Here is a 72,089-nt window from a genome sequence, read left to right as displayed (position 1 = left end):
TGGTTCATGCTTAGGATTTTAGAAGGTCCTGCATTCTAAGTTTTCTTCTCCATTCCTGTTTCCTGTGGTAGGTTTTGTTTTGCTAGGATCTCTATCTTCAGCATTTCTGTAAATTAGAAATAAGCTTATAAGCTTGATTGGATTTATGCAAAACATTTTTTTGCCATAATACATAATAGCTAGTGTTGTGTACTTCATATTGCATCACATGAAGAAACACATGTCATGTTGTTCCACTGTTAATTATGCTATTTTATCATTTGGTTAAGATGATGATTATCAAATCTCACCACTGTTAAAGAGTTTTCCCCCTTTTGCATTTGACCTGTTATCTGTGGGGTGATATATTAATATCATCCATGTATCTTGTTTCCCAACAATCTTCCTCCTAGTGTGTGTGTGTTTGTACTAATATTTCCACTAAAACAGAATATGTAAACACCACCACCAATAATAATAATCAACCTAGTATGTTGTAAACTTGCATATAATTTATTGATAATAGGTTTAAGAACAAACAATTCATTCCAGACTTTGGGGCTGCATTTAGTAAAAAAGAAACAAAGCAAGCAAACAAAAAAGCAAACACCCACACTTTATCATTCTTAAATAATCTTTGTCATGCTCCCTTCTATGAAAAAGACCAAAAGAATGCAGGCACAACCAGCAGGGGAGTTAAAAAAGCGACCTTACCGAAGCAGTCCTGAGAGAATAGCTCTCAGTTTTTTCCCCTCCTCAGCCTCAAGCAGGAGAATGGATGCCAATGCCCAGGAATGTGGCAGGCCCAGGAGTTCTATTACTGTCCCTCGCGCGGGCACTTCCTTGACTCGGGGCTCTATGGTTTTGCAGTTTAAAACCGCCAATAAGAAAGGACGGTTTAAAGTCAACTGTCGTTTCACTCATTTCAGTTGCACATGGAATAGAAAGCAGAAGACAGGAAACGTGTACTGCTTCTGCACTGATTCCAGTGAGAGGGCGCGGTCTGTGGAGACAGGGCCTGAACCGTCACTGGCCAGTGGGAGCCTCTTCAAGCTGACTTCTGTGTTCTTTTGACATAAATCCACTGGGGAGGTGAGGGGTGTTGGTACTTCCTTGCTTTCTGGAAAAACTACATTTAACATGTTTGTATTTTTCCTGCCCAGATTTGTTGTCAGCTGTTTTCTCAAAGATCTCTGATTCCTTTTAGTAGGAAATGGTGTCTACAAAGCAGGACATAGTCGCTAGGTGAGATTATTGCTTGTGGGTTGTCATTACTTCTAGGTTTGTTTTAGTGGATCATTTATTCAATTTGATAAGATCTTACTTGCTTCATATGTCACATTTTGCTTGGCCAGATTGCAATCCAGATAAAATTTTTGAAGAAGGGCACATAAGTAGCATACTTTTCAGGCTGTGGTAATGGTATGAATCAAAAAGAATATAGCAGAAAGACTTTGAAAATGTACTTATGTTGCTTTGGCACATGGATAAATGTAGTCAGATATAGAACTCAGGCACCATATCTTTTTCTTGAATTCAGCAGATGTTGGTTGTTCTACTATCTTCTATTTCCATATTTGATGAGTCTGAGAGTTAGTTTTTTCTTGTGGTTGGTTGTAAGTGATTTAAAAAAAAACAAATTCCTGCACAGATAATAGGATTCTTTGAAATTAAATTATTTGATAAACAGTTTCTGAAATTAAATGACTTCATTTTCGTAATAGTATGATTATACCTTCTTTGGTTGTCAAGAAACATTTATAGTTTCATGTTAGCACTTGAGCTAGAGAGCTACATTTATTTAAAGTTAAGGTGGGGGGGAATATGTTATCCTGGGCAGCAGTCCAGGCAGAAAATTTTTCTCTGTAATTTCTTAAGTATTAATACCTGTGATTAGCTTTGAGCGGTACATCTTCTGCTTCCTCCCACTGCTTTCATGGAAACCAGCTACATTTTTGATAAAATGGGTGAGACCAACTCCCTGAAGCATACTGACATTTTGTACTTCACCATGTATTTTCATTTCACTATTACTACTGTTCCATAAATGCAAAGGTGACTTCCTTTCACATCTCATCTTTCTTCGTTTAGAGGGTTGTGATTCAGGGACAGGGGAGAAGGGAATGGGGAACAACTTAACTAAGTAGTTTCTTTAATTATTTCTCACATTGTCTTATTTCCTCTTATGATGAAAGAAAGGACCCAAAGTGGTAGAGAGTTTTCAGCCTGCTCCCTGCCAAGCTCCTTTATAAGCCTCCTTTAGACTTCACTCCACATTTACCCACCACACTACATTGTGCTCATTTGCAGCAAGATTGTTCATAACACTGGCTAATTCTTCCAGTATTTTTTTCCAAATTGTATTTTCATCTGACTAATATTGTTTTAACTTTATGTTATTAGTTTGAGGCTTTTCCTACTTTGGGTGTTGGATGTTTTATTTTGTGGGGATTTATTCCATAGGGTATCCTGAGGGAGGGGAGGATTTTAAATGTGTACTTGGGATGCCACTATCTTCAAGCCCAGAGAAACTTAAAGGGTGATTTTGCACCTCTAGAAACCAGCATTCACTTCAGGAATAATTCCATGTGCATTCTGATCTGCCCATTCAATACTTTAAAATTCAAACTCCAAGAGCAGTTTGGATACAAAAGAAAATTGTGCTGAGTTGCATTCTTTTTTCTTCATATGCCCTATTTAAAAATTACAGTACACGTTACCACATTAGAGATTCTATTTATATCTAGATAAATCTAGTCAGGTACTAGAGATTCCAAGTTTACTTGCCAAAACCAATTGCTATTTATGAACATCAAATGTAAGCAAATCTTATTCTATTTCAGAGTACTCACATGTCAGACCCAAGCAAGTGCAATGTATTTTCACGTTTTGAAACAATATTCTCAATCTAGAAGACAGAGGCTGAGGCATTTCTCCTATTGAAAAATTTCAGGTCAGGTTGAAGGATACATTATGGTCGAGTTCCAATCTAAAACTTTTATTATATAACGGGAATTAATACAGTTCGTACTCTTGTGTCTGGTTTCTTTCATTCAGCATAATGTTTCTAGATTTATCCTTGTTGTATAAGTAGATTATTCCTTTTTTATTGCTGAATAGAATTCCACTGTATGAATTGCCATAATTTATGCAGTCTCCTATTGATGGACATCTGGAATGTTCCAGCTTTTTGCTATTATGAATAAAGCATCTATGAACAATCTTATCTTTTTATATGTCATTTCCCTTGAATAAATTCTTAAAAATGACATTGCTAGGTTACTAGGTAGATGCATATTTATTTTTATAAGAAACTGCCTATTTCTAAATTGGTTGTGCTATTTTATATTCCTGCAAAGAATATATGAGAACGAACACATTTTTCTAATATCCAATATTGTCAGGTTGTTTTATTTGTTTGTTTTTAGCCATTCTGGTGAGTGTGTAGATATATTGTAGTTTTAATTATACTTCTCAAGCTTATAGTTGAATATCAAATCAGAAAGCAGGACTAATGTAGTTTGTAATTATTATACTTTACCTGTATATGTAATAAAATTTCATTTATACTTGTCAAAATATAACTTACAAAGAATAGGTAAAACATCATGACCTATATATAAATGTAAAATGAGCATATGCCAGATATTTTATTGATTGAGAGAACCAGTAAAATGCTACAATCAATTCAGAGGAAAGTTTAAAATCAGTGTCATTTATAGGCTAGAAATTTACAAATAGATGCAAAACTGGATTTTTCCATGGGGTGGGTTGGGGGAATCAAGTATTTCTTTATTGGACAGACTTTTATTTCTGTGACTATAAGCAAGAATTATTTGCATTGCTTTCAGTTACCTACAGCTTACAGGATTGTAAGTAGCTTGAAGAAAATGATACAAAGGCAAAAACCCTTGAATCAGATAACCTTGAAGGATGTGCTCTAACAATTTTCCTTTGAATACACTCAGTAATTTTTTGTTCCATTTTAAAACCTTTCACAGTTTCCCCCTACATACATACGCTTGGTGTTAAAATAATCTGTTTGCAATTCCAAGAAATAAAAATGCTTAATGGCCAATTTTGTGTGTGTATATGTGATATCAGGAGGCATACTGAGTATCCTTTCTCACATGAGGTCATACTAATTCTTTAAGTTAGGCACCAAATCAGGTAGTACATGGACCTTATTTTTTCTGACATTTTTCTAGAACTAAGAAAGATGCTTATAAAGAAAATTATATATTATACACACAGATACATACATATTCCCTTAACAGAATTAGGACTACTGTTTTGAAATTTTAGTAATATATAAAGACTACAATTTTACCTATTTAGAAAAGTGATTATATTCTTGGGATGTCATCATTTATCCTTATCCATGGAAAGTTATGGGATGTGTCTAACTTCAGGTAACTTAGCAGCTTTGCACTGACTTGATCAATTTTACATTGGAAGTTTTATTCACACACACACACACACACATATGGCATGGCCACTGTAGAGTCTATAGTCCTCTTGCATCCTGAGTTGTCCATGTGGACTTGTCCTCTAAATTAATGTGAGATGAGGAGAATCTTCTAAATGTGTACCAACTGTGTAGAGAAGAAGAGTTAATCAACTATTGAATATATTAAGCAAGCAAGGGCCATAATGGAGGGAAAGGGGACATGCTATTCAGTTAAATGATTGTCTTTTGTTGTACTCCTAACAAAGTCATCAATTTAATAAGTTACTTCTGGTTGCAATATTAGGTTGACAACCTATAATTTATTCAGTCATTTGGTATAATTTCATTGTGATTCTACTAAATGTTAGCCACTATTCTAGGTATTTAGGTTACAGAAAATAGTGTTCCTGAAAACAGCCTGTCAGAGGAGATGGACGAGTTAAAAATTTTTTGATAAAATGCAGTGTGTTGAGATAGAAATTATTTTTTTCAGATAACAGTGTCAATTTTAGATGAACTATAAAAGATGTGCTAATTTCTCTTTGAAAAGCAGGTGGTTTAACTTTGAAAGGAAACACTAATTTAAATTAATCTAGTTAAGTGCCTTATTTCGATATTCTAAAATAGACTGATTTCTTTTTCAAGACTTTATAAATCAGAATTTTAATTAAAATATTTGGGCATAAACGTGGATACAGATTCAGTTGTAAGAAATCATACAGAGATATCCCATGTATTTCTTACCCGGTTTCTCCCAGTGATGACGTCTTGTAAAAAACTATATTACCATAATGTCACAACCAGGATGTTTACATTGATTTGGTCTACTTACTAAACAATCTGTCATCACAAGGATACTTCTTCTTGCCCTTTTAAAGTCATACCCATTCCCTCCTCAATTCCCCTGACCCTGACCTCTGGCGACCACTAATCTGTTCTCTATTTCTATAACTGTATAATTCATAATGTTACATAAATGGAATCATACAGTGTGTGAGCATTTAGTATTGGCTTTTATCACTCTACATTATTCCCTGAAAATTCGTCCAATTTATTTTGTTTATCAATAACACATTTTTATTGCAGAGAAGTATTCCATGATATGGATGTACCATATCATACCAGTTTGTTTAATCATTCACCTTTTGAAGGGCATCTGTGTTGTTTCTGGTTTTTGGCCATTACAAATAAAGCTCCTAATCATTCATACCTGCATTCATTTGCAGGTTTTTGCATGAAAACACATTTTTACTTCTCTGGATTAATGTGTGAGATTGCGTTTTGCTGGATTGGATGGTAGTAGTATACTTATTTTCCAAGAAACTTTTAAATTGTTTCCAGAGTGGCCTTGCCATTTTATATTTCTACCAGCAGTGTGTGAGTGATTTAGTGTCCCCTTATCCTCGCAGCATTTGGAGTTGTTACTATTTTTTATTTTAGCCATTTTGAAAGGAGTGAAATGATATTGTGATTTTAGTTAGCATTTCCCTAATAGCTAATGATGCCGACCATTTTTTCATGTACTTATTTGCCATCTGTATGTCTTCTTCTGTGAAATATTTATTCATGTCTTTTGTCCATTATCTAATTGGATTTCTTTTTACTGTTAAGGTTTAAGAGTTCTTTATGTATTCTTGATATGAGTCCTTTGTCAGGTAGCAGTTTGCAAATATTCTTTTTCCTGTCTGTAGGTTGTCATTGCATCCTTTGGCAGGATGTTTCTCAGAGAAAATTTTTAAAAGTTTGTATTATTTATATATAGTTTACTTATAAGTACTGCGGATGTGGAATAAATTGTAGTATAAAGAGATACACAAAATATTAGGGCAGTTCTATAAACCTTCTGGTGGCAGCTATAAGAAAACGTAAAGAACTAGAGAACCAGCACTTTAAATGTTTTCTCCAATAACCGCTGTGTACAAAGTCATGAAGCAGACTAGGATTTGGTGTTTCCATTCCATTTCCTATTCCATCTCCTTTTTCCCCTAGCTTTATAGAAACTCTTCAAGAAAAATCTTGATAAAAACATTCATGCTTAAGGCTGAGAAGTGCTAGTAACAATGTTAATAATCTCATTTTAAGAGGAGACTGTGGTTTAAAGCAAAAGAATATTGGATAGAGGTAGGATTTTTTTCTTTCTATGGCAGGAGCTGGTGAAGAAATGAAGAAATATACATATCAATATTTGGTATCTACTGTATGTAGTTACAATATTCTGTATTTTTCATGTGTTATTTATATGGATCAAGTTGTTTCCACAAAGATTCATGTCACCCCAAACCTGTGAATGTGACCTTATTTAGAAACAGGGTCTTTGTAGATGTACTACAGTTAAGATGAGGTCATACTGGATTATAATGTGCCCTAAATCCAAGATGACTGATGTCAATATATGAAGAAGGAAATTTGAACACAGAGATACAGGTACACAAGAGAATGCCATGTGAACACAAAGGCAGAAATTGGAGTTATGCTGCCACACGCCAAGAAATGGCAAAAATTGCCAGCAATCACCACAAGCTAGAAGAGAGGTTTTTGTTATGCCAGTCCTGGGAAACTAATACATTGACTATCAGAATCTTAGCCAAAGAAGTTTCAGATATGTGAAACTGAGTTTTGAGAGATTAAGTGATTTGTTCTGTTATATAGGTTTGTAAGGAGTGAGACTGTAACTTTAATTGAAGCACTGTTTTCTGAACAAAGCTCATGTTATTACCATTACCCTAGCTGACTGATGTTTTGGGAATATGTAAATTTATGATGTAGAGGGAGGTAAATTATTTCCAACATTTCCCTGAATGTGCAATTCACTCATAGGTGTGCTGTTGTGCATGCACACGTGCACACACATGCACACACTTTCAAACATGTCACTTCATACCTAGTAAATATGAATAGTTTAATTAGCCTTATTAAAGGACCAGGTTTTATAATCACAAGACAAATCATTAGGAGAAAGAACACAGCATCAGACCATAAGAGTAATATAGTTGATTAAGTGACATACATGATAGATTACTGGGTAAAGTGAGTGTTTAGAAATAAATTAAGATCAATGCCAAAACTAAGTCATAAAACATGGGAGCAGGGCTTCCCTGGTGGCGCAGTGGTTGAGAGTCTGCCTGCCGATGCAGGGGACACACGGGTTCGTGCCCCGGTCCGGGAAGATCCCACGTGCTGTGGAGCAGCTGGGCCCGTGAGCCGTGGCCGCTGAGCCTGCGTGTCCGGAGCCTGTGCTCCCCAACGGGAGAGGCCACAACAGTGAGAGGCCTGCGTACTGCAACAAAACAAAACAAAACAAAACAAAAAAACCCCCAAACTCCTTAAGAACTGCATATTGAGGATCCTAGAATTAAAGAAATAGATGTCAAAGTTCATATTTTTCCTCCCCTTCTATTGATATTTTTTTTTCTTCAGTTGCTTTATTGGTATCTACGAGTGAATGAAAGAAATATATTTAAAGAACCTGGTATTATAGTGCTTGTGAGTACTCCATTCAATCCACGAGTGTAACTTATTTTAACAAATAAAATATTATGCTAACTTTGACTTTTGAAATTGTGAAATATGGAGGCTGTTTGGAAAGTTTGGAAGGATAAACATACTTTTAGGTTAAAGGACTTAATATTCTTCCAGGTATTCTTAATATATCACATGTATAAAGAAGATATTTATTCTTGAATTCTGGGTATTATTTTAAACTGAAGGTCTGTTTCTTGCCATCAAGTCTGGATATGCACCACACTTTTGAAAGCTATTTATTTTTCATGAGTATTTTTGGTAATATTAGACCATCTTTCTTCAGCCGCCCCCAGCACTTATATTTTAAACTACGAATAAGGTTGATAGGGTTTGTTTCTGTGAGTAGGCTGAGAATTAATCTTCAGCCCAAAAATGATAGTCCTAGAATCTTAATTATTATTTTTTTTCTTTTTATTTGAGACTTCAGGCATAAGAATCTGTTTTGGAATTAATTCTTCTCTATGTATTTGGTTTATAATTATTATATGCATGCAAATTACTCGCCATTAACATCCATTATTTTATTTCCTTTAATTTGTGAAACTAAATTAAATGTTCTTATTTATTGAATGCATAGATCATAGACTCAGATAGTACAAATGACTGTAAAGTTTATTGTAAGTGAATTGCATGGCTTCAAGCCACTGTTATATCTTTATATTCCTTTTCCTCTTTAATCTTTGAAAATAATTGTTTTAGTATATACATAATAAAGCCATCATTCATCCTTTATTTCATATAATGGATTAAAAACATGTGACTGGTCTTTAATCCAAGTTATGTTATATATTGCACAACTTCTAGGTATGACAGTTCAGGTTTCAAGTCATCATCTCGAAATCTAATTGTCTTCTAAACAATCCATAGAAGTGTTGAAAAGAGGGACAGTTCTTTTGACCTACATAGAGAACTGTATACATACTGTTACCTTGACTTAAGTGAGGTATGCTGTTGAATTCTGGTTTAAGATGAGAATTTGAGAATACTTCTTGTTTGTACCCTCATCCCACCCAACTTCTCAGTTCCTGTTGAAATAATTTAAAGTATATTTAAATTAGATCAAAGATTTCTGGAAAACAACAAAGGATGCCAAATGTTTGGGAAATTTTCTTTGCATTTTGATTTTAGGGTTGATTAATTCCTGTTTCTCAGTTTCTTCCTTTGGAAAAGAGTAACAGTGGCACCTACTTCCTTAAATTTGTTGTGAGGATTGAATTAGTCAATGTATATGAAGCATTTAGAAGAGCGTTTGTCACATGGCAAATGCTATAAAAATGCAAACTATTATTCTTATCATTATATTCTAATGGGAAGAACATACAATTCTACAAATCTATACAGTAAAGTGAGATGAGCCTATTACTTTGACATATTGTATAACGTGGGAACATATATGTGTCTAATGAAAACATATGCCTTTATTTTTAACATATTGTTTCTAAGGGAGAAATAATAGATGTCTTTTTAAAAATGAAACACTATTTGTTGAAGAATGGTTTAGAACTACACTTACCTGGAAAGCTCAGAAACCTAGATTTCAGGCACCATGCACATTCTATGCAATCATTTACATGAACCATCTGGAATCTGGCATCTGTATTCTAGATTTATGTTTTAGTGCCTGAGAAGCCTTTTAAAAAGCTCTAAACCTTTGTGTTTTGTTTTTTTTTTCAGTAAGGTCAATTTATTTTAGGGTGTTATGTTCTGCAATATAATTATATATCCTCGTTTTCAGATATTTTTCCCTGAGTGAATAAATGTTTTGTCTTATATGACATAATTAGTTATTAATATTGACTTTTGTTCTGCACCTCCTCACAAACATTAAGAATTGTAGTGAGCGTTTCACAATTCATATTTGAATACTCAGTAGATAATCCCTTTTTTATAATGATTTTTGTATTAACTTGGCTCCAGGAAATTGATGTCTTTTTTTTCCGAATCCCTCAATTTGGATGTTTCCATATGTCCAGGGTAGGCTTGAAACATGAGTTCTTCTTGAAGGGGTGGCAGTGGGACAGTGGGATTCCTGTTCTAGTCAAAGTGGGTAGAAGAAAAGCAGTATTAGGGAGGGGAACTAGAAATGTCAAGAGGAGCCAAGTTCATAGTTTTAAGTAGGGAATCAAATCTACATTATGAGATGAAGATAAAACTGAGATAATGAACAATAATGGCAGTTAATGAGAATGAGAAGGTAGATAAAAGTAGATACAAGAAATGTGCCAAAGAGAATAGCTCAGTTTTAAAACTGAATTTCAAATATGTAGCAAAACGAGTATTGGAATGATGGACTCTGAGATACCATATAGAACTAGAGATGCTTTTTTATAATCCAGACATTCCCTTACCTTGCTCTTAAATACTTTGATATTAATTCTTCCTTATCTGTTCTTCACATTGCTGATGGATCAATATCGATTAAACATTAGTTTCATTACATCATTTTCATGCTGAAGGACAAATAGAGTTACCTCAATATGCAGGCTAATCTACTCTGCTTCTTAATTTGTATATACCTAATAAATGCAGCTTCATCCCACTATTTAGTTGCAACACTCTATTTAGTACAGAACTCCAGTTACCTTTCTGCCCCCAGAATTGTGCTCATTTTTATTTCTGAATCTTTGTTTTTGCTCATATTCTTAGCTAGAATGGCTTCCTTTATGCCTGTAATATAACCAACTGCTATATATCTCTTCAGTTCTTATCTCTTCAATATCCTATGAAAACTTCTCTAAGTCCTCTGAACTCCGTTTAAAAATTCTCTACTTGATTTATGTATAACAAAATTTTGTTTCTCAAATAGATTTTACATTCATTGAAATTAAATGCCTTTCTCTCATGTGTTTCTTAATAATTGTTCAGCACCAAGTAAGATTCTCTACCTTTGGCTGTACTTATAGATAAATTGATTTCATTTGCCTTTTTGGTTCCTTATTTTTCTCTTTCTGTGACGAAGCAACATGTTTTTTTGATGGACAACATTTTCTTTTCATGTTTTATTGTAATGGCTAATACCTCACCATAATATTGACCATAAAAATGATAGAAGGCATCTTGGTCATCTCACTTTAATGAGAATGCCTTTTACAGTCACTATTAATATGATTTGCTTAAAAAAATAAATACCTGTTATGTTTATTTATATATTTAGACTTTCTCCAAACTGAAAGTGTAACAATCTCTTGTAGGTAACATTGCTTATTAACCTTTTAAGTGTAGACTTTATGGCTTACCATAGGTGGCTTGCCACTCATTTGCATTTGTGGAAAGTGGAGAACCACTGTAGAAAAAAATAAAAGATAGGATCTCTAATCTAGAACAAACCAAGAACCATTGAATACAAGGATACTATAGTAAAATCAGGGGAATTAAATGAGAGTTTACTTTCTAAGTGTTGATGTTCCTGTCTTCTTTCCCTTTGGGCTTACAGAATATTGGCAGCCTGACTTACACCCTTCAGCAGGAGAGTGGAAGAGGCTTCTCTGGGAAATCTGAAAAGCCCAAGAAGAAATAACTTAAAAATATACTTAAATTGGTGTGTCTCCAACGACAAAGCTCAGCCAGGTCACCCCATGCTGAACTCCATAGTTGACAGTCCTTATTCTTGGGCACAGAACTTTCAACCCACTTTTCAGCGTCCCTTCCTTAAAATACGAACAGAGAGTAGAGGGTCATCATATGTCTGTCGGAGTTTTCTAATATAAAATACAAAGATCAAAATTAATGAACAACAAGAAAAGCAACTTGGAAGAAAGGTTATATAGATAGATGAAATCTTTACTATCTTTGAGAGATAAGAGAATTTACTGGATTCCTGAATAAGAATAGGTTGCTATTGAAAAAGAATATCTGAAACATACAAGTGTGCTCTTCAAAATTAGAATTGAAATGTATAAATTAAAAACAAAAACATTTAGAGAATAAAATGAGGAACTCTTCCAGGGAGAAGAATATGGAAAACAGGAAATAAAAGATATAATAGCTTTATATTAATTTCAAAATAATATGAGTTATAGAAAGAACAAATAAAATGGAAAGGAAGAAATCATTAATGACAAAGCAAGATAATTTCCTAAACTTGAAGAATATGTCTCCAGATTAGAAGGGGCCCACTGAGTACCCAATAAAATGAATGAAATTGGGAGCAGGACAAGGCATATGGCCATGAAATTGCAGAACATTGAGGGAAAGATCTGGAAAGATTCTGCAGAATAAAATAAAACCATGTCACATACAGAGAGTAAACAATGAATTACAGGCACTTCTATGGTGGCGCAGTGGTTAAGAATCCGCCTGCCAATGCAGGGGACATGGGTTCAAGCCCTGGTCTGGGAAGACCCCACATGCTGCGGAGCAACTAAGCCCGTGTGCCACAACTACTGAGCCTGTGCTCTAGAGCCTGTGCGCCACAACTACTGAAGCCCATGTGCCTAGAGCACATGCTCCACAACAAGAGAAGCCAATGCAATGAGAAGCCCACACACTGCAAGGAAGAGTAGCCTCCGCTCGCTGCAACTAGAGAAAGCCTCCGCACAGCAACGAAGACCCAGTGCATCCAAAAATACATAAATAGATAAATAAATTTATTAAACAACAACAGCAACAAACAAAACCAATGAATTACGCCAGAGACTATCATAACTTGGAACAGTGCTTCAGAATAATGAAAGAATAATTTCCACTAGATTTATATACCTAAAGTAATATGGTGATATATTCAGATATGCAAGGTCTGGGACTCATCTCTCTCTCCTGCACCCTTTCTCACTAGCAATTGGTAGAGGTGCCACCCAAACCAGGGAATAAAGCAAGAGAGAACCACTACGGGGTATAGGAAACAAAGGGCCCAACACAAGAAAAAGGCAAAAGGAAATCCCAGGATGGTGGTAAAGAGAGACTTGGCCTAAGTAGTAAGTAAGTCTGATGAAGATAAACAGGATGGAGTTATATCTTTAAAATGATTAAATTGTTAGACTATGTGAAGTCGTGAATGTAATGAGAAGAAATCTAGCAATCGGGCACCATCATTTTGGGTGGATGGGAAGGCAGGATATCTGTGCATGTCTGTTTGCTGGGGGCACAGAGTAGAGATTTAAACCTCAATTCCCACGTTAAAAAGTGAACAGGAAATTCCTAAACATTAAAGGTTAGAAGCAGTACTGAAGCATATTATTATTATTATTATTATTAATTTTTGCGGTATGCGGGCCTCTCACTGTTGCGACCTCTCCCATTGCGGAGCACAGGCTCCGGACGCGCAGGCTTAGTGACCATGGCTCACGGGCCCAGCCGCTCTGTGGCATGTGGGATCTTCCTGGACCGGGGCACGAACCCGCGTCCCCTGCATCGGCAGGCGGACTCTCAACCACTGCGCCACCAGGGAAGCCCGAAACATATTATTTTGGTATACAAAAAATTCTAAGGTAAATAGCTGAAAGATTTTGAAAAGAGTAGATATGAAAAGGGGAAGAAGAGCAGCTTTTTTTTTCCCCAGTAAGCATTATCAATCTGTTTGACACTGAACTGTATGAATGTATAACATTGATAATAAAATCATACAAATTAAAAAGAAGTTTTTAAATAAATGTCACTGAAATATTAAATTTGAGTAACTGGGGATATGTAGGTTCAAAGACAGAAATATAGGTGTTCGAAAGAGAGGCCCTTTGGGGGGAAATTAAGTTTAATTTGTAATAAATCAAGTTTGGGGTGATTCTGGGGCATCCAAACAAATACATATTCTAATTTTTTGAGGTAGTAGTAATAGTGGTAGTAATAATAGTATAATAATGTTATACTGTAATAATGTTATATTGTCCTGAACATTTTGTGTATATATTTTTTTAATATTTATAACAATTTTACAACTTATGTCTAATTTGATTGGTAGAACCCAAGGATGTGGAACCAGTGGATATGGAGGGCCCACTGTACAATGCCATTTTATATAAGGGACTTGAGCACCTGTGGATTTTGGTGTCTGTGGAAGTCCTAGAACCAGTCCTCTGAGGATACTGAGAGAAGACTGTACTATCCTCTTTATACAAACATGAATATGTAGACACAGAAAAAACAGGCAAACTGCCCAGGGTTACAACTTCCTCAGTAGTAGGTCCAGGAATTGAGAGCTTCTGTTTCTAACTCTCAAAACCCTGTTCTTAATCTTTAAGCGATTTAATAGAGTGAATCATAGTGAGTATTCATGCAGTTACACTTACAAAAAATAAATAAAAACTTGTGTTTTCTGTAGTTATATATCTGTTTTCTCTGTTTATCAGTAAATATTTATATGTCCACCAAAAATGTTGGATGAAAAAGCACTTAGAAAAGAACACTCAACAAAGAATACATTCTTTAAATTCCAGTAATTTGAAGAGGGTCCCATATTGGGTTTGTTTCAATATGTAGGGTAAAAAAGACAAGTCATCAAAGGCAGAACTGTTTTGGAATAACAGGTAGCTTTCCCCTTATCGTTTAGATTACTGTAGTACTTAATCTACTTCATAGCTTTGATAAGGGACATCAAGGCAGTGTCTAGACTTGCCCTAGTACTTAACCTCTGTATTGGATCTGGGTTTTATTATATATAAAATATGGTTGCATGTCATATATTTTTTAACATGGGAATGCTATACGAATTTTAAAACGCCAACAATTTTTAAGAAGATTTTAATAAAATGCCAGAAAAATTACTGTGTTTCTAAATGTGTGAAGATATAACATTCTCATTTATTCTTTTCCATTCTGAAAAGAAAATTTCATATCATAAAATACATTTGCAGGACATATGGTTCAGTCTGAAATGTCCATAAGACATTTGGTCCACATCAAAAGGTCCTTTATTGATATTTGGTCCTCTCCAAAACCGTGTGGCATGGATCAAATATACTCATGGGTGTTTTGCATGGGACCAAATTTCAAGAACTTTTTGGTGTAGACCAAATGTCTTAGAGACATTCTGGACAGGACCAAATGTCTGCTAACTGTGAAAAATATTAAAAATGCAGTTTCTGTCTCAAATAGAAAATAATGTGTTGATCAAGAAAAAGAGTTTTCCAAAAGAAAAAGTAATTGCAACAATTTTTTTCAAAAAACAAAGAAATGACATTATTTTAAATAGTGACTTACTGAGTTTTGATAATATCTAAGACTATAGATCCCGTTCTCCTTCCCCCAAATTATAATTTTTGGTGAGGTAAGTGTACCATTTTAGAGAAATAAAATATACACATAACCTTAATTTTGACTGACCACTCCAAATTAGTGGGATTTAATTTCCATAATCTTATTTTTCATTTATGGAGTCTTGACCTATGCTTGTTAGGCTGAGTAAGAATTTTATATAAAATGAATGAAAGTTAGGAGTCCAGTTTGTATTTTTGAATATATGCATAGTGAGTATTCATGCAGTTACACTTATTAAAAAAAAAAACAACTTGTGTTTTCTGTAGTTATATATCTGTTTTCTCTGTTTATCAGTAAATATTTATATGTCCACCAAGAATCTTAGAATTCTCTGAATAGCATTTATTTTACTAAACAATATTTTTGTTTCGCTCCTGGATATTGGAAGAATTCAATTAAATATTACTTATATATTTTTTGTTAATTTTTCAGAGTTCTGGTTAATGTGAGAATATATCTTCCCAAGGATTTAGTTCTAGATATCCTCCATTTGTTCCCTATAAATTCAATCTCCCTACACATCCGCTTCTCAAGAATAAAGGATTTATTCTTTTCTTAAGCTGTATGCAAAAGCCAAGTCCAAAGTATGAATATTTTTCAACAAAGTATTTCATATATTCCTTTTAAATGCCTGATGAAATGAAAATTGACTAGGACTAGATTATTCTCTCTCCAAAGAGCATTAGGAAATGATACATGTTCTTCATTCAAATTTTAACTTTCCTCAATTCTGAGGTCTCTGAGAGAGATTACTCCTGTATTTCACATGCATGAAACTATTCTTGTGTCCTGTGTAAATTCCACTCTACTTGACTCCTTCACTTTTCCCCAAGTGAAAAGAATGTCCAGTTTGAATTGTTAAATTGATAACGATAAATATATAAATATCTTTAATTTTCTACTGTGTAAGAATAATTCATATCTCATCCTGAGTAATATATATGTGTTAATAAAGAGAATGTGTTATGCAGTTTCTTCCTCTCCTATATGGATTTATTTTTCATTGTAAAGAATTCACTCATGGATGCATTGAAAAATACAAGACAAGTTTGTTGTTGCAGATTATGAGGAAATGTTTGAAATGTGTATAATTTTTAGTAGAAAAAGTACAAAATTGAGAAAAATTATTGTTAAAAATGTTGCCTGCGTTTCTGTATCATATGACATTATGTAATATTTTAGTATATCTCCCCATTGTCTTCAACACTGAAAATATTTTCGTTTTCACTTTATAAGTAAGGATTCTAAAGCCCATAGATCTTCAATGAATTGTAAAAAAGTCACACAATTAGTAACAGATCCAATATAGTACCAGAAAAATCAATTTGTCATCCCCAAATTCAGTCCTTTGTCGGAAAAGTATATTCTCTTCTCCCTCTTACTGTGTCAGTCATTAATTTGTCAATGATAGAACTTGCATCTATAAGTAGAGGGAGAAAAATGGAAAAGTAAACATAAATACGCAGATGTTATAACTAAGATTTTATATGAACTTAACGAATGCCTTAATTTTCGAGAAAAGCCTACAAAGAGAATAGTTATTTAATGATAGTGAATTTTAACATGAATAGAAAATTATTTCACTTTTCATCATATTTTGCAGTTCAGTCTGTTTCCTGCATTCCTTATCTGAAATAAATTCATCATACTATTTGATGTTTAGAAAAACTTGTCCCTGCCGGCCAAAAGCTCATAATTCTTGATGGAAGGAAAGATAAATAGCCCAAATATTTCCTCAAATACAGTTGACTTTTGAACAACCCACTTATATGGGGATATTTTTCAGTAGTAAATACTACAGTACTACACGGTCTGTGGTTCGTTGAATCCACAAATGCAGAGGAACCGTGCATATAGCCGACCAACTATAAATTATACTCAAATTAACCACCTTGTTGTTTAAAGGTTAACTACATATCCTTTCTGCTATCTCATTACCTTGAACATTAATGCATTTTCCCTTGCTCATCTCTCATTATTAGTGTTTTCCTTTAAAACGAATAAGGAGGGGCTTCCCTGGCGGTCCAGTGGTTAAGACTCCACGCTTCCATTGCAGGGGGTATAGGTTTGATACCTGTTCTGGGACTAAGATCCCACATGCTGTGCGGCCAAAAAATAAATAAGGAATCTAACATTGTTCACTCTCTCTTTTCCTTTAATTAATTAATTAATTTTATTTTTGGCTGTGTTGGGTCCTCGTTGCTGCACGTGGGCTTTCTGTAGTTGCAGTGAGCAGGGGCCACGCTTTGTTGCGGTGCTTGGGCTTCTCATTAAGGTGGCTTCTTGTTGCGGAGCATGGGCTCTAGGTATGCAGGCTTCAGTAGTTGTGGCACGTGGGCTCAGTAGTTGTGGCTCACAGGTTTAGTTGCTCTGCATCATGTGGGATATTGCCGGACCAGGGATCGAACCCGTGTCCCCTGCATTGGCAGGCAGATTCTTAACCACTGTGCCACCAGGAAAGACCCTGTTCATTCTTTTTTTTCTTTTTTTTTTTTTTTTGCGGTATGCGGGACTCTCACTGTTGTGGCCTCTCCCGTTGTGGAGCACAGGCTCTGGACGCGCAGGCTCAGCAGCCATGGCTCACAGGCCTAGCCGCTCCGCGACATGTAGGATCTTCCCAGACCAGGGCACGAACCTGTGTCCCCTGCATCGGCAGGCGGACTCTCAACCACTGTGCCACCAAGGAAGCCCCCCTGTTCATTCTTTTTATTACTTGTTAATAAAGGAGAATTATTTGTTATCCTGGATTATGCAAAAATGAAATCCATTTTAAAAAGTCAAGCAACATTGCTAGTCCCTGACTTATAAAACTTAGTGGTAAAAAACAGATGGGTGGTGAGAGGCTTAGTTCTTAAAAATCCACAGGTAAAACAAAGTTTTTTTTTTTTTTTTAACATCTTTATTGGAGTATAATTGCTTTACATTGTTGTGTTAGTTGCTGCTGTATAACAAAGTGAATCAGCTTTACGTATACATATATCCCCATATCCCCTCCCTCCTGCATCTCCCTCCCACCCTCCCTATCCCACCCCTCTAGGTGGTCACAAAGCACCGAGCTGATCTCCCTGTGCTATGTGGCTGCTTCCCGCTAGCTCTGTATTTTACATTTGGTAGCATATATATGTCCATGCCACTCTCTCACTTTGTCCCAGTTTACCCTTCCCCCTCCCCATGTCCTCAAGTCCATTCTCTACATCTGCCTCTTTATTCCTGTCCTGCCCCTAGGTTTTTCAGAACCTTTTTTTATTTTTAAGAGTCCATATATATGTGTTAGCATACGTATTTGTTTTTCTCTTTCTGACTTACTTCACTCTATATGACAGACGCTTGATCCATCCACCTCACTACAAATAACTCAATTTCGTTTCCTTTTATGGCTGAGTAATATTCCATTGTTTATATGTGCCACATCTTCTTTATCCATTCTTCTATTGATGGGCACTTAGGTTGCTTCAATGTCCTGGCTATTGTAAATAGTTCTGCAGTGAACATTGTGGTACATGACTCTTTTGAATTATGGCTTTTTCAGGGTGTATGCCCAGTAGTGGGATTGCCGGGTGATATGGTAGTTCTATTTTTAGTTTTTTAAGAAACCTCCATACTGTTCTCCATAGTGACTGTCAGCACCTTTGTAAAAGTCAACATCTTTCATTGATGTGCAAGAGCATTTTGCATGCCAGCCATTAATCTAAGCAAATCAATGTCATTTTTATTAGTGCAATGTGAAGGTAGAATAAATTTACCGTAAATTCATTACATTATCAAAGGCCAACAAATATGTATGCCTAAATAAGCTTAATTGAAGTCACACAACACATAAAACAAAAACACAATCAAGATACATTGAGTATAGAAAAATGATGATGAAAAATTGTGCTGAATATTATAAAACTAGTTATAGAGGTGTTCAGGGCCTAATGCTAAATACTGTTAATTAAATTCATCAAAATTGCTAACAAAATAATTTTGCTGGTGGTATATTTTCTAACAGATTATCTATCTATCTACCTATTTATGTATCCATCTATCTGTTATCTACCATCTATCCTTCCATCTACCTATAATCTGTATGTCTATCTAACCCAAAATAAACTGAGTATGATGGAGGAACCGTATAAGTTTTATCAAAAGGAACTCCATATCATAAATTTCTCGTTCATTCTCATTAGTAGAAACAGAGTAGAACAGTATTGAATTCTTGATGCCTTACAACAAAGGAAGATGCCCACTATGGTCAAACATGAGGTCTTTCAGTAAGAGGATGTTACAGGGCTTGGAATTGTGTTAACTGATTTTGAGCAGGAGGCAAGGAAGCAGGTTTTGCTTTACATCAGGTAGTACTAAGAAGCAAGGGTACTTCTGTTATTTGGTATCTTAATTGTTGTCTATAAAGTGGTGGGAACTGAGCAAGACTGAAGTGGCAATTTGTAAAGAAGCAACAGTTACTCATTTTAGCTAAGATAAGGGGTTGTTTGAATATTCCCATGGTTTGTACAGTGTTGTTTATGTCTTTGTTTAGACTTGATTATAGAGTGGTCTTATTTTTGTCTTGCTCCATTGTGGTCGAAGAATAACTTTGTCAGATTGTGTTTCATGAAATTGTTTATTTTTAACAGGTGAACATCTTGATTTAGTTGGGAGTGCCAGGATAGCTCACAGCAAAAATGGAGTTATAGCTGTTTGTCAGCTTCTGACTGTCAGAGGCTATTCTTCTCTTTCTCACAGATTTTCTCAAATTTCATTTAAACCTCTTATATCACTCCTCCACTGTCCTGTTAAACATTCCACACAATGAATGACTCAAATCACTGATATAAAATGTATATACTTATGGATTACTAATATCTCTCAGACAGTACTCTTCTGAGAAGATTGTAACAGTTCAACATTAGAAAAGTAAAATAAGATTAAAATACAATGATAAATCTGGTTTTTTTAAACTGCTAAGTTTGTGGAAAGTTATGACAGCAGTAGATAGCTAATACAGTGGGCTTTGTCCAGTAATGTGAAGTTGATGAACAGTTTCATGTGATATGAAGGTGTATTTGTTTTCTGTTAAGGAGGAATATTGCTATGCAAATTTTAATGGTCATCTCTTTTAAAATAGTTTATGCATTTTTTGAGGAAAAAAAAAGCCATATACTACATAGAAGTTAATACAATATATTCAACTTGGAAGAAACTCCATTTATATTAATTGAGTAAACGAAACCAGACAGAAGCATATTTGTTATGGCCTATGTCTACTATTTTTAAGGCAACATGAAGTGAAAAGAGATTTTGAAACCTCATTTAGGAAACAGTAAAATCTGTTTGAAGCTTATCTACTCTGATCTCCTGACTGGATCACTGTCACGAACCAAAGTTCATGTCACAATGTTGGTGACAATTATGAGTTGTTAGAGAGAATATGGTGTTGAAAAGATGTTTCTCTACTCATTTCAGCATAAGTAATTCACTCTAAGTGCAAATATTGAATAAGTTTGTATATTTAGATATGTATAGTGAAAGAAGTTGAATGACATTTCTGATTCATAGTGAATAACTTAGTTATGTTTAAGAAGAAATATCCAGTTTCATTGATGTAAAATCTTTATTTTAAGATGAGAAGAAAATTAAAGTGTACTAAGGATAACAAAGAGGGACTGTGTGGTCAATGCTTTTTGACTCAATTTTAAGAAAATTAGACCAAACATAAGAGAATGAGCAATAACAGCATTTGTTGTTGCAAAAATCCAGATCATCTGACAATTTTTTACAAATATATAAACTTATTTCAAGACCCCTTTGTCTTTCTTTTGCATTCATCTCAATGTGGAGAGGGCTACTTTTTGCTCAGGGATTAAGGGTAGCAACTATTATTTTATTCTAACAATAAGTACTTGACTAATAAAATACACAGTAAGTTTAAAGAGTTAAATTTTGAACTTCTATCTTTGCTCTTTGTTTGCATTACTAAAATAAGGTTTAAAACATGATTAGTCCGTAAAATATATGTTCATTTTATTGTTCATTCTAACTGAAGGAACCTGACTAATCACTCTCTAGATTAATTTACATTGTGAGCCTTCAAGTTGGTATAATTATCTCATTCTTCAAATCTGTTTAAGGACAAAGCTGACTTCTCAAAAAGTCATGAAGATTTGGCAATATAGGTGTTGCCTCAATACTTTTTTTTTCAATGACACTTCCTCTAGCACACAGAAATGTACAAGATGAAGGAATAACCTTGCTATGCCCACTTCTCAAAGATAAAGGGAAGACAGTGCTCAAAAATGTTGGCATTTGAAATATATATCAATTATTGGGTAAAAATTATTGTATAATTTATTTTATCCTTTTCTATAATGATCAAATCAAAACTAGGAATAGTGATTATGAAAAAATTAAATTAATTGAATTTTAGCTAAACAATTTTTTTTCTTACAAATAAAAAAGTGTGCCTTTATTTCAGTAGCATTTGGGTTGATGGCAGCAAAGTGAATTCTAAGTAAACTGTTTTCTCTAGATTATATGGAAAATACAAATATTCCATGAGAGTGACTTTACACAATACCACTCTAGACCATGGACTTAGGCTTAACTTTAGGTAAGCTATGAAGAATACTGTGTGAGAAGTTCAAGTGATTTAGCAAAAAGAAAATATGGTAACATTTAACATGTTTGCTTGCATGGAATTTTATACTTTTGAATATCTAATTGTAGTTATGTGGATAAGAGGATGGACAGGACTGCTGTATTAGGTAATACAGCATTAAGGTGCTACATATAAACCAAATTTAGGCTATATGTATCCACTATCAGAATTCTAATTTTAAATTTAAACTTCTAGAAACATGGTACCTAATTTCTTAGGCACACTCTCCTGTACTTGATTGCTTGATAAGAGGTAATATTTTAAAATAAAAATGGTGAGGATTTAGAACTCAAGAAAGTCTAGGTTTGAATTTCAGGCCCACTGCTTATGTTATGTGTAATTTTTGGTTTTCTTTTTGCCTCAGCAAAATAGTATCAATAATATCTATTTTAAAGTCAGAAATATTGTATGTACAGTTCCTGACTCAAAATACTTAATAAATAAGAACTATAATTATTATTAGGCTTGCTCTAAATTTGTTAGTGTGTTTTTTTTCAATAACTGCGTTTTTGCTTTGATTTATAATGTTCAACTTCAGCCTTGTGCTCAAATTCCCCAATAATTGGGCCTTATTCTTAGTTTATTGGTAGGGTTTATGTCATATATCCTTCCACGTACTTCTCCCAGTGCTTTCAACAATTACCAGATAACACTGAGTCTTTCCACAAGAGAGACCAGATTTTTGTCCATGGATTTTAATCTCCCAATGGTCTTGTCCCCTGCACCTTATGCAAGCATTTCAATTCCATTTTCAGTCTTTCTAGATCTTTGGCAACTGTATAGTAAACATCAATCCTGACAATGCTGTCTCTTGAACTTATACTTCATACAGCTTAGGTTCTATTTGGAACTTTCCATGATAGTTCTTATTCTCTTCCACGTTCTTCTTCCTAGGAATTTGTATCTATACTATGAATCTCTTCTTCCACCCTCAGAATAGCCATGGCTGCTTCTTACTCCTGTAGTTAAATACTTCAGCCTATGTATTAACGGCCGGGGCTATTTACAGTATTACTCCAGTCTTTTTTTTTAGGGAAAGTTAGATTTTTATTTTATTTATTTATTTATTTATTTCTGAGATATACATTTTAAAGTAATAACTAGAATTATGACTTATAACATTATATAAGAACATATAAGATTTTTAGAAATTTCATGTAATGTCTGAAACATATTAACATGTTTCCATACAAATAACCCAAAGAAAGTTTAGTATTAGTTGTTTTTTGTTTGTTTGTTTTTTTATACTGCAGGTTCTTATTAGTCATCAGTTTTATACATATCAGTGTATACATGTCAATCCCAATCGCCCAATTCAGCACACCACCATCCCCACCCCACTGTGGCTTTCCCCGTGGTGTCCATACGTTTGTTCTCTACATCTGTGTCTCAACTTCTGCCCTGCAAACTGGTTCATCAGTACCATTTTTCTAAGTTCCACATACATGTGTTAATATACGATATTTGTTTTCCTCTTTCTGACTTACTTCACTCTGTATGACAGTCTCTAGATGCATCCATGTCTCAACAAATGACCCAATTTCGTTCCTTTTTATGGCTGAGTAATGTTCCACCGTATATATGTACCACATCCTCTTTATCCATTCGTCTGTTGATGGGCATTTAGGTTGCTTCCATGACTTGGCTATTGTAAATAATGCTGCAGTGAACATTGGGGTGCATGTTTCTTTTTGAATTATGGTTTTCTCTGGGAATATGCCCAGTAGTGGGATTGCTGGATCATATGGTCATTCTATTCTTAGTTTTTTTAGGAAATTCCATACTGTTCTCCATAGTGGCTCTATCAATTTACATTCCCACCAGCAGTGCAAGAGGGTTCCCTTTTCTCTGCACCCTCTCCAGCATTTGTTGTTTGTAGATTTTCTGATGATGCCCATTCTACCTGGTGTGAGGTGATACCTCACTGTAGTTTTAATTTGCATTTCTCTAATAATTAGTGATGTTGAGCAGCTTTTCATGTGCTTCTTGGCCATCTGTATATCTTCTTTGGAGATATGTTTGTTTATGTCTTCTGCCCATTTTTGGATTGGGTTATTTGTTTCTTTAATGTTGAGCTGCATGAGCTGTTTATGTTTTGGAGATTAATCCTTTGTGCCTTGATTTGTTTGCAAATATTTTCTCCCATTCTGAGGGTTGTCTTTTCATCTTGTTTATGGTTTCCTTTGCTGTGCAAAAGCTTTTAAGTTTCATTAGGTCCCATTTGTTTATTTTTGTTTTTATTTCCATTACTCTAGGAGGTGAATCAAAAAAGATGTTGCTGTGATTTATGTCAAAGAGTGTTCTTCCTAGGTTTTCCTCTAAGGGTTTTATAGTGTCCGGTCTTACATTTAGGTCTCAAATCCATTTTGAGTTTATTTTTGTGTATGGTGTTAGGGAGTGTTCTAATTTCATTCTTTTACATGTAGCTGTCCAGTTTTCCCAACACCACTTATTGAAGAGACTGTCTTTTCTCCATTGTATATCTTTGCCTCCTTTGTCATAGATTAGCTGACCATAGGTGCGTGGGTTTATCTCTGGGTTTCTGTCTTGTTCCATTGATCTATATTTCTGTTTTTGTGCCAGTACCATATTGTCTTGACTACTGTAGCTTTGTAGTATAGTCTGAAGTCAGGGAGTCTGATTCCTCTAGCTCCGTTTTTTTCGCTCAAGACTGCTTTGGCTATTCGGGGTCTTCTGTGTCCCCATACAAATTTTAAGATTTTTTATTCTAGTTCCATAAAAAATGCCATTGGTAATTTGATATGGATTGCATTGAATCTGTAGATTGCTTTGGGTAGTATACTCATTTTCACAATATTGATTCTTCCAATCCAAGAACATGGTATATCTCTCCCTCTGTTGGTATCATCTTTAATTTCTTTCATAAGTGTCTTATAGTTTTCTGCATTCAGGTCTTTTGTCTCCCTAGGTAGGTTTATTCCTAGGTATTTTATTCTTCTTGTTTCAGTGGTAAATGGGAGTGTTTCCTTAATTTCTCTTTCAGATTTTTCATCATCAGTGTATACGAATGCCAGAGATTTGTGTGCATTAATTTTGTATCCTGCAACTTTACCAAATTCATTGATTAGCTCTGTAGTTTTCTGGTGGCATTTTTAGGATTCTCTATGTATAGCATCATGTTATCTGCAAACAGTGAGAGTTTTACTTCTTTTCCAATTTGTATTCCTTTTATTTCTGTTTCTTCTCTGATTGTCGTGGTTAGGACTTCCAAAACTATGTTGAATAATAGTGGTGAGAGGGGACATCCTTGTCTCATTCCTGATCTTAGAGGAAATGCTTTTAGTTTTTCACCATTGAGAATGATGTTTTCTGTGGGTTTGTCATATATGGCCTTGATTATGTTGAGGTAGATTCCCTCTACGCCCACTTTCTGGAGAGTTTTTATCGTAAATGGGTGTTGAATCTTGTCAAATGCCTTTTCTGCATCTATTGAGATGATCATATGGTTTTTATTCTTCAATTTGTTAATATGGTGTATCACGTTGATTGATTTGCGTATATTGAAGAATCCTTGCATCCCTGGGATAAATTCCACTTGATCGTGGTGTATGATCCTTTTAATATGTTGTTGGATTCTGTTTGCTAGTATTTTGTTGAGGATTTTTGCATCTATATTCATCAGTGATATTGGCCTCTAATTTTCTTTTTTTGTAGTATCTTTGTCTGGTTTTGGTATCAGGGTGATGGTGGCCTCGGAGAATGAGTTTGGGAGTGTTCCTTCCTCTACAATTTTTTTGGAAGAGTTTGAAAAGGATGGGTGTTAGCTCTTCTCTAAATGTTTGAGAGAATTCACCTGTGAAGCCATCTGGTCCTGGACTCTTGTTTGTTGGAAGATTTTTAATCACAGTTTCAATTTCATTACTTGTGATTGGTCTGTCCATATTTTCTATTTCTTCCTGGTTCAGTCTTGGAAGGTTATGCATTTCCAAGAATTTGTCCATTTCTTCCAGGTTGTCCATTTTATTGGCATAAAGTTGCTTGTAGTAGTCTCCTAGGTTGCTTTGTATTTCTGCAGTATCTGTTGTAACTTCTTTTTCGTTTCTAATTTTATTGATTTGAGTCCTCTCTTTTTCTTGATGAGTCTTGCTAATGGTTTATCAATTTTGTTTATCTTCTCAAAGAACCAGCTTTTAGTTTTATTGATCCTTGCTATTTTCTTTGTTTCTATTTCATTTATTTCTGCTCTGATCTTTATGATTTCTTTCCTTATTCTACCTTTGGGGTTTGTTTGTTCTTCTTTCTCTAGTTCCTTTAGGTGTCAGTTTAGATTGTTGAGATTTTTCTTGTTTCTTGAGGTAGCTTGTAAAGCTATAAACTTCCCTCTTAGAACTGCTTTTGCTGCATCCCATAGGTTTTGGATCGTTGTGTTTTCATTGTCATTTGTCTCTAGGTATTTTTTGATTTCCTCTTTGATTTCTTCAGTGATCTCTTGGTTATTTAGTAACGTATTGTTTAGCCTCCATGTGTTTATGTTTTTTACGTTTTTTTCCCTGTAATTCATTTCTAATCTCATAGCGTTGTGGTCAGAAAAGATGCTTGATATGATTTCAATTTTCTTAAATTTACCGAGGCTTGATTTGTGACCCAAGATGTGATCTATCCTGGAGAATGTTCTGTGCGCACTTGAGAAGAGAAGAAAGTGAGAAGAAAGTGTAATCTGCTGTTTTTGGATGGAATGTCCTATAAATATCAATTAAATCTGTCTGGTCTATTGTGTCATTTAAAGCTTGTGTTTCCTTATTTATTTTCATTTTGGATGATCTGTCCATTGGTGTAAGTGAGGTGTTAAAGTCCCCCAATATTATTGTGTTACTCTTGATTTTCTCTTTTATGGCTGTTAGCAGTTGCTTTATGTATTGAGGTGCTCCTATGTTGGGTGCATATATATTTATAATTGTTATATCTTCTTGGATTGATCCCTTGATCATTATGTAGTGTCCTTTCTTGTCTCTTGTAACATTCTTTTTTTTTTTTTCTTCACGGTACGTGGGCCTCTCACTGTTGTAGCCTCTCCTGTTGCGGAGCACAGGCTCTGGATGCGCAGGCTCAGTGGCCACGACTCATGGGCCCAGCCGCTCCGCGGTATGTGGTATCTTCCCGGACCAGGGCACGAACCTGTGTCCCCTGCATTGGCAGGCGGACTCTCAACCACTGTGCCACCAGGGAAATCCAACATTCTTTATTTTAAAGTTTATTTTATCTGATATGAGTATTGCTACTCCAGCTTTCTTTTGATTTCCGTTTGCATGGAATATCTTTTTCCATCCCCTCGCTTTCAGTCTGTATGTGTCCATAGGTCTGAAGTGGGTCTCTTGTAGACAGCATATATGGGTCTTGTTTTTTTATCCATTCAGCAAGCCTGTGTCTTTTGGTTGGAGCATTTAATCCATTCACGTTTAAGGTAATTATCGATATGTATGTTCCTACGACCATTTTCTTAATTGTTTTAGGTTTGTTTTTGTAGGTCCTTTTCTTCCCTTGTGTTTTCCACTTAGAGAAGTTCCTTTCACATTTGTTGTGGAGCTGGTTTGGTGGTGCTGAATTCTCTTAGCTTTTGCTTGTCTGTAAAGCTGTTGATTTCTCCATCGAATCTGAATGAGATCCTTGCCGGCTAGAGTAATCTTGGTTGTAGGTTTTTCCCTTTTATCACTTTAAGTATATCATGCCACTCCCTTCTGGCTTGTAGAGTTTCTGCTGAGAAGTCAGTTGTTAACCTTATGGGAGTTCCTTTGTATGTTATTTGTCATTTTTCCCTTGCTGCTTTCAATAATTTTCCTTTGTCTTTAATTTTTGCCAATTTGATTACTATGTGTCTCGGCATGTTTCTCCTTGGGTTTGTTCTGTATGGGACTCACTGCACTTCCTTGAATTGGGTGGCTATTTCCTTTCCCATGTTAGGGAAGTTTTCGACTATAATCTCTTCAAATATTTTCTCGGGTCCTTTCTCTCTCTCTTCTCCCTCTGGGACCCCTATAATGCAAATGTTGTTGCATTTAACGTTGTCCCAGAAGTCTCTTAGGCTGTCTTCATTTCTTTTCATTCTTTTTTCTTTATTCTGTTCTGCAGCAGTGAATTCCACCATTCTGTCTTCCAAGGCACTTATCCATTCTTCTGCCTCAGTTATTCTGCTATTGATTCCTTCTAGTGTAGTTTTCATTTCAGTTATTGTATTGTTCATCTCTGTTTGTTTGTTCTTTAATTCTTCTAGGTCTTTTTTAAACATTTCTTGCATCTTCTCGATCTTTGCCTCCATTCTTTTTCCGAAGTCCTGCATCATCTTCACTATCATTATTCTGAATTCTTTTTCTGGAGGGTTGCCTATCTCCACTTCATTTAGTTGTTTTTCTTGGGTTTTATCTTGTTCCTTCATCTGGTACATAGCCCTCTGCCTTTTTATCTTGTCTGTCTTTCTGTGAATGTGGGTTTTGTTCCACAGGCTGCAGGATTGTAGTTCTTCTTGCCTCTGCTGTCTGCCCTGTGGTAGATGAGGCTATCTAAGAGGCTTGATGAGTCCAGTCTTTCTTATTTGGCCTTCCCCATCTATTGACTGAAGCTCACTCAGTTCTGATGAAAATGAAGGCCAGTGAATGGGAAGTAGCAAATAATCAGAAGCAAGAAATAAAACTCTGGCAAAAAGGAAAAAGAAAAAAAGGAAGAAAGAAAGGAGGAAAGAAAGAAATCCTGAAGTTAAAAAAAAAAACCACAATTTTTTTTTAAAGTATCTTCCTTAGCTATTTCTATAGAAATAAGAAACTACTGTGAAATGTACTGTGTATGTAGAAAGGAGTTAGACTTGCATGTGATCTCAATAATGATCAGTGTTACACCAAAAGGAAGCATATGAGCATCATTTTGAACCTATGCAACTTGAACTTACAGTAAGGCCTTCTAATGAAATGAACCTCTCTCACTAGACTGAAGATAGAGTCCTGGAGCTTGCAATTGAGATCTAGCAGCAGAAAACTGCTAGAAATACGTCAATACAAAGTCATAAAAAGAAATGAGTTTAGAGTCTGGGACCTGGTGTATTTTTAAGGGCTGACAGAAGGATGGATATTATGCAGTAGCAAAGTCTTAGGAAAATGTTTGTATTGACCAGAAGCCATTGTAGGATATAGTCCCCTTGCATTTAGACTTCATACTACACATACACAGTTTTTAGTAATGAAAGCTAGTGATTAAACATTATAATAAAAGGAGTTACGCATGAAAGAATACAAAGAAGCAAAATTTACTATTTTTGTGTTACTCTTTATAGAAGATTTATTTCTACTCTTACAAAGAATAGTCAATCTTGTTATTTGGTTGTATAAATGAAATATAGCTTTAATCTCTTTCCTTAATGTTGATTTGTAGAGAATATATTTCTCCTTGCCTTTTATACTTTTTAAAAATAGGATTTGGGATATAAAAACCAATCATGTTGTTACTTGTTACAACAATTATATGAGAAAACTAATTCAAGATTAATAGTGGTATTCAAAGGATGAGATTGTATAAAAATTGTTTATCGATTTATTTTGATTTAACTACATAAAATAGCCACCTTAAATCTTTAGTTCAAATGAATATTTTTTTTTCCTGGAGTATGTGCAATTTGTATTATATTTTGAGTTTAAAAAGAAACTAAAAGAGATAGAGAAAGAACAATATTTTCTTCCATTTAAAAATAGTTTGTAGTTTGATTGATTTTTAATGCTGTTTGTTATGTTATTTTATATTCTAATGATATAAAAGGACAACTTTTGGTTAATTCCCAGATTCCTGCTATACGTAAAGTACTGCATATGTAAGGTAGTCTTAACCTCTAGTTTGAGAGCTGACACTAATATATGTTTACTTTAATTGTCTTAACCTTTTGTTTTTTGCCATAGCCAAAACCAAATCTTCTACCAGTTGCAATTCTTCTTTAGTGAAATATCACATTTTCTACCTTTCCATTCTCAACCCAGCCTCAAAATGGGGACATAAAATCTTGTTTCATTTTTCTTGCAAAAGTTGCATAACTAGTATCAATAACTTGGGAGTGTGTCGATATAAGCATTATTACTTAGAAAGGCTTACCCTGAAAAACTCAGTGTTTCATGTACATGTCAGAATTCTCAGTTTTAAAAGGCTCTTAATTGATCCAATATTTTTTCTCACTAGGCTTGCCTCTTGTTAAGAAAATCATTGGTTTTACTAGTAAGCTTTTCTTTAATTTTATATTATATCTGGCACTCTCAATGTGATTGCAGCAAACCCATAAATGACTCATATTTCAAAAATGACTAACATGTATGAGAGCTTATTATGTGCCAGGTACATGTATTTTACATGTATAACTAACCTAATCTCACAATCTGCCTATAAAATATTATTATGATTTTTCTCATTTTTAAAAATAAAAAAGCTGGAGTGCTGACAAGTTAAATAATTTTCCCCAAGTCAGAGACTTAGGAAGTAGTAAAGTAAGAATTCAAATTAGGAAGTCTGACTGCCAATCCAGTGCTCCTTACCCATTTTCTTAATCCCTGATTATAATTATTATTCCGCTGGACCGTGGGGAGAGTATATAGAATAAGAAGCTCTCTAACCTGTCACACCATTGCTTTATATGGCTTCAGACAGTGCACACTGATCACAGTGGTGGTCAGGAGCCTCCTTGTTGACCATTTTTTGTCTCCAAATGAAGATCACAGTACATTTTCTCTTTTATCTTAAGGCCACTTTTTCCATCCACAGTCTGTTGATTAAATTATTCCCCTATTTGGTAACTAAGGATTGGGAAATGATCCAACTCATTACTAATGTATTACTAAATGAAAATAAACAGGATCAACGGGAAAGAATTTTGATGCTTAAATTTAAATATCCTGATATGTAGTATTTTTTTGCTTTACTCTGCTCATTTGGAGAATAAAACACAATTGCTTGAGCCCAGATGTGTGGATGATAGTTAGGCACATGGCTGTTTCATTTGTTGCTGATATTTAAAAGATGGGTTTACCATCCTTATCACCACCTCTTTTCAACAGTATCAATTAAAAGTATTCACAATGTAAAATTTATCATGATTCCTGCCTTTATTAGAAAAGAAATAAAGGCCTAGTATACTAAAGTGTAATAAACATAGTGTAAAATCCTGTAGTAACCTCAGAATCTGGAGATGCAATTTTAAACCTTCGTGTTTTTGTTGACAGTGAGGAACTGGATGAATTACAGAAAATGACAGAGAAACAGATTTCATAGGAATAAAGATAATTGTGGGTTGAATACATAAAATTATTATTTAAGGACTTTCTTAATATATCTATTATATAATACAGTGTTTGCAAGTTCATGTGATAGCATATGCTTCTATATTTCAACATGGTTTGTTTTCACATTTTTTAACATCCACATTAATGCTTCGGGAACCATAGAAAATTTTCTTTTATTTTTACAACCATGGCATATTGCTTGCCCAAAACAAGATAATAGAACAAATGACAGTTAATTATAAAATATGATTCTAGCTTCATCTGATAGCAAAAATCTACAGTGTGAAATATCGACATATTTTCTATTCTGATATTCTACTCAATAAAATATATTTATAAGTCCAAAATGACTGAATTCTTTTAAGCTTTATCAATGTCAGATAAAATCAACATGTTCATCTTTCAGGAATTCATACTTAGGTAGGTATAAGACAGGTAGATAAAGGAGCACACATACCTGACTGTTCATTAAAGATTAAGTCCAGGGCTTCCCTGGTGGTGCAGTGGTTAAGAATCTGCCTGCGAATGCAGGGGACACGGGTTTGAGCCCTGGTCCTGGAAGATCCCACATGCCACGGAGCATCTACTCCTGTGAGCCACAACTACTGAGCCTGCATGCTGCAACTACTGAAGCCCACGTGCCTAGAGCCCGTGCTCCGCAACAAGAGAATCCACCGCAATGAAGAGTAGCCCTGCTCACAGCAACCAGAGAAAAGCCCGCGCAGCAACAAAGACCCAACACAGCCTAAAATAAATAAACTAATTTTAAAAAAAAAAGAGTAAGTCCATTTGAAGCATTCTAAGGTTGAGTGACCTTCACTGACTTGTATGTATAGATTATCGAATATCATAGTAGAAGTAACAGACCATGAACAGTGCCTGACTCTTTTCAAGCTAGATAGTGCATATAGTCATAATTATTTCTGAGTCCAGGGTCAAAAGAACTGTTCATCACTTTTCTGGTTTATTGAGGAATCTTTTAAAATAATAAGTAATACATCATTCTTGTCCCTAGGTTATAAAGAAATTAAATGAAGCAAATTCTGGGGGTAATTTTTGATAGTATATTATCTAGAGCATCTTGCCTTTCATTCTTGTCATTTCGTCTTTTAATGTAGATCTCATATTTCAGAACTCCAGGTCACTCATGCAACTTCTTTTATAATGTACTATAATAATATATTCCACTGGATTTTTCTCCATTTAATTTACTAAGTCATTATTGTTTTGTACAAAGTATTAATGAGGGCATTAGAACTACTATAGAAGATAAAACAATTTTTTTCTTTCTGTCAAAGAAATAAATTCCTTTTACCATGATACACTGTCATAAAAAGCAAAAATTAGCAGATGAAGGAAACAGTTTCCTTCAAGAAGTTAAAAATAGAATCTAGTATTTAAAATACAGAGGAAAGATAATACAGACTTTCAAGTAGCCCAAGCTCAACTTTTGAAAGCACAATTATTTACTTTTATGAAATATATTTATTTTTATAAAATCACTGATATGGAATAAACATTGAGAAGTTTAAATACAAAAGCCTTTCATCTACTGAGACTTAAAGCAGGTAAATATAAGTGATTGACACTGATGGGTCAGTCACTACCAGTGGTAGTGTAAATTGGTATACCTTCACTAGAAAGCAATTTGGCAATTTATAGCAAGAGCTTTAGACATGTTTATAACTCCATTACATGTAATTCCACCTTGAAGAATTTTGATTGATAAAATAATTTAAGGTATGGAAATAATAAAACAATGAAAACTTCTAAATGTCCAATATCTCATTAGGGGAATGTTTAAGTTAAACTATGGTCAACGAATGCAACTGAACATTATAAGAGGCATGGCTTAAAAGAGAATTAAAGAGTGGAAAATACCTTGACTATAATATTAATTGAAAACATAGGCATAAAAAAAAGTGTATATACAACAGTATCAACTATGTAAAACAATTGGAAAAACTAAAGAAAATATTAACAGTTGTTGCCTTTGAATTGGTGAAGTTAAGAATAGTGTTTTTTTAAAATTTTACATTTTCTGTGATTTCCAAATATTTCACATTGATCACATATTACTTTTACACTAAATATAAACAGTTATACCAAAACACAAGTGAGTGATATGAGAAAAAATAGATAAGCTAAACATCATCAAAAATAACAACTGTTGTATTGAAAAGGCACCATCAGAATGTGAATAGACAACCCACAGAATTGGAGAACATTTTTGAAAATCATATACCTGATAAGGGACTTGCATCTATAATATATGAAACAGAATTACAACTCCAAATAGTCAGAAAGCCAATAATATGAATAGACATTTCTCCAAAGAAGACATATGATTAAGTACCAGAAAAGATATTCAGCATCATTGGTTATCAGGGAAATGTGATAAATACAAAATGAAATACCACTTCACACTCCAGGACAATAATCAAAAAGAGAGTTATTAAGTATTGGTAAGGATGTAGAGAAATTGGAACCCTCATACAATGTTGGTAAGGTAAAATGGTACAGTTGCTTTGGAAAACCGTCTCGCAGTTCTTTAAACGGTTAAACATAGTTACCATTGATTCTACTCTGAATGAAAATGTACATTCACAGAAAACTTGTAAACAAATGTTTATAGAAGCATTATTCTTAATAGCATTCTTAAAAAGTGGAAACAACCTTCAATCCAGCAACTGATAAATGAATAAATAAAATGTGATATAGCCATACAGTACACTATTATTCAGCAATAAAAAGAAATGAAGTAATGATACATACTGTAACATGGTAAACCTTGAAATCATCATGCCAAGTGAAAGAATCTAGTCACAGAGGAACACATACTGAATGGTTCTATTTACATATGAAATGTTCAGAGTAGATAAATCTATAAGGGATTGAAAGTATATTAGTGGTTTCCTAGAGCTAGGGGGAATGGGAGAATTGGGAGATGATGGCTAAGTAGTAAATGATTTCTTTGGGGGATAATGAAAATGTTCTAAAATTGATTCTGGTGATGGAAGCACAATTCTTTGAATATACTAAAATACATCTAATTGGACACTTGAAATGAGTTCATTTTACATGTATCTCAATAAAACTCTTAACAAAAATAGTAAAAAACCCAAAAACTGTAAGGAGGAAATACCCTCAGACATAACAGGATAAACTGAAATGCACTAATTTTATGAGAAAATTTAAAAACTAGGAATTAGTTGACGGTAGGTTCTGATAGCTTTATGTTTGGGACCCAGAAATAAGGACCGACAGGCATAAGGTAGTCAGAGGTTTGTAGGCACCAGATAGACAATAAGGGAAGTCACAGGAAGAAGGGAAGATAGTATCAGGGAGACTGTCATTAGTTACTGATTGCAAAGCTTTAAGTTTACATATTTATCTTCTCACATGTTCTATTACCAATTTTATTTAAGTTGTATCTCATTTATTATTTATTGAAGAAGCTAGTTTTTACAAACTAAGGATGGTTAGTTTTTATGGCAAATATTCTGAATCATCAATTTTTGATGTGTAGACTTTTATTGCCATGGGATCACTGGGGATAAATTCTGTAGTACTTGATAGTCTCTAGTTCTAAATTACTCTGTTATCTTCTCCCTGTAAAGAGGACTGGATCAATTCATCTTTTCATCTCAAAATAAATTACATGGCCTTTTTGTATAAGTGAAAAGCAAGGTCAAATAGCTATTTTGGCTTCTTTATTATAGGTTTATATGCTTATTTTAGTTCTCAGAATCTTACTACTCTACTAGTATGAGGGATAAAAAGGTCAAAATATGTTCCTACCCCACCAAGGCATGGGGCAACATTTCACTAAGGAGGAGTGAGCAGAGTATTTCTTATTTTATTTAGATCACTTTCTAATCCTATTAGAGTGTACAAGGCTGTGAGGGGAGGGTTGGGCCTGAGGGAGAGCCTCCAGGCCCATCATATAGGTAGATCTGCATGAAAGGACAAAAAAATCAGTATATACCATGAGGGAGAAAGTTCCAAGTGAGCCAAGATAATTGAGCTGTTCTGTTTATAATCCCCTTAAACTTACACTAAAAGCTACCTCTTCTAGCATGGAGATCCATTTATAAACTTGGCATTGACCCATATCAGTTTTCCTAAAGCTTGTGAGTCCTGGAGGGGACTCACAAATTCATAAAAATATGAATTTGAACGAAAGAAATTATTTTTGAGCTCCCCACAGAGGTTAGACCATGTAACTAACACATATTTCTGATGTCATAATGGTTGAAGAAATAATTCTGGGTGACTGAATGTTATTTACCTCTCTCCCATATATCTATTCTTTTAATTATATGGAAACCCATTTTATATGGTTTAATAATATTGCTGTTTTTCATACTGTTTTCATGAAGGCTTACTATTTGTAGCCATCCAGAAATAAAATTTGACCTATTTTAGATCCCTTCTATTTAAATAAATTTTTTGATAAACGTCTTTCCCTCAGGAATTTGAATTTCTTTTATGCTTTAATTTTCCTTTAAATTGTTTTGCTTTGAACATCAATAGACATTACCCAATATTATTTGTATCAAAATAACAATCAGTAGTTACCAGTGTGACCTCACTAAATCCATACTCCCCAATTTTCTAACCCTAACCCATATTATTGATTTCAAAATATTTGGGTATTTCTCTGAATTCTCAATAATCACCCTTACATTTCATATACTCTTTTGAGATTAGAGACTCTATAATTTACCTTCCTAGAAAGAGACATGGCAAACGAGAAATGAGAAAAGACAGTAATTAAGGCAGGCTTTCATTTTACTGTCATTGGCAGTTAAATGTGACAGTTACAGTGAATACTTCATAACAAGCCGTTCCCTAGACAGCAAGATTGACATTTGTAAATAGTTTAAAGATAGTGAGTAGAGATTTCATGATTGGATGACTGATAAAATAGCAGTAAAACTTATCCTAATGATACCCTTATGCCTTCGACATTATCCACTGTGTCATCACTCTTAATTCTGATTGAAAAAGGCCAGTGAAGTTCACCTCATACTGTAAATGATTCAATAATACACTACCTGAGTATACTATAGTCTACAGAACCTCTTTATTTGTTCTTACCATCTCATAATTATCTAAGAATGAAGACAGACTCAACCACTGTATGTAGTTTCTAATATTCAGAGAATAAAAGGATACTGTGGACAGTTCCTTACCCTCTTTCCATACCTCTAATTTTTATTTCCTTGTGTATACATTGGTTTTTCTCTCCTTATACGCCTGTACACCAGCATGATTTAGTCATAACCCTGGAATCTGAAAGAAAAATATACACGTAGAAAAAGTAAAAAGCCCTAAGCCTAGTCCTTCTGAGCTTGGGGATTGTGGGAAGGAGAGGAGGACAGAGGTAGAAGAGAGGGCCAGAATTCATAATAAAGAGTACCGAGGAGAGGGAATAAAAACTCTGGAGAATTTACCATAGGAGACAGGGTTACTTGAAGGGACTATTTAAATTATGAAATTGAGATTTGTTAGCATATTGATTCATTCAGCAAATATATATTGAGAACTAACTGTGTGTCTGGTACTGTTTAGGTGGTAAAGACACAGCACTTGTTAAACAGATTATCATCTGTCAAGTGATCATAGAGAATTCTCTTTGAGTCCATAGCTATGCGTTTAAGTAACATCAGCAATTTGATGAGAGCAGGGACATTGCTAGTGTGAGCAAATTGTTCATGCAACACATCTGTGCCTTCAAGACTTGATCAGGCTGAGAGCAGAATTCAGAGCTAACACTGGAGGTTGGGCCGTTGAGAAAATACAATGATATGATTTAAATGAATGACACGAACTGGTTATGGAGGTGAAACAGTTTGCAGGGTCACTTGGTAGCTCACCCTCTCATTTTATCTTCACTAAAGCCTGGTAGCCCACTGATAACAGTTTCTCAAAGGGAGAATAGTTGCTTGCTGGGATGAAATGTCTGTTAACTCTATATCAAAAATCCAGAGGCTTCTTATCCTACTGAAATTTGCTTCCATATAGTACTCATATCTGGGGCAGAAATTTCAAATTTCATTGGCTTCTCCTGCTCATAATGGCCACTGCCAGAGGGACTTGTGCCATGAACCAAACCAGATGGGGGCTATTCTCTTATTCTCTGTTTCACTAAAGTATTGCAGCTTTGCAGTTACCTGGTAAACAGAAGACATATTCAAGTATAGAAAGTGTGCCTTCCCAATTCAAAGTGGCCCATCTGATAGTTTTCTTTTTTAACAGTAGGTTATTCAGTGTGCAGCAAAAGTTTATTATTATTAGGTTATATTTGGGATCCTAGAATATTACATACTTAAGTGAGTTTTATTTTCTTCAATCCTCTGTCACACATCTCTTATTAAGACATGTAAAGGTAATTACTACTGTCTCCCTTCCATGTGTTCTGAGCTAAAAGGTCATCAAATTTGTAGACTACTATGATGTCCTTTGTATCAGTGAGGCAATCAGGGCCCATGTGGTATGGAGACAGAGAGTGAGCTATCCCCAAAACAGGATGGCAAGGTTATTGGTGTTTTCATCAGGCAAAAGTAACTGCTTCTGGTAGTCCTTATGTATCAGATGGTAGAAAAATGCCTTTGGAAGATAAAGTGCATTGCAGATATTAGCACTCCAGCAAGAAGACTATAACTGGAACAGAAAATCCCTATCAGATTCCTCACTTGATTAAATTTAAGTAAGCATTTTTCATATCTGGATGTCTTTGTTATTTGTTAAGATGGAAAATTGAACATAATGAAAGATAACATACTTGCATGTGTTAAGTGTTTGATGCTAGCATTAATCTCTGTAGTTTCTCTAAGAAAGTATTTTATATTCTAATTTGGTAGTAATTGAGATTTAGAGCATTTTTTACTTATTGTAATAGCCCTAATTCCTTAAATGTGGAATGAAATAGGATTAAGGAAAGAGTATTCAGGGAAACTCAGGGGAGCTAATGAACATTCTGCCTGTGTTTCTCTTGTGAAATAATTCACCTCCAACAAGCCATTCTCTCTCTGTGCACCTCCATTTCAATTTTCAAATTCCCAAAGTAGATAATCCCATTGATCCAGGTTTGGTCAGTTTTATCTACGTGGATAGATTAGGCATGGCCAAGGGGCAAGAAGAATAAGAATGAGAAAAGCCCAGATAAGAGTCATTGTTAGTCTGGCAGCCAAATGAATTTAAATCCAAATTTGTAGCTAACTCCCTACACTAAAGAAAAGAAAAATTATGGTTTGAGACTCTAGGTGCATTTTAACTAAGAAAGTTAAAGTTCTTTCTGAAACAGAGCATCACTTCACTTTGTATATGAATAGGAAAGTGGTAAACACAGATAGTACACTTACCTTCTTTATTAAAATTCATAAAATTTTAGGCAGCATAGCAAACTGTTTAGGAATTTGGACTCCAGGCCTAGATCACCATTTTGAATTCTGCCCTTGTGCCATATCACTTTAACCCTCTGTACCTCAAGTTCCTGAACTGAAAATGAAAATAATAATAGAGTCTACATAATAGGGTTTTTGTGGTTTTTTTTACAGTACGCGGGCCTCTCACTGTTGTGGCCTGTCCCGTTGCGGAGCACAGGCTCTGTCCTAATGCACAGGCTCAGCGGCCATGGCTCACGGGCCCAGCCGCTCCGTGGCATGTGGGATCTTCCCGGACCGGGGCAGGAACCCGTGTCCCCTGCATCGGCAGGCGGACTCTCAACCACTGCGCCACCAGGGAAGCCCAAAAGGGTTGTTTTGAGGGAGAAATGAGTTAACATTGGAGTGTATTTACATATTATGTCTGACACATAATAAGCACTGTATAAAGTTCGTTAAATAAATACATGAAGCACGCTTATAAGAAAAGTGAAAAATTCAGCTAAACAATTTGAAGAAATCAGGTTTAGTCCTGAATTCAGCAGGCCCATCTGTGTATGTGGAGACATTCTTTCATAGTAATATAATGCTAAATATAATTCAAGTGGAAAAGTTCAAAAGAAGTTATGAAAAAGTGGCTAAATAGGTAGATTCTACGAAGGAAGGAATATTGGATGTTTAATTAAATGACATGAAAAAATTTAACTGAGAAAAGATTTAGGAGGTCTAAAACAACTGATAGGTATTTTACTAAGCATAATGCATAATTTAGCCCCTGCCTCAATCTCCCTTTAAGAGTTTTTACTTGCAAAGAGCACACATTTTTTTCCACTCTCTGTCATGTGGTAACAGATGGATCTGATCTTTCATAGGTGGGCAAATATGTCTGTTTCTAGAGTGAAGCATTTAAAATTCCATTGTTGCCACAGAATTAAATCATGATTACCAATATTTAATCTCCATCTGTTTGAAAACTTTGTCTGTATTCCTATTGGTTCTGAAATCAAGCTAAGGAAGAAGGTGTTATTTTTATTCCCAACATACGAAAAGAAAAGGGAAAATGTCTCCCCTTTTACTACAAGCTAGATAGCAAAACAAAATCACTCTTCCTATGTTCAGGCAATCACATGTTCACATCTGAGACTTTTGCTCTTGAGCAAGTGATACAAAAATGCAGGCAAAGAGAGGGTAATGACATAGCAGTGGTGGTGACCATCTAGTGTGGTGGTCTGTCTGATGGCTCTGGAGGTGTCCAGTGCTTGCAGTGATGTAGAGTTTTGAGTTGGTTTGCTACCTAGCCCAGCTGTGTTCTTGCCTTTTTTCTGGATTTAGCTCTTGAGCTTTGCCGTGTTCTTATTCTTTGTTTAAACAATGAATAAGAGTTTTAAACAATTAAACTTGCTGAGTTTTAAACAATTCTATGTTAACACAATAGGGTGAAATACTAGTGATTCATGAGGAAAATATGATCATTTAAAAATACAAATATAGTGTATGTTTGTCAGTACAATAGAGAATATTCACATATTGGTAATTATTTGTGATATTTCAGTTAAAGCAGTTAATCACAGAGAACAAAGGAAATTTAACAATTAGTGCGAATTTTGACCTAATTATCTCTGTACTGAAATTAATCTTAAGACAGCGATAAAACTAGATAAGTAAATTCAATAAATTCACTCTTAAACCAAATTTATTCTATATATTTTAATGAATTTAGTCATAGAAATTACTCAGTTGCTGACAATTGCTACAAATGCACGTAAAGCCCCTTTATTTATAGCAATTTAACTAGGATAAAACATAAGTAGAAATACATCAGGAAAGTATCATTTCACATTGTTTGACTGAATACACAGCACTTTGAAAATTGAAGAGTATGGCTCTGTTCAATGTCACCTTAAATGTGTGTGAACAAATACCTTATAGTATATCTGTAATTTATTATTTTCACTTATGTTCCACACTTGTACCTTATTAGATTTCTGTCACCCTCAAAGAATGCAACAGAATATTAGGAAGAGGCAGTTCCAAACTCATAATAAATTTTTTAAAAGAAATTGAAATGGTCCCTTGCTTAATTTATACTATGAAATATAAGTGAATTTTCAAAGGCAGTGGAAAACTTAATGCAGGGAAAATATGAAGAATACTCCAAGTTTTGACTTTGAAAATGTTTAGGTAATATAAAATATAAAATGATTCACAAACAATACCTTAACTTTATTGTACCATACATCATGTAGTGCATGCTGTATTTATCAAAGCATATTTAATTCTGAACTGAAGCTTAGCACTTCATTATTTTTCTGTACTGTACAGTGAATAATACTGAATTCAAAAACACCTATATAGAGAATTCTTAAAACTTTAAATAATAAAGACATTGAAATTTGGTAATACAGATAAAACAAGTCATTTTACTATATATGAAACATTCATACATGAAAAATGTAAAAATTTTAATCAGAGATAAAGGCAAATAGAATAAGCAGACTCCCTCTTGCAAAAAGAAAAGAAAAAAAAGGAAAAATGAGGAAGGAAGGGAACAACCTTAGGCAGTTTCTGACTACATTAACTTTAATTTAGAAGGACAAATAAGCTCCTCTTAATAATTTACCCATTTGGAGATGTGGAAGGCAAATAATACTCCAGGTATGCTGTCCTCCTAATTATTCCCCCAGGGAATCAGTCTGATCAGTGTTGATGTGCACATTGGGGTAGGCTGTGCTGTATAGAAAGGCACCTAACCAAGAGATTGAAATTGAGCCTGTGTTTCACTCACCAAATCATGGACCTTGGCACAGGGCTGTGTTAGTCTGGAGAGGCTGCCTTTCTAGAATCACACTCAGTAACCATCAGGGCCAGGCTGATACACTTTTTCACAGTCTGTCTGACCAGCAGCTTTGATACTGGCCATTGGATCATTATAAAGGAAAGAATGGATGTCCAACTCAGTAATTTCTTCTAGGTTAATTCATCAGTCAAGGAAGCATCTAAGTGCAAATAGTAACATACATGTAGAAGTTCTGCTGTGCATAAACAAGGAGAAAACATTGGTACTTTGATGGGTTCAAGTACACCAAAGATCTGTCTTTTATGTTAGAAATTACTCTTGTAATGTAGAATGGAGTTAAGGTTCACCAGGACTTTTTTGCATCCCTCCACCTCCAGAAGCCATATACCTTAAGGTTCTGGGGTAATATAAAATAAGACAATACATTGGCTGGTACAATTTTGTGCCATGGGAATCAAACCTGACTCAGGCACATCAAAACAATAACTTCCCAAGCACCCTTATTCCAATTGTGTGTGTATATATATATACATATATATATATATACATATATGTATATATATATATATACACACACATACATATATATGCACAAACACATATAATATGATTATACTTTTCTTAAGAGCAATGTATGCATATGTATGTATAAACGTCTTTATATAAACATACTATACCTATATATAGAGAGATAGATATGTATAATCTATCATTTTTTTATCTTAACATAGAAAAACAGATGGAAAGTTATGGTCATTGGCCACTTTAAGAATTGGAAGAGGGGAAGGAGTGATTATTAACTTTATATACCTCAAAATTGCTTGACTTATTAATAACAGGATTGTCTGTGTTAAAAACAACTAAAACAATTTCTTAAGTTGGGAGACTATAATTATCTTTTTAACTGATTGCTGCATAGATAAATTTAGGGGAGTGTTTCCCCTTTTTTTGTTTGTTTCGTTTTGCAGTGGAGAGAAAGCAGCTTTATATTAATATTTCCAGAGTACAGAAATCTTTGAAGATTCAGCCAACATTTTAACCACTAACATGCCAAGCATTACCTGATATAATAGAAATTTGTGGTTGTTTTTAGCAGGTGGCTACGATATCTATGTCTTGCACTGGTCGTTTTTTGTGTATCTATAGATTTACATCTATTACTCTGTATATGTCTATGTCTTTATATCACCAAAATGTTATTATTGATGGTTCTTAATATGTCTAAAGGTAGAAATATCCAAAAGATAGAATAAAGTATAATTTCCTCTCTAATACCCACCATAATGATGAAAAGGATATTACTCAAGCAGAGGTATGACCGTCAACTTCCAACCATGGCACTGACCTTATGACTGTCTGCGAAAAAATATTTACCTCTCCCATTTGAGAGTACCAGTATTTGGGATCTGCTGTTATTTTTTCCTAGTGGTATGTAGCCTATCATATCTTACTTGGATGTTAGACCTTTGTCAATGTGTATATTCATCTCTAACTATATAAACTTAAAGTTTGGAGGAAGAAGCTGGCAACCCTTTCTTCTAACTTTACCTATATAAGAATGAAGATTTAAGAAGTTTAACAAAACTGAAACTATCATCCATGTGCTCCTTGGGGCAGTTGCATCTCACACATAAAATTATGGAAGATAGAAAATAGGCGCTAGCTATTAAGAATTGAGGCTCTGTTTTATGATTTCTCTAGTTGAAATTATATGATCTTTAAGAATGGGCAAGCTTGAAAAAATGGCCCATATATTCCTGGTGAAATTAATCAATACCTAATTATTTAGAAGCTATAAATGCTATCTTTAGCTGACATGCTCACAAAATGTGTTTTCTTCCGTCAATAAAGGCCAACAAATCAGAAATCTAGCATAAGGGAGGTTATTGCAGAGGACAAAAGAATCACCCTCATTTTTGCAGTTAGCTGTTTCATCAATTTAATGGTATTTATGCCACTTCAATAAGAAAAAGAAAGAGGTTGGACCTTACAAATGCAATTGGAAAATAGTAACAAACTGATAATATCTGAAACTGTAGAGAACATAATACTATAAAAAGATCTTTAGCATTCAGTACATTAGCAAAGCAACTCCTGAGATAAAGAAAAATAAGTATCACCATGTTGACCTTAAGAATATATTTAAAATGTCATGCATTGGTCTGCTTTGTTTATTCAAGTGTTTATTTTTGAATCTGAAATCAGGTTTCATCGATTGTAGTGGAGCTGGAAGGCTCCTCTCAGATCTAAAGCATATTCCCTCAGTTGCTGGGAAATTTGGCTGTTAATGGCTTAGTGCTAAATCCCTCAGACTAAGAGAACCATCTTAATCAATGTCAAATCCTCTTCCCAAGAGCAGCCCCTTCAATGACTGTTTAATTCTGGGTATTTTTAATGGTGAAATTACATGACAGAAAAGCACCCTCCCTTGTACTTACATAATCCACCATTTCCTTCTGCCATGACTTAAATCACACACTTTTATACTTGACTGTAAACTTAGAAATTCTGTCTTAGATTTAGATTTTCTTCACATCAGTAAGAACAATCTGTTAGTAATTAGCCTGTCATCAATTACTTTTTGCTTCCGAGATCACTGAGTTTGGCTTGTTAGCATTACTAAGACTTGATCTTTAGAGACTTAGTTGAATTCAACCTACATTTGAGAAGAATCACCAGTGAATGTAGGTTCATTTTTTATCTATCATCCATCTGTCTGTTTATCTATCTATCTATCTATCTACCTACCTACCTACCTACCTATCATCATCTTTACATACCTGGGCATTGAATAATATTTTTATTGCTTTTCTACTAAGCTTATTAATTAATACATTAACATAATGTCTTTCTTCAAATATTTTCTTTATATCCATCATAGTATTTTCTAGATTCCAGTACTCTTTACATACCAAACAAATAAACAAAATCGTATTTACACCATTAGAAATTATATATAAAAACTTGTACCTGCAAATGAACATCAGTATATAAATTTACATGTCTCAGGATGAAACTAGTCCATTAAACTCCTGAAATATAAAGGCCACCAACCCATGAGTCACCAGAAAATAGTATAATTCTAACTTTACCTTTAAAACTTTTCTTCACGACAAATGTAATTTACAAGCTGAAAAATGCATAAACATAAATATACAGTGCAACACACATCTATAAAGAAAACACCTGTGTAATCTATAATGTGAGCCAAGAAATATAACAATGTCAGAGACTCAGAAGCACTTGTTGGTGTCTTTTCCTGACATTGCACCCCTCCCTTTATCCTAGAAGTAACCACTATCTTTACTTTGTTTTATAGCAATAATGTTACCTCTACAAACATGTAATGATTGAGTAATAGATTGGCTAGTAATGTCTTATACACCCTAACCAATGTGTTGTTTAATTTAATCTCCTTGAGGACCCTGGACTTATTTAAATGACCACTGGACGTTGGCATTTTTATGCCTCCACTAACCCAAAACTCAATATGCTCCAATATAAACTTATTAAATCCTACTGAGTCCAGACTATCCTCTTGTATTCCATTGATACATCCTGTATTTTCATTGATAACATCATCTCCCACACTTCAAATTCTGAAACCTGAAGTTAATCCTTTACATCTTCCTTTTTCTTACATACTTCTGTATAAGCTAAGTCCTGTCCTTTTTTTCTTCCAAGTTACTGTATTTCCATTGGCTGCCTTTTTCTCTTTTTATCTGCAGCACTACCTGATAGAAAGTTTCTCCATATACCTACTGGAATATTCCAATAGCCACGTACTTCCTTTCCCTGTTTTAGTCTCAGCACTTTAGTCCCTTCCTTACCCAACCTGCAAAGTAATTTTATGAATAGCAGTTCTAATTATATATCGTCTCTCCTTAGGTCTCTGTTGCTTCCCTTTAATTTAAGAGAGAAAGTCCCAGACTTTCACATGTCATACACATAAATTCATGTGCTGACCCCATTCAGTCTCTTCCTCACCCCCTGGCATTTCCTCTCCCTCACTTTACACTACAACAATGCCAATGGTATTATATTTTCCTGGGCAAACCATACTGTTTGCTACAATACTTTTTCTCTTCACTAGTCTATATTTCCTTCCCATACACAATTACATTTTTAGAAACTAATCTTTTTAATCATTCACTAAGGAAAACTTTATCTCCCCCTTCTTTTCCCTAGAAGAGTCAATGTTCTCTCTATCACACTATCTCTGTACCTGGGATACGTACTTCTATTTTTGCACTTATAACAATGTCACAACATACTGCAATACATTCCAATGACATGTTTATCACTTGTACCAGGTGCGAACTTGAAATTAAGAGAAAATGTAATATATCTCTATGTACTTAGAAGTAAGCATATTTCTTATTGTACATACAGATGTCTCTCAAGACTTGTTCAATTGAATCTTTCCTTAAACTCTGTTTTCATGTCATATTAGTTCATGTTTCTTGTAGGAGCACAAGAGTATTTTGCTGATCTTACTTTTTCTTTAAAAGATATTTCCCTTTTTATTTTTCTTAATTAATTAATTAATTAATGGCTGCGTTGGGTCTTCGTTGCTGTTTGCGGGCTTCCCATTGCGGTGGCTTCTCTTGTTGCAGAGCACAGGCTCTAGGCACATGGGCTTCAGTAGCTGTGGCTTGAAGGCTCTGGAACTCGGGCTCAGTAGTTGTGGCGCACGGGCTTAGTTGCTCCGTGGCATGTGGGATCTTCCCAGACCAGGGCTCGAACTCGTGTCCCTTGCATTGGCAGGAGGATTCTTAACCACTGTGCCACCAGGGAAGCCCTGATCTTACTTTCTACACTGCTCCATTGTTTCCTTGAAAAACTTGATATTGATTCAAGGGGCCCTTGCAAGGTTACATGTACTCAGGTCTACAAGTTCAATCTACCACTGAATGATCTAGAGTCAAATCACATGCTTCTCCATGACTAAAGGGATTTAAGCCTATATTTGTAAACACACTTTATTTTCATATTGTCTATTATGCTAAAAACCATCTTGGAAAAAAATATTTCTTTTTTACAACTTTAAAATTTGCCTAGTGCCTGTTAACCAGTGGCTTTATCCAAGAAGTAAATGCATATAGTATATGCAGATCATTAACATTTTCAAAATTGAGATGGCAGAGTCATATTTCCTTTGAACTTTCTCTGTTTTTGTCTTATTTAGTTTCTGAAATGACTCTTTGAAGTGAGCTATTATAAATAGAAAATTTGAGAAACTAGGTTCTTGGTATCCTAAGTTTGCTCTTCTTCTTTCCTAATGGGAAGAAGAGTAAACCCCCTCATTTTTCTATATGCTGAAGAAAAAGGAAGTAACGTTTATTTATGTTTTGGCACCAAATTGCTCTAACATGGAGATATTCTTTCTTCTAGATGAATATTTTCTCATTTATGAACTATCATGCATGCTGCTGCTTTCTCCTTAAGTTCTTTCATTAAATTTGATAGTATAAGACTGCTATATTTATTGTGAAAATTATGATCAGTCCTTGCTAATTTATAAATTGTTTTTACTAGTTTGGTATAATTATGAAAAATAATAAAACTCATAGAAACAGTATAAAATAGCCTTTCAAAATAGTTCCTTGGCATCCTTTTCTCCCCATAAGATGCAACATTAGTATTTTATGGAAGTAACTGTGATATTCTAGTCTTGACTTATTGCTGCAGAACTGGTGAATACCTCAGAAATGCATTTTCGATAGTGTTAAAATATTGCAATTTGTAATAGTTTACATTTAATGATACTTCGTGTTGTAAAGGGAAGAGATATAGAGTAATAGACTTCATCACTTCATAGTCACCTAAGGGGACACCTTAGGCAAATGTGAAAGGCAAACAGCAATACTTTTGCTGGAGTTTAAGCAAATCATGAAGGTTATAGGAGTTGGCGTTGTGGGAAGACAGGAAATTTTGTTTCACTTAAAAAAAAGTCTATATAGCACTTTATATATTTTAGACTGCAGAGTCAAAATAGAGCTGTTTTTCTGGTGGTAATTTTGTATCATTGGTTGTCCTTCCATCCTTCCTCCCTCCCTCCCTCCCTCCCTCCCTCCTTCCTCCCTTCCCTCCGTTTTTGTTGGCGTACATTTGGGTTGTTCACCTTTCCCAGAGTTTCACCAAAGCTTCTTTTCCAGGCCTAGGTGGTCTATTGTATGTCTGTACCCGGCATCTCTTGTCCAGGAGTCTGTGGGTTTATAGTCTCCTTATGACATTTACAAACAACCCCCACCAGCTTTCCTACCTGCATTTGAATTTTGTGAGTTAGAGATGAGCAAGTCCATCCTCCAGGTATCCTCCAGACAGGTTAGAACAGATGTACACAATAATTTGCAAATAAAGTCTGCTTTGTTCCCTCCTTTCTGGAGGGAGGGAACTGGGGACCCTGGGCTGCCATCGTTTAGGACCAAGACCAAGACTGCCACTGAGGTTGGTCGGGGGTTGGGGGTAGATGAATAAAATTTCACAAAAGTTTTCTATCATTCTGAAGATGGCTTTTTCTTAATTGGATGTTCCCTTGCTTTCTATAAACTTTTGTTTGCTAGAGCTCCAACAAAGTTGATTCAGACAGGTGGTGTTTTGTTTTGTTTTTAAAGATTTATTTATTATTTATTTATTTAATTTATTTTTGGCTGTGTTGGGTCTTAGTTGCGGCACACGGGATCTTCATTGCGGCACATGGGTTTCTCTCTAGTTGTGGTGTGCAGGTTTTCTCTTCTCTAGTTGTGGCATGCAGGCTTCAAGGCACCTGGGCTCTGTAGTTGTAGCGCATGGGCTTAATTGCCCCGCAGCATGTGGGATCTTAGTTCCCTGACCAGGGATCGAACCCGTGTCCCCTGCATTGTAAGGTGGATTCTTTACCACTGGACCACCAGGGAAGTCCCCGTTTGTTTGTTTTGATGTTTCTTCCTGTAGGCAAACAAGAGCTTGGAGCTTCCTAGTCTGCCATCTTCCTCTTTGTTTCGTATTTTTTCATCCCTGTAATTTACCTGGAAACAGACTCTCCAAACTTCACATGAAAATGAGGCCATTTTTTCCTGAACATATAACATGTTTTCTTTTCCACTGACTTTTTTCTCAATTCCTTCAATTAGAAGTGAACTTTTACTTCCCAAAATAATGTTTCTCAGGCCTGAATGATGCCTTTTTGTTTTTTAACTGCCTATTTTTTAAATTGGGGTATGGTTGCTTTACAATGTTGTGTTAATTTCTGCTGTACAGTGAAGTGAATCAGCTATATATATACATATATCCCCTCTTTTTTGGATTTCCTTCCCATTTAGGTCACCACAGAGCACTGAGTAGAGTTCCCTGAGCTATACAGCAAGTTCGCATTAATTATCTGTTTTTTACGTAGTAGTGTACCCAATCTCCCAATTCATCCCACCCCCACTTCGCCCCCTTAGTGTCCATACATTTGTTTTCTATGTCTGTGTCTCTATTTCTGCTTTGAAAATAGGTTCATCTGTACCATTTTTCTAGATTCTGCATGTATGTGTTAATATAGGATATTTGTTTTTCTCTTTCTGACTTACTTCACTCTGTATGACAGTCTCTAGGTCCATCTACATCTCTACAAATGACCCAGTTTCATTCCTTTTAATGGCTGAGTAATATTCCATTGTATATATGTACCTTTTTAAAGACAAATAAATCCTCAATGATTCTCAGTTTTGCACGTTTATAAAATACTCTCATATTTTTATTATAAATATGTTTAATGTGTATGGACATAAAATGTATTCCTTTGGTAGAACACTCATACGATTATATTATACCTGAAACACAAATAAAATAGAACAAAACTATAAAAATCACTATTAACATTACTGCCATATTATAAGAGATAGGATTGTTTTGCTCAGAATCCTGGGTTTAATAAAATAAATGTTTGTGTTCATTGATCTATAGATTCAACTTAATTTCTATCAAAGTCCAACTTGTATTTTGCAGAAATTGATAAGCAAGTCCTAAAATTTATGTGGAAATGAAAGGGGCCAGAATATCTAAAACAGGCTTTAAAAAACAAGTTTGGAGGACTCAACGTCTCCAATTTCAGAACTTACTACACAACTACACTAATAAAGATAGTGTAGTGTGGCATAAGGATAGACATACAGATCAATGGAGTAGAATTGAAATTCTAAAAATACACTCATATATCTAAGATTGCTGTGACAATTTGATGAGGCAACAACAAATTTTTCAACACATGGTGCTAGGACATCCAAATATCCATATGAAAAAGAATGAAATTGGAACTCTTCCTTATACCATCTACAAACATTCATTCAAAATGGATTATAGACCCAAATTTAAGAGCTAAAACTATGAAACTCTTAGAAGAAATTGTAGGAGTAAATGTTTGTGACCTTAGGATAGGCAATGGTTTCTTAGATATGACAGCAAAAGCACAAGCAAAAAACTTAAAAAAAGGAAAGAAAGGAAAATAGATAAATTGAACTACATAACAATTTAAAACTTTTATGCTGCAAATTATACCATTAAGCGAGTGAAAACAGTCAACAGAATGGGAAAAAGTATTTGTAGAGCATAGATAGTATAAAAGTATTCAGAATACATAAAGAATTCTTGCAACTCAATAATAAAAAGACAAATGACCCAACTGAAAATGGACAAAGGATTTGAATACACACCTCTCTGACGTAGTTGTATTAATGACCTACAAGCACACGAAAGTATGTTCAACATCATTATTCTTAGGAAAATGCAAATAAAAGCTACAATGAAATACTTTTTTACACCAATTAGTATTGCTTTAATAAAAAAGAATGACAATAACAAGCGCTGATGAGAATGTGGTGAAACTGGAACTCTCTTTCATTGCTGATGGGAATATAATAAAATGGTGCAGTTGCTTTGGAAAACTATGTGACACTTCCTTGAATTGTGAAACAGAGTTACCATATGGCCCAGCAATTTTACTCATAGGTATATATAGAAAAGAACTGATATATGTTTACACATATACATGTAAATGAAAAGCTAGTTAAAGGCTACCTAATTTACATAGGTTGGTTAAAGAGCTCTCTGCAGAGCTAATATTTAAGTTAACAGAAGAAAGTGCATGTTGTGTTCTGAGGGTAGAACATTGCAGATAACATTTAGGAAAAAATATATAACTCACAATTGTATAACTTCTAAAAGTTATTTAATTAAAAAGCAGATAGGAGAGGTGCAATCAACATACTGGAGCAGGAAGATCCTGAACACACCTCCTCCCATGAGCACACCAAAATTACAACTACTTACAGAGCAACCATCTGTGAGAACAACCTGAAGACTAGCAGAAAAATATTTTTCACAGCTAAAGACATAAAGAAGGAACCACGATGAGACAGATAGAAGGGGCAGAGTTGTGGTCTAGTCAGGACCCACACCTTCAGGTTGGTGACCCACAAATAAGAATGCTGTCACAACTATGGAGGTCCTCCACAAGAAGCAAGGTGCTTGAGGCCCACATTGGGCTCCCCAGCCTGGGGATCCTGCACCAGGAAGACGAGCCTTCAGAATGTCTGGCTTTGAAAACCAGTGGGGCTTATATTTGGGAAAGCTGAAGGGCTAGGAAACAGAGTCCACTCTTAAAGCACGTGTGCAAAATCTCACATGCTCCAAGTCCCAGCACAGAGATAGTAGTTTGAAGGAGACTGGGTCAGATCCATTTGCTGATCTTGGAGAGCCTCCCATAGAGGCTGGAGGCAGCTGTTGACTCCCCCTGGAGATGGAGGAGCTGGCAGAAGCCATTTTGGGGGGTCTCATTCTACCATGTTGACATCAGCACTGGCAAGTGCCGTTTTGGAATCCTCCCTCTGATCTATTAGCAGAGGACCTTGCTCCACCCACCAGCGAGCCTGCAGCAATCACATGCTGCTAGGTGGCATAGCCATTCATGTGGGGAGCCTGCCCTGCCTAGAGCAGTCACATGATGGCAAAAAAAGACAAATACCATATGATCTTACTTATATGTGGAATCTAAAAAACAAAACTAATGAGTGAGCATAGCAAAAGGAAAACAGACTCACAGATACAGAGAACAAATGGGTGGTTGCCAAAGGAGAAGTGGGTATGGGGGATCAGCAAAATGGATGAAGGAGATGAAGAGGTACAACTTCCAGTTATAAAATAAATAAGTCATGGAGATATAATATATAGCATAAGAAATTTGGTCAATAATATTGTAATAACTTTGCATGGGGACAGTGGTTACTAGACTTACTGTGGTTATAATTTTGGAATGTATAAATGCCAAATCAATATGTTATACACCTGAAACTAACATAATAGTCCATATCAACTATATTTCAATTAAAAAAATAAGTAAATAAATGACAAAACAAGAACAAAAAACAGATGTATAGTACTATGCTAATATGAAATAATTTAATCCACATAACAAACCAAAGAATATATATTATTCATTCTAACCAAGGAATATATACTATCATTATCCCACTTTTCCATTTCATTTAAGGATATTTTTGTATACTGGGGTTAATTAACTTTTCCAAAATTACATAGTTTGTAGATTAATTATTCCCAGAATGCATCTTAGTGAAAGCGAATAGGCTACTGTACTGTAACTGACCACTGCCATCCTCTGAAGATTTACTGACCAGCTAAATAAATAAAGTATCAAGAAAAGAGAGGTCTGAGCAATTCTAACAACTCCAATGACTGTGACATTTCTAAAGGGGTATTAATTAATATGTATGGGAGGGGAAGATTTTGCAGGTCTTGTACTTACCTATACAATAGCAGTGTGCTTATTTTGCAAAAATATCTAATAAAAATAATATGGAGGTGTTTAAAGAATGAAGTAAGAAACACTTGTATAATAACATCCCTTTAAAGAAACAAGTGACACTGTATATACTGTCAAATGCCTGAAACATGAACATTGCTAAAAAGACATTACACTCTCAGGAGTCAAGTTAAAAGTATTACCCTTTCATTTTTCAGACATCTCTAACAGTAACTAGTCCTTGAATAAGAAACAGGTAGCAGAATGTATAAAAGAGGTAAATGCATAAAGGGGCAATTCCAGTTTCCAAAGTATTAATTTATTTCCTTGAAAAAGTTGTAAATATGCATGCTAGTTTGAAATACAAATTAAAACCTTATAAATAGCACTATTGTCATCTAGCATTATTTTTCTGACAGCATGCCCCACATAAAGGGTGTGAGAAGGGTAGTAAAGAGCAAGGCTGGATGGTTGAAAGTAATTGAGTTTACTTAGGATAATGAGAGATTTAACAAAACATCAGACAGTTAAGTGTAAAAGAAAATGAAGAGCTTGCTATCCACTAAAAAATAATCTGCAAAATATTTGAAAAGTTTTGTTTTAAAGAATATAAGAGGGCTTCCCTGGTGGCTTAGTGGTTGAGAGTCTGCCTGCCAGTGCAGGGGACACGTGTTCGTGCCCCGGTCAGGGAAGATCCCGCATGCCGCGGAGCGGCTGGGCCCATGAGCCATGGCCGCTGAGCCTGTGTGTTCGGAGCTTGTGCTCCGCAATGGGAGAGGCCACAACAGTGAGAGGCCCGTGTATTGCAAAAAAAAAAAAAAAAAAAAAGAATATAAGAATAACAAGACTAGAGGAAATAGTTACTATAAACTTCAAGGCAATGATAAAGTTACATATTTTTGTAATACATATTACTTTTAAAGTCAGTTAAATATGTACTATTAACATAATTTAATTTAACCTAATGTTAATGTGACTCTATCTTAGTTTCATAGGGATAAACTAAATATATTTAGTGATTATATGGCTACTAAAATATGACTTGAGACTTTAACTTCAGCTTGTAAAACAAGTGATACTATTAAATACATACATATATATGTACATACATACATAATCAAAGCTGAAATACTGGAATTTAGGAAAAAATAAATGCAACAAACATGTATTTACCATTCTGGAATGGAGTTTCCTTTTATTTTTAGAAGACAGTATGGTTTTATGAAAAAGGAATATGAGGAAAATGTTTTGGCAAAGTCTCTTCAGAAGTTTCAGACATGTGCCCCCTCTTTGATTTAATTTTTCTTTACAAGTGAAAAATAAAATCTTCTGATACTTACAAATATATATCAAGATTAGGAATGACATTAATATAGGTTTTTAATAGTGATATATCAAAGATACTTCTACATAGTTTTGATATTTTTGATTGAATTAAAATATGATCTTTAAATACAAATACATATGAATATTAATGGCAATGCTATTAAGAAACATACTTGATTCTTTGCACTTTAGTATCAAGATAGTACAGGAAAAACAAAAATGTAAGTAAGTAATTTCAATGAAAATATGCAGGGTAATTATTACATTTAGTTAAGCAAACTCATTTTAAAGACATTTAAAAGATGGCATAATAAAAAATAAACTTTTAATCATGAAATTTTTGAGGAAAAGATTTTACAAAAACTTTAAGAAATCTTGAAATAATGCTCATATTAATATCTCACTGCATAATTCTGCAGCATAATTTTGCTCTTCTTTTTCTATTTTCTTAAGTTAGAAGATTAAAATTCAGAATTTAGAATTTGAGACCTTTCTTCTGTAAAAATTTAATGCTACAAATTTTAAAAAGCTTTTATAAAATTATAAAAGCACTGCTTTAGGTGCATTGCACAAATCCCACTTCCTTTTTACCTCATTCTCATTTTATATAAGTATTAAATTTCATTTATTTCCTGCACATGTAATTTCTTTGACAAAAATAAATCAAAAATATTTTTATATCCTTTTTCTTCTTATATGAAAGGTAACATACTCTGGATTATTTATTGCTCTTCCCCCTCCCCATTTTTTATTTATCAGTATATTCCTGTAATAACTTTATGTCAGTTCATAGAGATTCCCTTCTTCTGTTGTATACTACATAGCATAGCCTTTTGTGAATATATTATAGTTACTCTTCCATATATAGGTATTTTGCTTGTTCCCAATATTTTGCAGTATTTTGAAATTGTGAACAAGGCTATAAGCCTGCATTATTTCTCCTTATGAAATTTTTATTGTTGGAGGTGTATCTTCAGACTCCCTGTAAGTGGGATTTCTGGGTCCAAAGTTAAGTTCATATGAGGTTTGTTTGGTATTGCTAAATTCTCCTTCACAGCAGATTTGCCACTTTGCATTTCCACCAGCAGTGTGTGAACTTTTTTTTCCTGTCTAATTGCATTGACTAATACCTCTAGTACAATGTTGAACAATAGCAGAAATAGGAGTCAGCCTTTTTTAATTTTAGTGAAAATGTCTCTAATGTTTTCTATGCATGTAAGATATTGACTAGCAATAAAAGATCTCTCATTTTTTAATTTTTGGATTTTAATAATATCAGGAATGTTTATTAAAATATTGTTGAAATAATTTCAGCAGCTATGGCAATAAGTATATTCCTTGTTTTTCCACTTAGATCCATTAATATGCTATATGATATTAATGGATTTTGTGATATTGAGTCAAATTTGAATTATTAGATTTAACATCACTTGATCATTCTGTATTATTTAATTAATGTGACACTGTGTTTTCTTTTATGATACTCTGTAATATTTTTGCATCAATATTTATTCACTGTATTGGTTTATAGTTTTATTTTTTTATATTATCTTTATCAGATTTAAGAGTCAGTGTTTTCTTTGTTTTATAAAAATCAATTAGGACATTTTTTTTTTTTTTTTTCGGTACGCGGGCCTCTCATTGTTGTGGCCTCTCCCATTGTGGAGCACAGGCTCCGGTCGTGCAGGCTCAGCGGCCATGGCTCATGGGCCTAGCCGCTCCGCGGCATGTGGGATCTTCCCGGACTGGGGCATGAACCCGTGTCCCCTGAATTGGCAGGCGGACTCTCAACCACTGTGCCACCAGGGAAGCCCTATTAGGACATTTTTATATCTAAAAATATTTAGTTCAGTTTTTTTCCAGTTTTATTTATTTAGGACCAACTATGTACCAGGCACTATAAGAGCTATAAGGAAACAAAAATAAGACATACTGTGTTATAAACCTAACAATCTATTCAATAAGGGTGCAAAAGCCTAAATACATTAGGATAATAATATCATTGGAGGTAAGTCCAAGATGCTAAAGTAGCAAAAAGAGGAAGATCAGCTCAGAGGAGGAAAAGAGAATGTTAGAGGAAACAATCATTTGGGTACATTCATCCGAAGAAGGTATGTGTTCACATTTATCAACAAATGAGAAAAATCAAGTTTACCTATTTGGATAAATTTCAGCCAAATTTGTAGAGTCTCTGAGATCTTCTGACTTTAAATATTGGTTTTTTAGCAAGTATGAACTTCAGTAATAGGACTTGGTGGAGGAGCACCCTAAAGATATAGCTGTAACTACTGCAATGGAGAGAAATTCTATGTGTATTTAAGCATCATAGAGGAAGAAAGTAAAATTTTTAATATAAGGACAAAATCAAAAGTTACATATTTGACAGTTTGAATTTATAAGCTCAAGTTTGTATTAGAGCTGTTGCTAATGGGCAATATCATGTAATGGTCATGGAAATTAGCAGCAACTATTTCTTTTTAAATAATTTTAATGACTCTTGAGGTAGGCTGAACAGTCCCACCAAGGATGTCCATAACTGAATCCTCAGAATCTGTGAATATGTTAACTTACATGACAAAAGGCAGTTTATAGATATGATTAAGTTAAGGATCTTGAGATAGGGAGATTATATCAGGTAGGCCTGATGTAATTACAAGTGTTCTAAAAGAGAGGCAGGAGATCAGAGAGGAGAAAAGATGCTACCCTGTTGGCTTTGAAGACTGAGGCAGAATCAAGAGCCAAGGAATGTAGGTAGCCTCTAGAAGCTAAAAAAGGGAAGGAAGTGAATGTCCCACTAAAGCCTTCAGAAAGTATACATCCCTAAGGACCCATTTTAGACTTCTGACTTCCAAAACTATAACATAGTAAATTTTTGTTGTTATAAATCATTTAATTGTGGAAATTCATTATAGCTCTAATAGGAAACTAATAAAATTCTCCTGAATGAAGACCAGCTTGTTTGCCAATACCTTTACATTTAGCTTTAAAAATTCTGCTGTGTAGTCAGGAAAACCGGAGGGCTTGGTTCACAAAGTGAGTGAATATATGCTACAAATAAAATGGTGTAAGTATTTTTATGTACCTGTTTTACTCTGAGGGAACTAACCAGGAGCATAAAAAAGATTCACCTGGGATTTTCTTTAACTTTACCCCAAAAAGGATTCTGGAAATTATAGTTCCTAGGACCTTGCAATAAATCAATGAAGGATTTCAGTGTAGTAAGGTTAAGCAGGAGAAATCCTGAGTTCAGTCCTCATTTGTTAGTAGGAAAACAAACAATACACTTTACATGTCCATCTTGTTTTTTTTAATATCACTTTTACAGCTATATCTTTACTTTTTAATATCCAGACTCTTAGAATATCAGCTTTTATATTTTTGCATTACCAAGTAACATCTCCTGGGAAGGATCTGTGACCCTCTGAAGGGAAGTGCTCGTCCACAACGTCTGCTCAGGGATGCAGTGAGGCTATAAGCCCTGAGAACACTCAGGGAGGGCCAGGCCACATATCTAGAGGAGGACTCATGGAGTCCCCCAATTTGGGCCCCTGACACAGTTCTGGCCAAGAGACTTATTGTAAACTAAGTATATCAATTTAAATCACTATTAAGTTATTTAAGATTCTTTATAATTTAGGGATATGTCTAAATCAGCTTTATTAAGGAAATAATTGTTGAAGGGCTATGCTTTGAGAGCCATGTTGTTCTGTATAAATTAGCATGGGGAGATGTTATTTATTTATTTGTTTGTTTGTGCTGGGTCTTAGTTGTAGCAGGCAGGCTTCTTAGTTATGGCTCACGGGTTTCTTAGTTGCGGCTTGCCAGCTCCTTAATTGCGGCATGCGGGCTCCTTAGTTGTGGCTCTCCAGTTCCTTAGTTGTGGCATGCGAACTCTTAGTTGTGACATGCATGTGGGATTTAGTTCCCTGACCAGGGATAGAGCCTGGGCCCCCTGCATTGGGAGTGCAGATTCTTAACCACTGCACAACCAGGGAAGTCCCGAGATGATCATATGATTTTTAATCTATACTTTATTAATGTGGTGTATCACATTGATTGATTTTTAGATATTGAACCTCGTTGCATCCCTAGGATGAATCCAAATTGATTATGGCGTGTGATCCTTTTTTTTTTTTTTTTTTTTTTGTGGTACACGGGCCTCTCACTGTTGTGGCCTCTCCCGTTGCGGAGCACAGGCTCCAGACGCGCAGGCTCCGCGGCCATGGCTCAGGGGCCCAGCTGCTCCGCGGCATGTGGGATCTTCCTGGACCGGGGCAGGAACCCATGTCCCCTGCATTGGCAGGCGGACTCTCAACCACTGCGCCACCAGGGAAGCCCAGTGTGTGATCCTTTTAATGCATTGTTGAATTCAGTTTGCCAATATTTTGTTGAGAATTTTTGTATCTCTGTTCACCAGTGATTTGGGCCTGTGATTTTCTTTTTGTGTGTGTGATATTTTTGTCTGATTTTTGTATTTGGGTGATGCCAGCCTCATAGGATGAGTTGGAGGTGTTCCTTCCTCAGCAAATTTTGGAATATTTCTAGAAGAATACATGTTAACTTTTCTTTAAGTGTTTGCTAAAATTCACCTGTGAAGCCATCTGATCCTAGACTTTTGTTTGTCAGGAGTCTTTTTTGTTTTTTGTTTGTCAGGAGTCTTGTTTGTTTCCTTTTTTGTTTTTCCTTGTGATTTCAGGTGCTCTACATGTCTACACGTTGTTCATAGAAATTTCTCTAGTAAGGAACTATAAAAATGATCTCTGTAATTATAGTCTTAGGAGTTTCTTTTTAACTGATTCAGTTTCATTACTGGTAATGGATCTGTTCATATTTTCTATTTCTCCCTGTTTCACCCTTGGGACACTATATTTCTAGGAATTTATGAATTTCTTCTAGGTTGTTCATTTTATTGGTGTATAAATTTTTATTCAGAGTAATCTTTTATGATTCTTCATATTTCTGTGGTATCATTTGTACCTTCTTTTTCATTTCTGATTATATTGACATGGGCCTTCTCTTTTTTCTTGATGACTCTGGGTAAAGGGTAATCAATTTTCTTTTAATGTTTTCAAAGAATCAGCACTTGATAATTTCTGTTGTTTTGCTTAGTCTTTATTTCATTTATTTCTGCACTGATCTTTATCAGTTCTTTCCTTCTACTAAGTTTGGGTTTTGTTTGTTCTTTTCTTAGTTCCTTTAGTTGTAAAGTTAGGTTGTTTATTTGAGATTTTTCTTATTTCCTGAGGTAGGCTATAAACTTCCTTCTTAGAACTGCTTTTGTTGCATCCCATAGATTTTAGATCATTGTGTTATCATTTTTATTTGTTTCCAAGCATTAAAAAAAATTCTTTCTTTGATTTCTTCAGTGATCCCTTAGTTGTTTAGTTGTATGTTGTTTAAACTCCATGTGTTTGTGTTTTGAGCATTTTTTTTTCTTGTAATTGATCTCTAGTCTTGTAACATGTGGTCAGAAGAAATTCTTGATACGATTTCAGTTTTATTAAATTTATTGAGACTTGTTTTGTGGCCTAGCATGTGACCTATCCTGGAGATTATTCCATGTGCACTTGAAAAAAAGCATATCCTGCTGTTTTTGGATGGAATGTTCTATATATATGTATTAAGTTGATCAGATCTAATGTGTCATTTAAGGGCAGTGTTTCCTCGATGATTTTCTGTCTGGATGATCTGTCCATTGATGTACATGTTAAAATACCCTAATATTATTGTGTTACTGTCAATTTCTCCCTTTATGTCTACTGATATTTCCTTCATGTTGTTTGCATATATATATTTACAATTGTTATAACTTCTTTTTGGATTTGATTCCTTGATCATTATGTAATATCCTTCTTTGTCTCTTGTTACAGTCTTTGTTTTAAAGTCTGTCTTGTCTCATATAAGTATTGCTACCTGGCTTTCTTTTAGTTTCCCTTTGCATGGAATACCATTTTTCATCCCCTCACTTTCAGTCTGTGTTAAAGTAAATCTCTTATAGGCAACATATATATGAGTCATTTTTCTTTTTTTTTTGTATCCATTCAGCCACTCTATATCTTTTGATTGGAGAATTTAGTCCATTTATATTTAAAGTAATCATTGACAGGTATTTACTCATTGCCTTGATCATTTTTTGAATCTGAAAATAGTCTTTTATGCCTGGAATAAAGCCAGCATATTCATAATATTTTATTTTTTTTCATGTGTCACTGGATTCAGTTTACAAATAATTTTTTTAGGAGTTTTACATGTATATATATGAGAAATTTGTTTATATTTTTCTTTCTGAAATGGCCTCTCATTTATATATTACACTTACGAAGCCTCAATTATGCTGACCTAATGAAATAATTATTGTTTTCTTATTTTATTCTCATCTTGGAGAATTTGTGTATACTTGGTAGAAATTGTCTCTTAATTGTTCGTTGAATTTATTGGTGATGATATCTTGGTATGGAATGGGGAATATGTGGATTTAAATACTGATTCAAATTCGTTAATAGTTATAGAAATATTTCAAAATTCTATTTTTTGTACTAGTTTCAGTATGTTTTTTTCCTAGGATTTTGTTTTTTTTCAAATTTTCTGTATAAAGCTGTTAATAATAACTTCATGATATTTTTATTTTTATATATCACATATGTGCACTTTTGTGTGATACTTCTAATCAATACTTATTATGAAAAAAGCAAAATACCTTTTCTAATGTTCAAAAATATCTTAATATTTTCATATAATTTTTCAAGGTGTTTAATTTTCTGGCATCCAAATTATTTGCCCTTAATGCTGAAAATAGCAGGATTCTATAGTGATAATGAAAAAGTTCAAGGAGGTTACAAAATATCACTTATAGTATCCATTTAATTAGCATAAAATGAAAGTATCATATCATTTGTCAATAAACTTTGTTTGAAAATCAATCATAAGTTCTCAAGTATGAGACTATAACAAAAAGAATGCAGAAATTAAGCCTCACAAATGATTTGCTGAAGTAGTATAGTGTTTCCATGATCAGCAAATTTAGTATTATTTCTAATAATAAATTACAATGTGAATTCAGAAATAATTATATGCTAGTTTTTTTTTTTTTTTTTTTTGTGGTACACGGGCCTCTCACTGTTGTGGCCTCTCCCATTGCAGAGCATAGGCTCCAGATGCGCAGGCTCAGCAGCTATGGCTCACGGGCCCAGCCGCTCCACGGCATGTGGGATTTTCCCAGACTGGGGCATGAACCTGTGTCCCCTGCATCGGCAGGTGGACTCTCAACCACTGCGCCACCAGGGAAGCCCTATATGCTAGTTTTTAATGAGTTGTTCCTCATTAGTGAAACATAAAATAATATAAATGAAATAATTTTCATTAGCAAACAAAGATGAGCTAGATAACCTGCAGAAATAAAATGAGTTGAGTCTTAGAATGAATATAATGGTTAACATTTGAAATCCCATGTATTGGGTCATTGTGCTATTATTATTTTTTAGTAGTAACAAAATGTTCATTTGGTTCCAAAATAATGTCAATATTTGGTTCACAGTAAACTTTATATTTATGTCAGTATTCGAAGAAAGAATCTACTTTTTCACTTTAAATTCTATAAGAGATTTTGTGTATATATAAGTACAGTTTAAGTTATCACAGATTAATAAACATCCTGCCTTAAAATCTGGCAATGCAGAGGCTGTACTAATACTCTTTAGACAGTTGTATATATAGTCAAATTAACACTTATTAATCTCCATTTTCTTCTGTGGTCTTTTCCTTACTTGAGAGACCTGAGTATTTTAATATCTTAACGGATAATTTAGATATACCAGATGCTACACAATGGATTTAAGAGGCTAAGAAACAGAAAGAGCTTAATTCTCCATTTTCGGCTACCTAAATTGTATCTGCTTTTTCCTTTCTTGATACTTGCTAATAATTCTAGTCTGTTATTTAATTTTGTTATTGCCCATACTAACAGTTTAGTAATAGATTTTGGGTATCTCTGATAGAAAGAATATATATTTAAAAAATACTATAGCTCTCTCTTTTTAAATTGATCCTGGCATGCTCCTGGCCAAGTTGGAGGTTTCATCACACATTTTTCTGAAATCAGTACAAAACAGTGGTTCCTCAGATCTCTCAGGTCTTGGCACCTTTAGTGTCTTAATATTTTTTTCCATAATACTTATAGACAAAAATCAAATAAAAACAAAACAGAAAACTAATTCCATTTATTAAGTGATTATATCCAAACAAGTTAATGGTTGTAATTTGCACAATATCCAATAGGTGTCACTCTGTTTTCCTAGACATTTTAGATATCCCACAGTGCCCCTGTTAGTTCATTGTGATGCCCCAGTGTACTTTGGTATACAGTTTGGGAATTGAAGTTTTAAAAGTCATATACTGTGTGGGAATTCTTTTAGAACTATTTATTTGGTCCCTAGAGAGCATTTTTTTTTCCCATTAGGCAGCAGCCTCTTTGCCCTATGCGATCCATAACGTGTGTCTGCAATTTCCCCTAGTTGGGGTGAATAAAAGATTTGTTAATATATATAATAGCTAAGAATTTGGTAATGATGACTTCAATCATGGTTATTTTTAACTACTTATGTTCAATAGAAAACTAAAAATACCTCAAAAAGTTTAGTAGTTTTAGGGTAATTAGGGTAATTAGCAGAGAATAATAAAATAATTTGATAGGGCCACACAGTTTTGTGTAACTATAAGTAGTGCTTTAAATCTGGGTGCAGAACATGGCTGTTGCAGTCTAGTCTTTACGTAGCTTCCCTGCTGAAGATTTAATTTATTTGGCCTCTTGAGGAACACATTTGGCGTTGCGATACGTTTTGCTTCCAGGTTCTATCTCCAAGGATGATTTGAAGAAATTGCACATAAATTTATTTTCAAGGCAAGATATTTTCCTTTTAGGGAACTATCTATATTCATCTCACAGAGGTAGAGAGTAGATATTTAGCAAGTGAGGACCTCATAGATCTTATACATGGGGTCATTTCATATGTAGTTTTATTAATCACTATCCCTGTGAGATAAGAAATTTGAAGAACCTTAACTGGGAAATAAAATGTGGGGATTAATATCAAAGAAACATTAAATATCGTATCCACCATTAAATATCTATATGGTGAATCACTGGAAAATATTAAAAAAAATAAAGTTTGGGAATATACTAAATCAGGAAGAGTTTTTCTTGATTTCTGATTCCCACAGGCAACTTACCTTGATCTTTTTTGCAATTTTCATTTCTTGTTAAAATATACAGAATAATTAAGTAGATTGATAGAGCTGAATGATAAAATTATATTGAGATGCTTTGGGACTCAATGTGACCTTATCAAGTGAGGTGAGCCATTCATTAATTCAGATAATAGAGCTTATTATAATAATCTTTTGCTTATTCTATTGTTGAGCATAACCACTTTATTCATATTTGTATATGCATATTGAGATAATGTTATTTCATTAATTTTTATACTGAACCTTAATCCTTGTAAGAGTAATTTCAAAAGTTTTAGATCGCACTTGTTTTCAAATGTATATCAGTGTGCTATCTTCATATATGATTGACTAGTTTATATGCATTTGTAACTTTCTATTGTGGTATGCTCCTACAGTCAACTAATTTATACACATATCTATTAAACATATTAGGTAATTTATGTAAATACCCAGCACAGTGCTTAGTATGTAGAGAACATTCGAATCTGCCAGTTCGTTTCCTCTCTTAATTTTTATAGTTTTATGTTCACCACTTTTTGTATAATTGTTTTCCCCACTTCTTTAATCTTTGCGATCTGTTTTCCACATAACAACCAGAAGAAAGTTTCTAACCATAAACCAGATCATGTTACTCCACCCCTCAAAATCTTTCAGTACTTTCTATCACAGTTAGAATGAAAAGAAAAAAAAAATCATTCAAGAGCCTACAAGGCCTTCCATGATCTATCCCAGTTTATCCCTACAATCGTGTACTTTCCAACCACCCTCTCCTTGCTGGCTCTCCTCCAGTCTCAATGGCCTTTTTATAATTTACAGATATGTTAGGCTCAGTTTCAACTTAGGTCCTTTTTTCTGTATTTTGCTTCTGCCTAAATTGCTCTTCTATTAAATGTCCACGTGCCTCCAGCATCACTTTGCCTGTGTATTTCCTAAAGTATCTCCTTGTCTAAGACATCTTCAGTGACAAACTAATCTAAAATAACCCTAATCATAACTTTTCTCTTCCCTTCCCTTGAAAAGGCTTATCATTACTTGATAGTTATTTATTATGTTTATTTGTATATTTTTGCATGGGTTTTGTTTTCTGCACTAAAATTATGGTGGCCATACTATTCAATGTTCAAAAATATATACTTTTAAGAATGATAGGGGATACTAAAGTAACTAGAAGTATATATTTTTTGAAATACTTGTTAACTGACAAAAAATTGGTTTAATTATATTGTTGAATCTAAAAATAATCCTATTCAAAAATTATTTTCTAAAATGCAGTTTCTTCTAAAAATAAAAGTACCATATATATGAATATTAAAATTCAAAACTTCTTTATATTTATTATTCAAAGAGTAATAAAAGCATGAGGAGTAAGTTAATTTCATACATATTTTAATACTTTAATCAATTCTATTAGTATTATCTGCCTCTGATATAATGTCAATGGATTCTTCCCATAGATCAAGATATTCCAAAGAAAACTTTACAAAATTTCAGACTTCAATTTGTTCTCTCTTTGTACTCTCATTTTATTTGATTTTTCCTTTGCTTTTTTAGGAATTTTAATGTCTTCCTGTCTGTAAGCTATGCTTTTAATATTTTTAATTTGCTAAATTTATAAGCTTCCAAAGCTAAATTTTGTGAAGCCCCATTTATGATATATTTTGATTAAAGACACTCAATTAATTTTGAGAAATGCAATAAAAATTAGAAGACTTTATTGTAAATTGAGTATCAGCATACTATACTTAGGTATGTTTAAAGTTGGTTCTTCAAAATTTTGTATATTAAAAAAATCCAATTGGTAATGGATAGTAAGGAGAAAAAGCATATATTGTCATTTCAAGCTTTTTTTCTTTAGAGAAGAGCAAAAATATCAGACTTGTCATAAAAACTGTTCGGTTTTATTACTTTGTGAGTAAAATATACAGAATAATACAGAGAATAAAATATTTGTACATTTTCACAACTACAGTTGTTTGGGGATGCAATTTTAAGTTATGTGTATATGACGACCAATTACAGTGTCTTAATTTAGGAACTTAGTAAAAATAGTTCTGTTACCACGAGTGCTACACCAAAATTTGTATTTGTATTATCAACACAAAAAGAAATAATTTTATGCTCAGGTTTTTAACTGTATTTGCAATAATATTCACAGTGATGTCAAATATTTTACTTTTTATGAAATAAATTTCTGAGTTTGTTAATCTGATACACATAAATAATGATACATGTAAAAAATGAAATGGAGTTATTTAACTAGTTGAGAATTTTTTTTGCTAAGAGAGTCAGCATTAACAGCACAATATTCAGTTTTCATTAATGAACAAGAGAACTTGGAAGCAAAAACTAGTAAATTTACTTTTTTAAAAAATACATCTTTTTTGGAGTATAATTGCTTCACAATACTGTGTTAGTTTCTGTTGTACAACAAAGTGAATCAGCCATATGCATACATATATCCCCATATTCCCTCCCTCCAACCCCTTTAGGTCTTCACAAAGCACCGAGCTAATCTCCTTGTGCTCTGCTGCTGCTTCCCACTAGCTATTTTACGTTTGGTAGTATATATATGTCAATGCTACTCTCACTTCACCCCATCTTCCCCGTCCCCCCTCCATGTCCTCAAGTCCATTCTCTATGTCTACGTCTTTATTCCTGCCCTGCCACTAGGTTCATCAGTACCATTTTCTTTAGATTCCATATATATGCATTAGCATATGGTATTTGTTTTTCTCTTTCTGACTTCACTCTGTATGACAGACTCTAGGTCCATCCACCTCACTACAAATAACTCAATTTCATTTCTTTTTACGGCTGAGTAATATTACATTGTATATATGTGCCACATCTTCTTTATCCATTCATCTGCTGATGGACATTTAGGTTGTTTCCATGTCCTGGCTATTGTAAATAGTGCTGCAGTGAACATTGTGGTACATGTCTCTTTTTGAATTATGGTTTTCTTAGGGTATAGCAGGAATCAGGCTCCCTGACTTCAGACTATACTACAAACCTACAGTAATCAAGACAGTCTGGTACTGGAACAAAAACAGAATTATAGAGCAGTGGTACAGGATACAAAGCCCAGAGATAAATCCATGCACATATAGTCACCTAATTTACGACAAAGGAGGCAAGAACATACAGTGGAGAAAAGACAGCCTCTTCATGGACAGCTACATGTAAAAGGATGAAATTAGAACACTCCCTAACACCATACACAAAAATAAACTCTAAATGGATTAAAGACCTAAATGTAAGACCAGACACTATAAAACTCTTAGAGGAAAACATAGGAAAAACACTCTTTTTGTGACCCATCTCCTAGAATAATGAAAACATTATGGGACCTAATTAAACTTAAAAGCTTTTGCATAGCAAAGGAAACCATAAACAGGATGAAAAGACAACCCTCAGAATGGGAGAAAATATTTTCGAATGGAACAATGGACAAAGGATTAATCTCCAAAATACACAAACAGCTCATGGGGCTCACTATCAAAAAAACAAACAGCTTAATTAAAAAATGGGCGGAAGACCTAATTTACTTCTTTTTATATGAAAATTCATGCTGCACAGAGTAATACGTAAATGAACATTCTGCAGCTACTTGTGTTAAATCATTGCCTTCAGACATAGTTTTCTTAAAGTTTTTGAAATAGATGCTGATTTTTCTCCAGGTATTTGTGCATTCTAATGTTCTTGTAGTTAGTAACATCATATGGCTCCCATAGGTGATGGTAAATATGGGCAAATATTTTGTTACATGTTGTCTTAACCTCTGTTCCCTGAAGAGCTGATCTGACACAAAATTCATGCAGCAGAAATTTTATTGATCATGCAAATTCGGTGCATGCATGGGGGAGGTGGGGTGAGAATGAGGCGGGGAAGGAAGTAAATCAAATACAAGGAGTTGTTGCATTGTTGAGTAGGTTATAACTTCAGGGCAAGCAATTTCTCTGTTTTGTCAGACATCTTCAGAGAGGTTTCTTCCCCAGATCGTTTGTCCTGGGAAATGCAGGGAGAAAAATTAACCCCAGTGAGTGTTAACCCCCTTGAACATACAGTGGCTGCTGAGGAACCTGAATCTTATACTTCAGAGACAATCAGAAACCCAGGGGGTAGAAAGAAAGGGCTCTCAGCATAGGTTAGAAGTCAGGCACTGATAGGGCATATCCAGTGAGCCTCTCAGTCTTTTGGAGGTGAGCACAGAATGGTAACATTACCAGGCATTGGATGTCACTCCACTCAGAAAGCAAGGCCAGGGAGAAGAGATAGCCTAATGCATAATCTGAATTTGGTACAGTTTATCCCTTGTGCCACTCAGATCTGCTTATACTCTGCTAAGATATTCAGTACTCACTTTTAATTCTTCCCTGAGAATAAGGATAAAAACCCAATCTCAAAATTTTTTTGCTAGTTGCTATATACTTAAACAAACAAACCAACTAATGCACAAACTTTAAAAGGTGTTATCAAAGGAAACTCTTGTCTGGTCACCTTCAGCTATAATGTGGGTTCTTACTGGATAGGGTGACCCAGACCTTGATCTTCAAGGGCTGTGCTTCCTAAATTACTTTGAGCTTATGTGGTTGTGTTTTATATAATTGACATTTTCAGTTATCGTTATCACTGGTTCAAAAATGCCAAGAGATATTCCAGTAAATCACTGGGTTCCAGACGTATTTCTTTTTGACCTTATTGTATAATACTAGCTATATCTACTAATGATTATCAAGGTAGACTGCCCACCACTACTTTCCAATTTCACCAGAATTAGAAGCTCAAATTAGTCATACCTCTTTTCTCCACTTGGAAAGTAGCACTTCTAACTTGACAAAGTCTAAGGTGGGATGGGAAGCACAAATTTTAAAAGTGAGTAACTGGGAATAATGGTGATAAGGCAATTCTACTTTTTCTTCTTGCTTCCCGGACCTAATTATCAGCTGTTGGTTCAGTGCACATACTGTGTGTGTGTGTGTGTGTGTGTGTGTGTGTGTATATATATATATATATATGGAAATTAATTTTGGATTTTGTATCTGAGCTGTTTCCTTAATTGAGCCTTCATCCCATCATTGTAATAGAATGTAATTAACAAGACCTGTTAATCTTATTGTCATTAATTCATCATCATACCTCTTTTGTGATAAAGTGGGTACTTTGATCTGAGGCAGTGTCACATGAAATATTCTGTTGAGATGTCAGGCATTTTGTAAGCCTGCAGATGGTGGTGTTGATGGATGCACTGTGGACAAGGAAGGCAAATGCATATCCAGAGTATGCAATTTTTTCCTGGAAAGGGATAATCACTGTCTTCTCCATGGCAGAAGGGGTCTTAATTGACCTGTCACCAAATGACTGACTGGACTTCCCAAGAAATAGTGCTAGATGGAAGATTCTGCAACAGTCTCTACTACTGTCAAGCTGGGCATTCAGCAGTGGTAGAAACTATGTCAGTGTTGGTGAAGACAAAGCCATCTTATTAGAGCCATACATAGCCTTATTCACTTCCACTATGACCACTCTGGTCATGAGCCCTTTGTGTAAGCACTTGAGTAATCGTCTTGTCTATCTTGTTGAAGAGATCCTGCATGAAAATGGATTCTCTTTGATGGAAATTAACATTAATTACACATATTTGCTTGCTTTGTGCCCATTCCCATGTGATCATCCACATACTTCTTCCCAGAATTTATTAGCCCTGATTTTCAGTCTTTTTTATATGAAACATGTGACCAATGAGCTAAATCAGTGGCATAATTAAGGACTCAATATATATCTGTATCTCTTGCTACCTTTCCTTCCATGAAATGTGAATGATTGGGTTCATTTCTCATAGCTCTGCCCATTGGGAGGAATTGCTGCTGATTCTAAGGCCAAAACTGGGTGGAGCTGAAATGTGACAGAGGTCTATTTTGAGCTTGCACCAATGTTTTGGGCTGTCTCATTTGTTAACCAGGTCAACTTCTTTCCTCCTTCGATGTTGCATGTGAGGAACTTACCATAACACATTTCACCTTCTAACATCATATATTATTGATATTTGCTTATTTATAATTATTGATTTTCTCCTCACAATATAATGTAATGAGGGCTTTTGTTATTTTTAACTAATGGACCTCACTTGCCTAAAAAGTACCTGCTTATATTATGTGTTTAATAAGTGTTTGTTAAAATAGTAGTGAAGGAATAAATGAACTCTGATTTATCACTTCGCTTCAGTTTTCTTCATAGTACTTATCATTCCATGTTACAATTTTCTCTGTTTTTCCCTCCTCGACGGAAATATGAAATACACAAAGATTTGTTTACTTTGTTCAAAGCATTATCCCTAGCACCTATAAAAGTGCCTGGTTAAACAAATCTTTGTTGAACTAATTAGCAGGTAGGCCATGCTTTTTTTTATTCCCTGACCGTATCACCAAGTAATGCTTAGCACAGCACATGGTATATAATAGGCATTCAATGAAAAAGTTCTGATATAAAATGAATGCATCAATTCTAAGTAGCATTTGGACTGAAGGTGGCTTCTCTCAGCACTATTTTGGTCTTGCAGCAAATAGAATTGAACTGAACATAAAATGATGACATTGGCTCCTTAAATTTGTTTCTCAAGAGGTTACAAAGGAAAATTTCAATCATTTATCACCTTGAAAGACTGGAAGGGCTTATTTCTTTTATTTATACACAGCTTTTATTTCTAATCCTATCAGTCTATGGTTTGGGTTTTTCATGATTCTTATTACCTTATTTCTTTGAAAACAATAAAATCTTATGAAATCATATAAAAGGATAGGAGGTTCCTTTCTTTGTTTACTTTACCTCACAGTAGGAAAGAATTAAGTTCTTAAAGGAGACATTTTTTTAAAAACACTGTTGTACTTTATTATATGCATGTCTGGAAGGGAAAATCTGGCAAAAGGATGGCCATAGACGATTTTCCTATCATTACTTGGAAGATGAATAAGGAGTTAATTTTCGTTTTTGACAGATTATATTGAGATTTTGAATCCATTCTCTGCAAGTGCAGTTTGAAGGAGTCTAATCTCATGGTATCATTTGAGGACAGCTCTATGAATATTTGTGACAAATGAATCTTTTATTTGCCTTGAAAATTATGATTCAATTTGATGAAATGAAAAAATTTATGGATAATGTTTAATCACTACTGTCATATAAGAGCTAAACTGTCAGCAGGATGCTATGACACCTAGAGTTAGTTACTTTCAGCTGAGAGAGGATCCACACAGTTTCTAATAGCTTAGGAAGCTGTGACTTGATATTCTGGCTTATTTAACAGATTTGTTCTCTTTCATGTTCTATATGGGATTCAATATTTGAAACTAGCCTAAGTAATATTTTGACCATCTTATGCTGCTATAGCCTTTCTCTTTCTAAAAATGAATGCAGAAATATATTGCCAAAATTTTAAAAGACTTTAACTGCTGATGGATATGAACATAATTTTAACTATAATGTTTAACGAGATATTTTGTTAAATCAATCAATATGTGATTATTTGCAGAGGCTATTTGCCCAGTTTTGTCCTGGGTACTGTGGTGTTATCAGTAACAAGTAGGTGGAGCTGTAGGAGGCAGCTTATGTACAGCAAATGGAGTGGATTTAACTAGGTGTCCAGGACTCTCTGTGGACTGGCTAATTTGAATAATTTCCTGGGCTCTGGCATATAAGGGCTGTCCCTAATTGTCTGATAACCGGGCTGAGGGTGATTAGGGCAGATACATAGTGGCCCTGAGTGTCAGAGCACAAAAGGGAAGTAGTTAATCAGCTGTTCAAGAAGGGGATCTGACTGGTACCTAGTCAAAACCACAAAACTAGGTCAAGGCAGCATAAAAAGAACTATATTACATAGGAGTAGGAGTGTTAAACACAGGTGACATTACATCTAAAATTATTTATATCTATTACCTTATGATCTAGGCTGAAGTGTGTGTGTGTGTGTGTGTGAAATTAATCAGTTATTGAATAGCTACTATGTAATAGGAACTATGTGAGATATTGAGCTAAAAATGAAGACTGCATCACATTGAGATCTCTTGTTTTGAATAGATCTTTTGAAAATATTTTATTATTAAATTTTGTACACTCCATCAAATTAATAAGTATTTAAATATATGTATTTATAGCCATGTTAAAAATGATAGCTCAATTGACAATAGTAATATGCTTTCAAGACTACATTTTATTGGCCATTCTTTTTTACATTTTTAAGTTTTTAAACTATTCAGTTCTTCACTCCATGCACTATCATCCTTGCAATCAGATAGTTTTCATCTTGTAATTTCATAAAGTTCTAAGTTTTTGGCAATTATTTGGACAAACATCATCTGTTTTATTAATTTACTTTGAGACACTTAACATGAATTTGTTTACTTTTTATAAAATATCAAAATGGCCTTGTTACCCTTTTCCATTAATAATTTTTATTTTATTACTTTTTCTTTACTAGGTCTACATTAAAATTCTAGGTATTTACTGAACATAGTTTGAAGACTATATTATTACATGTATCTGTGTTCATTTGTTTCTTATTAAAAATCACATGAAGGGGCTTCCCTGGTGGCGCTGTGGTTGAGAGTCCGCCTGCCGATGCAGGGGACACGGGTTCGTGCCCCGGTCTGGGAGGATCCCACATGCCGCGGAGCGGCTGGGCCCGTGAGCCATGGCCGCTGAGCCTGCGCGTCCGGAGCCTGTACTCCGCAACGGGAGAGGCCACAGCAGTGAGAGGCCCGCGTACCGCAAAAAAAAAAAAAAAAAAAAAAAATCACATGAAGTTTGTAGGATTCGTTTATTTTATTTTTTGAAGTAGGAAGCATGGGAAAAGACAAGTCTTTACTTTCTTTATCATATTCTATTGCACCATGTTCCAGGAACCATATATTCCTTCAGTTCTACCAAGGACAAAGTACTATAGTTCTATTCATGTATCAGAATTACTAGTAATTCTGGCAAGTTCTCCAAGACATCTACCAATTCTCGATATCTTACCTATCTATTTTTAAATAAAATATTGAGTATATTTCAACCCAAATGAAGTGCTATGTATGCACTGTGAAGAAGGAAAATGATGACATACTTGGAAGTCTAGTTACTCTTCACTATCTGGGACTAAGACACCTAGCAATACATGCATACAGTTGTAGAAATAAGGATGTGGTGCCAAGATCCCCATTAAAGGCAGGACTTGCTACCCAGCTGATGCCCTTGAAGCTCCTTCATGGTCTCCTTCAATCACAGAGAACCAACTTGCTCCAGGTCACACACTTCCCTGAGCAGCTCCATTTTGTAAATGAATGAGACAGGATACAAAGGCTTTGCTATTTTGGCCTTATGTGGGACACTCCCACAGGCAATTCACAGTTCATAATTCCCTGTAGTTTGCCTGAGGTTTTTTCAGGGCTGCATCTCAAAGTGACTTCTTTCTTAGCCTGATACTGCTTTCTGATATCTCTCTTCAAATGTGGAGATACCTAATAAGCCTTATATATCCCAAACTCTGCTTCT

The sequence above is a fragment of the Aethalodelphis obliquidens genome, unplaced genomic scaffold (genome assembly GCF_003676395.1).
Source record: "Aethalodelphis obliquidens isolate GAN/ISIS:26980383/991018 unplaced genomic scaffold, ASM367639v1 scaffold2, whole genome shotgun sequence".
NCBI lineage: Eukaryota > Metazoa > Chordata > Mammalia > Artiodactyla > Delphinidae > Aethalodelphis > Aethalodelphis obliquidens.
Note: the sequence above shows the minus strand (reverse complement) of the source record.